Raw genomic sequence first — 72,089 nt, forward strand, 5'->3', positions numbered from 1 at the left:
AACAAAGACACAAGTAATGGACACTATTGTAATCTAGGGATACAAGATCATTGCTGCTTTAGTGATGCTGTACCAGTTTAACATTTAGTCTGATTTGACTGAAATTGATGGACGTTATGTGAATAAAATGCTGTATAGTTTACATGTCTGAAGCAGTTAATCAAATCACACTTACATGCCAAGGGCCTCAGACCAGGAGTTGGCTCTACAATAAACCTGCTCTACTAACGCCAAAAGAAGTATGTAAAGTTCCAGTGGAATGATAGTGTGCTAAGGTAAGCCACAGATACAGAAATTATCTACCAACTGAAGGAGTGAATAATAGGGGATAGTATTAACAAAAATACCTGGAGGAAAGCAATCAAATGTGGAACTATATGGAAATATGTTCAAGATAAAATAATGGCGTTTTTATTCTCTTAGTATCACACTGCCATAGGACAGATGTTCCTTGAAGAATTCATGGGAAATCATAACACAGCAGTTTTACAAAACTGGGGAGAGGAGGAGGGAAGAAGAGATAAACTATAGATGCATAAGGCCCTTGTTGCCAAGAAGGCTAACAGCATTTTTGGCTGTATAAGTGGGGCATTGCCAGCAGATCAAGGGACGTGATCATTCCCCTCTATTCGACATTGGTGAGGCCTCATCTGGAATACTGTGTCCAGTTTTGGGCCTCACACTACAAGAAGGATGTGGAAAAATTGGAAAGAGTCCAGTGGAGGGCAACAAAAACGATTAGGGGGCTGGAACACATGACTTATGAGGAGAGGCTGAGGGAACTGGGATTGTTTAGTCAGCAGAAGAGAAGAATGAGGGGGGATTTGATAGCTGCTTTCAACTACCTGAAAGGGGGTTCCAAAGAGGATGGATCTAGACTGTTCTCAGTGGTACCAGATGACAGAACAAGGAGCAATGGTCTCAAGTTGCAGTGTGGGAGGTTTAGGTTGGACATTAGGAAAAACTTTTTCACTCGGAGGGTGGTGAAGCACTGGAATGGGTTACCTAGGGAGGTGGTGGAATCTCGTTTCTTAGAGGTTTTTAAGGTCAGGCTTGACAAAGCCCTGGCTGGGATGATTTAGTTGGGAATTGATCCTGCTTTGAGCAGGGGGTTGGACTAGATGTCCTCCTGAGGTCCCTTCCAACCCTGAGATTCTATGATTTTATTGCTTGTAATGAAATAGCTTCAGTTATTTGCAGAATTGTATTAAAATGCAATATACTATATACATTTGTGTCAGAGTTACCTTTGTTAAATCAAAGGGATTAAATAGTAATTTTTCTGCTGTCTCAGATATTGTGACCTGAAGTAGAGACTCCAAGATGGATAGTTTTCACTGGTGATAACATTGTAAAGGTCTCACAATCTGTAATAAGGATTATAAAGGACTGATATTCCTGCTTCTTTGACACAAAGGTTTTTGATGTCCTCATCAGTTTGAAAGCAATATAACAAAGATGTGATGTTAGTTACAATTTATAATAAAGCAAAATGGGCTAGAAAGTATCATAGAAATCAGAACAGCAAACTTAGGAACTATCAGATTGTGTGCCAAATTCTACCTTATATATGCCACTTTGAAAATCTGAATATTGATAGGGAAATAAATACATTCTGAGCAGCATAACAGAAACCCAGCCCTTTAAATGAAAAAAACCCCAATAGATACCACAATTTTGACAAAAATATTGGCTGATGCTTTTTAAAGATATTTACATTTGCATTTACATTCATGAAATTTCTAGGGCTTCCTTTCATTTTGTAATTTCTAAATATATGTCTCCACACCCTATTGCATGTGTACACCCAGTAAAGAACATGTAAGCTACACCCTTTTGTATTATAACTTCTTGTTAGAGGGAGAGCAGCAGTGGGGAACAGGAAGGAAGGGATTTGCTGCAATCAGCTGTGTTTCTATATATATGCAGAAAGCAAAGCGGGGAAACAGCTACAAGCGCAGGGACCCCCAAAAAAAAAAGATCTAGAGGAGAGGGTGTTGATAAGTACTTGAAGCCAACATGGAACCTGTCATGACAGCCATGTCTCAACAATCAGCGCACAGGTATAAGTGAGCTGAGATTATATGTATGGGCCAGAGCCCCCCATTTTGTGTAAATTGGCTTAGGCCAATCATTGTCTAAGACCATTAATAATGCCACAGCTGAAAGCCATGTTACAGACACTTGTGAAGACTGTGTATTGAGGCACTGTGGGGTGCATTACTATTTGCTGCCAATAGGAGACTGCTAGAGGGGTTGGAGCTTGCACTAGTTTGGGGAGTTTCTACCTGGGGAAACTTGTAGCTCTCACTAAAGGAGAGTATCAGAGGGGTAGCCGTGTTAGTCTGGATCTGTAAAAGCAGCAAAGAGTCCTGTGGCACCTTACAGACTAACAGACGTATTGGAGCATGAGCTGTCGTGGGTGAATACCCACTTCATCAGATGCATGTGATGGATGCATCTGACGAAGTGGGTATTCACCCATGAAAGCTCACGCTCCTATATGTCTGTTAGTCTATAAGGTGCCACAGGACTCTTTGCTGCTTCTACTAAAGGAGAGGCTATTCTGGATTTGTTTCTGACAAACAGGGAGGAACTAGTTGAGAACTTGAGGGTGGAAGGCAGTTTGGTTGAAAGTAATCATGAAATGGCAGAGTTCATGATCTAAGGAATAGTAGGAGGGAAAACAACAGAATACAGACAGTTGACTACAAGAAGGCAGACTTTAGCAAACCAGAAGTCCTTTCTTCAGCAATAGACTGCAGGCAGCAGAGGAAGGAGCAGAGCACAACAGATTTCAATGAGTTAATTCTAATTAGCCCGGTAGAGACAAACTGTGGTGGTTTCTGCATGTTTGTTAACTGCCTGCAGCAACAGTCTCTCCCTATTGCCCTGCTCTGGGAATACCAGGCCCAGCAATAGGTAAGGTTTTTTTTCTCAGTTTGGGTGAGAGGAAGAGCTTTCAGAGCTGTGGGGGGGGATCCTGAGTCTGGAAGGGGTGTCAAGTAGAAGGGGGAAGGATTCTGAGCCAGCAGATGGATTTTCTGAGCTAGAGAGAGTTTGAGAGTTTTTTGTTGGGAGGGAGGCATATGGGGTGGTCTGAGCTGGGGTTCTCAGGTAGGAGAGGGTTCAGAACTGAATGTTTGTCTTCTAGTTGTGGAAAATTTTAAAAAGCAAGAGGAGGGGTTCTCAGTCTGGGGAAATGGGTTGGAGGAGATTGTTACTGAGTTGGAGAGAACTGCAGTGTTAGGGAGGATCTGAGCAAGGAGGGGAATGGTTGGATTGGCAGAAATGAGTGCAGGGTTGAATGGAGCCAATTGGTGAATGGGGATATGGGTGAGTTAGTGAGTCAGCTGGATGGGAGGGGAATGGCTGAGAAAGAGCTAGATTGGAGGATGAGAGGTTGGAACTATGAGAAAAATGAAAAAAAAGTATCATGGAGAAATAAATACTGTTTTATATCCCCTTACTCTTTACCCACTTCCCCACAAACATGCTTCTTATGCAATCTGTTTGAAAGGATGGTAAACCTGCATTGGAGGGAAGGCAGCCATAGCCCTCTCATATGCTTGGTTGGTTCTATCAATGGGCTTCTACAAGGTGGTGAGCTCTCCCTTCTTAATCCAGCAAAATATTTAAGTGACATGGGGAGAAGCTATTCTGGATTTGTTTATGACAAACAGGGAGGAACTAGTTGAGCACTTGAAGGTGGAAGGCAGCTTGGGTGAAAGTGATTGTGAAATGGTAAGGAATAGTAGGAGGGAAAACAGCAGAATAAAGACAGTGGATGACAAGAAGGAAGACTTCAGCAAACTCAGAGAATTGGTAGGTAAAATATTGTAATCGCTGAATGGATAGCCCTGTCATTGCCACTCAGGGAATTTGTAGAAAATAAAGATAAGGTGGACCTAAGTTGCCTGTATATGAAAATAGGCACAAGCAGCTCCTAAGGCTAATGCTGAATCAATCTGCAGAGAAAAAAATGTTCTTAGCTTTCAATCCCGTGACATAGCCCTGAGACATTTATCTGAAAGGTTGATTTGTTTTATATCTGCTTAAACTGAGTTTTGAAATGTTAGAATAAATCCAGGGGAAAGGAGTGGGCAGAGGACAGGTATAGCAGTCAATGGGTGCATGATAAATGTATACTATAACTTAGCAATTTATCACATAAATATCTATCTCTATCTAAAATGTCATCTGCTACCCCCACGCTAATTACACAGCCTTACCAATAGTGGAGTATCAAATAGCAATTGGGGTTCTTTTTCAATGTACTTGAATACCTTTGCATTACAATATTTGCTGATATGAACCATTTCAAAATTGCCAAAGGCTCCTGAAAAGGAGAACCCAAAATCACGTCTATATGTCATTAGATTCCAGGGATGATCTAAAATGACCAATGTCACACCTTTTATAATAATGTAAAGGGTCGTCATAACCAAAGTCAGATGGATATTAACTAAGTACCGAGATACTGTGTGTTACCTCATCTAAGGAATGCTTATGTACAATTTCAAGGTCAAGCTATGTCTGTTAGTTCCTTTCTCTCAAGGTACAAAGTGAAGTTGTACCAACTAGTGAAATGGATCATGCTGTAATTTATGGATTGATAAATAGTCTCCTTTACTGTGTAGCAGGCCTCCTTGAGCCAACTGCCACTAGAGTCTTTTATGATCTCCAGTGTGTAGTAGTAGTTTTATTTTTGTTGTTGCTTTGTACTAGAAAACTAACTGCATGGTATCAGTGCAGAATTTCAGCAAAATAATTTTCAACATACATCCTAAGGGCTTATCTACATTTCACATACACCCACATTATGTTACCCAGTTACAATATGGTAGAAACTTGTCATGTGGCTGAGATCTAACTGTGTTGTAACTGGGATAAAGCTCAAGGCTTTAACTCAACTTTACAACACTGCCAAATCACGTGAACTGTACAAACTTTGCCGTGTTGCTACAGGTTCCCCTAAATGTTGCTATTGCAAATGGGTTGAGTCTTACACTGTATATTTCTCATTCTTCTTACTCTTTTCTATCATTTTTTACAATGTTGCCTCATCGCTTATCACACAGACTTGATTGCTCTTGATTCTTTGGCTTTCCCTAGCTGCTTTTTATAAATATAACTATCCTTCCTTTGAAATCCACAAGTTCCTTTGGCATGCACAACTCTCTTGGGAATCCTCTCTTGATCCAAGTGAACCATATCATCAGTGAAAACTACATCTTAATAAGAAAAGGGCCCCATGGCCCTACTGTCATGATGTTAAGCTTATCTCCTACTGAATTCCCAGCTCCAGGGTCAAGGCTACCAGCTTCTAATTTAAAACAAAAAACCAAGAGTTGCACCAGTGGAAGTAACAATGTAACTCCTATATGATGACGATTAGCTAAGCAATGTAATACAGTGAAAGTTACCCTAAATACACAGAATAGTTCTTGAAGCTATAGGAAAAGTTGTTTCCAGAATCAAGGCTAATCTCCACTAACATTCAAGACTGATTCCTATTTCAAATAGGAAGATCACTACAAGACCCATTCCAATTACATAGATTTTTTGACTTCTATAGAGAGAATCAACATGCAATAACAGATCCAACAAGTTATCATTCAAGTGTTCTGTGCCATGAAACTTAGAAATGATAAACCGTTGTTGCTGAAAGGTGCTTCTTATCTTTGAACTGCCAAATGAGCCTAAGCAAAATGGTTGGTGGGTTTTTTTTCAAATTATATATATGAAAAGTTAATCAGACCTCTTCTACTTGAGCTAAAGAAGCAATTGAGAGAAGAAGGCTGTCTTATGTCCTATGTGGCCAGCCACTAGAAGGGGACATGACACACACTTTGCCAGTGGGTTATACGACTATTTGTGAGAACGGTGGTTAGAAGGGTGTCTGGATTCTGCTCCTCAGTCAGGTAGCAGAGTGTGATAGCCATAGATTTGGCAGTCACTCTGAAAAGCATTGTAGTTCACATTTCAATCTGCCCCATTAAAGACCAGGATCTATTTCCAGCTCTATCTGAAGTGACCTCGTGCAGCCTCTTAGTTACCTTCTTTGGAAAATAGGGGGATGAGAGTTGCTTCTGGAATAGAGATAATAACTATGAAGTGTACAGAAATATTAAAAGCATTTAGTAGAAGAGATGAGATCAGACCCAGAATACCGGAGCTTTGGGCCCAGAGCACCTTCACCTAGACCAAAGTGTACTTTGACAGCACACTCTTCCCCCACAATTTCACCATGACAGTCATGTCATCAGTCAGTCTTTTCTCTGGATGAAAAGGCCTTTATGCATATACATTCTTACACAAGGGAACAGAAAACCCCTTAAATTAAAATACATAAGTAAATAAATAAATTGGAACATGCTATTTCAAAGGAACTCAGATACTGGAATGTCTTTGAAATCAGTCAATTAAAAAATCAATTTGACAATGTTTAAGATTTTTAGATTTCTGTACAAAAGGATGGTGCAGTTCACAACCAACTTTTACTGATCTGAATGAGTTAAGGGTGTGCAGCATATTGTTAGGTTGAGCCATGAATCTGCAATTTTGGCTCCTTTAATTAGTGATTCTCTCCAGTAAACAAAAATCATAGTCCAGGAGGACTTCAACCTTTACATTAGATTACACTTACCTTAAGTAAACTGAGGGGTGAAGGTACATAGGTCTAATGAATGCATTCTTTTGAGTTTTACTGTGTAAGAGGGCACTAGAGTATGCAGTATATGTGTGTGTCCACTGCTCTTAAGGCTTTTGGGTCCTTGAAGACTGAAAGCTGTAATTGCAGGTCACATATTGGTTTCCTGTCACTTACGCATGAAGTGGAAGACACCATATCACCGACCAACTAACATCCCAGTATTGATGCCCTCTGTGGATGCTCTGTACCTCAGGGGAACACCTTACACCCCCATGTTCATCTTTATAGAATGACTGTGTGGTATCCAATCAACGGTTGTCATGTTGGGTGTCTTCGGAAGGCTCATGATGCACTGAGCATGGTTGTTATAGTGATGTTATAGTAATTGTTACAGTAATGTTATAGGTTATAATTTCATGTATATAGTTATGAGGCTGAAAATGTATCCTCATGGCTTAAAATAAGACCAGGCAAAAACTCTCCAAGAGCAGAGAGGCAATTCACACCTCATCAGGGCTGGTATGGGACAAACCCGGCCCAGCTTCACAGGAACAAAGGATTCTGGCCTAGGTGCCAGTCCTCCTGCTCTACTGAATATTTAATTATTTGTAAAAAGTGGAAGAGCTTCAAAAACAGAGACCCAAATTCAAATCTTTCCTCCACATCAGGCAGAGGATACTGAACCCAGCTCTCTCATTTCCTGGGTGACTGCTCTAACCACTGCACTAAAGGGTCCAGGAGGGCACCACCTCCTCTGGTTGTTTTGTGTGGGTTTAGATGTGCTCAGAACACATCTCCTGTATTAGGTTCCAAAGACAAGAGAGGCAGGTGAATGTCTTGTTTGTGAATCCTGCTGGGTCATAGGCATCCGTTAGACACTGAGCTTCTGGGTGGTGACAGGACATAGGCAGCTGTGTGCATGCCTGCCACTTAAATTTAGGAGCCAGGGGGACTTTAATGGCAGAAAATTATGCATCTATAGACTTTAGGCACTTATGGGGTTATGCAGCAGCTGAGTGTGGTTATTGTCAATGCCATAGGTGCCTAAATGTTGAGTTTTGTGGCTTAAGTCCCATTGTGAACTCTACCTCTAGGCTCTAGTGCGATGCCAACATCTGTTTTTTGTAGCCTCTATTCTTCCCTGACTTATAGGGGCATGTCTTATAGGGGAGGGAGTACTAAAAAACCCTGAGGCAGCAAGTCTCTAAAGACTCGGGCTTGCGCTGTGGTGCTGAAAATAGCAGCATAGAGGTTCCCATTCGGGCTGGAGATTGGGCTCTGAAACCTGGCAATAGGGGTGGGCTTCAGAGCCCAGGCAGGATTATCTACACTGCTATTTTTAGTGCTGTAGTATGAGCCCCACAAGCCTAAGACTCTAGACCTGGGCTCTGAGACTTGCTGCCTTGGGTTTTGTTTTGGGCAGTGTTGTCAGTTGGCGTGTGCACGCTCTCTCCATATAGTGCATCGGCCATGAAGATAGCCGGCTCAGCAGATCTCAGTAGTACTGCTCAGAAAGGCCAGACTTGGTTTGATGGCGAAGGCACTCAGCCAGGCTTATTGCTGATGAAGCATGATACCAGTGCCTAATAAGCTCTACGGGTACACTAATGCATGTATGCCCATGACAATGGACTCAACTCGGTCAGCAGTGGGACTTTCTGCTTCCCCCTAGGCTGGACCAAGGTACCCCTCCTATGATTTCTCTTTTATACATTGATACAAACAAGTTACGTATTACACTCTTGATGTGGTTAGTTACCAACCCTACACCTTGTACCGGTTAGTTCAAACATAACATTTTCATCCATCATCCTGTCCTGTCCTCCAATCCTTGTTTTACACAGGGGTTGGTGTGTTCCTGAACTTTCTCCTACAATTGTGTTTGTGTGGGGGTGTACCTGTACTAACTTTCTCAAATGTATACATGAATACCCTGTGCCTCGTACTTCTTAGGAGTGCTTGTGTTTTTGCAATGCTCAGTGCTTTTGCCAAGTTCCTGTACCAGACAGTGAACTTGTAAGCAAGCACTTGCTTTATGATCGGGCCTTTTGCTCATAGCATGGCTTTTGCTGACTTTGGTTCAAGCCTTGCACCAGGCCCTGTGCTCCAGTCTCTCTCTCTCTCTCTCGTACTACAGACATTGCCTTAGTTGCTCATTCTGGTCAAGATATGAGACCAGTGCTTTGTCTAGATGCACCACAACTAGAAACTTTTTGATTTCCTGTGGAGATTTAGTTGCAAGCTTTCCCTCCTATGCAACTAGAGTGCAACAGACTCCCTTCCACTATGCCCTTCCCAAGCCAGGGTCGCTATCCCTATCTATCTACTATTTATACAGGTTGCTCTTCTATGCACAAAAAGAGCACAGAGTTCTGTTTGTATATGGAGCAAAAAATGATGATTCAGAGAGTAAATAACTGCCAGATAAATAGAAAAGCAGATTATAGGAAGAGTAAACAGGCAAAGAATGAAATGAGGAGTTGTGTAACTACAAAAAAGTAATGGAAGAATAGTCATTGGAATAAACCTTTTGGGATGTCACATAGTATCTGTGGAACACTGAATCCAGGTTTTTCTTAGAAAATGAGCTGCTATTGAAACAAAGGAGATTAAAAGGGAGTCTTCCCTGAAACAAGATTGAAGAAGTATGAGGAAAAACTGGGGGAAATCTCAGAAACATGTCAAGAACAGTAATTCTCATATTCTGAGCATTAGAGAGGGTTTAGAAGGTAAAAATATCTTTTTTTTTTCTTCAGCAAAAGCTCCCACGGGCTACCAAACCTTCCTCCATTCATTATGGAGACAGTGCAGTGAGTATGCTAGAAAAATGCTAAAGCTAGGGCTGTGATATTTAAACTAATAATAATGGATTGTCTTTTCTTTTGATATCTTATTGCAATATAAAATGTTAAATAATATAACCTAGAACCAGAGACTCCATGTCTCCTCACTCCCTTAAAAACAGATCAAGTATGAAATTATAAATTTAACCTCATGAGAGAACTTGAACAAGTGGTTCTAGTGAAACTTTTACATTATTCCTATCTTAATACTTTTGGGAAATCATCAATTTATGTAAAACAGTGAGCTGTATGAAATCAACCAGTGACGGCCAGAGAAAGGTGCAAGCAGAATACTGTGTCTATTAAAGAAAGATGGAGCGTTTCTTCCAGCTCCTGTTTTCAACAATGGCAAAATTTCTATTGATCTAAATAGGAGAGGGATTGTCCTACTGCTAAGTACATTTTTTTCCCCTCTGAAATAAACTGTAGTTAGTTTACAGCCACAATGTGGAGTAATAGTTAGAACAGGGAATGATAATCAGAACTCCTGGGTTCTATTCACAGCACTGCCATTGTGTAATTTTGAAAAGGTCAATCGAAAAAAATTTCTGAAACTTCCATTAGTTTTGGGTTCCTCTGTTTGTGTATCCAGACTGAGACACTAAAGGCCTGACAGTTAGAAATGCTTAATACCTGCAACTCCCATTTACCTCAGCCACTGCTTTTACAGTGTATGTGTAAGATCTACAGAGTGGCTTTTAGCCAAGAAAAACTCAGGTCCTTGCAAGCTCTGCCTAGCAGAGTTCCTGCTAAGTCACTGCTGCCTACAAAATCAGAAGTGCTCTAGTTCAATGAGTGTGATAATGAGCACACTAGTGTTTTGCCAATGAATTGAGACCTGAGCAGTTTCTGAACTGTCTGCCCTTTAGTTTCCAGACACAATATGTATCAGTGGGTGCTCATCATTGGGGAGGGGGGGAGAATAGCTCAGTGGTTGGCCTGCTAAACCCAGGGTTGTGAGTTCAATCCTTGAGGAGGCCACTTAGGGATCTGGGGCAAAAATTGGTTCTGCTAGTGAAGGCAGGGGGCTGGACTCAATGACCTTTCAAGGTCCCTTCCAGTTCTAGGAGATTGGTATATCTCCAATTATTAAGTACACAATTTTTTAAAAATTTATTTTAAGAGTAGGATCCAAACCCTCATTGATTTTTCTTTCTATGGGGAATTTTCACATATTTTATAATGTTGAGTAAAGCCCAAATTAAAATGTAGTAACATGCCATATTAACTTTAGGCATCTGAGATAGAATAAAAGGGAAGTCTGGACATGCTTGCAGGTACTTGTTTACTTTACAAATGAAAGTTGAACAAGTCTTGATAAGGAAGATATGAAAGGGCTTTAAAAGTTTTGAAAAAAAAATAATCCTCCTTCACCATCAAACCTTGGAATCTTGAAACATATCAGCTTCTTGTGCACAGCTTGGGTGTTTTGTTTTGTTTTTTAAACAGTGATCATTATTATTGGGCTGCTTGTAATCAGCTCCTATATAACTATTGTAGTTAATGCTTTAATTCTAGGCCAAGAAATCACACTACCAAGACATCAGAATATGTGGACTTTGCAACATATCCAGAGCAAAGCCAATTGTTGGGCTCTAAAATTCTTTTCACTGTCACTCATGGGTCGTGTGATTCAAGTGCTAATAGGCAACACCAATGGCCAAGAAGGAAAATACACACTAGAATTCATTCCGAAGTGATGGTATTGTGGAATTGGTATTTGGATAACCACAACCACATTCACTAAGGAAGCAAGGAAAAGAGACAGGAAGATGAGCTGATAGTGGCAGCTTCATTCCAGCATCTCCAGGATTCTTGGTTTAACCATTGCCCTCAGTGTTGTTTTAAATGTAACAATTTCTACATAGTCCATGTTTAACAGAATGAGATTACTTAAAATATACTCAAAAAGGTTTAAAGATAATGCCACTATGTTACAGGAAACTGCTAAAAGTCCAGATTACATTTTACATACCAATATGGAACACCTTTCAGATTCCAAAGGCTCCTGTAGAATTCAGCTGAGATACAAGCTTTGGGCATGGTCCTGGGCCCACTGAGGTCAGTAATAAAATTCCAACCGACTTAAATGAAAACAGAATTGGGCCTTTTCATTCACCACTGAAATGTAGCCAGTTCTAGCTAGAATAGTACACAGCAGCTCTACAGGCTTAGGGCAGGTAAGTAATATATCCAACTGAACCCGTAAGAGAGATTTACACAAACTTAAATAAATTAGCAGAGCTGGTATCTGGCAAAGGTAAAAAAATTGTACTGGAGTCTGAAAACTGTTTCCTTAGTCTCCTGGACAACTAACATTTATTCAAAAGAAAGTAGCTGATAGGTGGTATGTTTAGTAACCATTATCTGCAATTCAACTACTTATAGCAAAAAAAAAAAAAGTGCCACATTTGGTTAACTGCAAGCAATTTTATTGTAAAATCTAAATTTTAAATGATTAGAAACAAAATTACTATTTTCATCACTACCTCCCTTGCATAAAATATACCCAACCTGCTATTTTCATAAGTAAGCAAAACCAACTTTAGCTTTCAGTTGTTATTCCACCTGGATATGAATTAACTACTTACAGATACAGTAACTTTCTTAACTCTAGTTTCCTGCAGCACAATGTATATATATGGGTTCCTTTACTTCTTGCAATTTATTTATTTATTTATTTTTTTAACTGTAATGCTCACATTACACATACTGGGCAATTTATTTGTGACAAAATCAAGTGAAGTTCTATCAACTTGAACACCCTATTAGTTCACCTATATTGATAAATCACAGTATTTATAAATTGTTTTCAGAAGTATAGCCAGAAATTAGGGTCCTTACCTCAAAAACCAATTGAAATACAATCTTTTCACTTAAGTATTTTGAGTTAATTTCCAAAACTAAACAAAAATAATGTTTAGCTTTGAAGAGATATCTGCATAAAATCATTACGAGCCTAGAGCACTAGTGTTAGAAGGTACTAAATTATTAGTCAGTCAATCACTTTTGATTGCAGATGTAAGAATAAACACTTTGTATTACTGCATCAAGCCTGAAAAGCATTTATATCTTGTGCGGACATCTGCTACGTTTGTTAACGTCTTTGACAGCTTATTCTCCAGTTAGGTGGATGTAAAATCCATGGGCGGACCAAATGCATGTAGCAACCAGGTTACAGGTTAGATCGTTCCTTTGCCGACACTGGACGTGTAGATTGTGTATACATTCTAATCACACCCTAAAAGCAACATGAAATTAATTAGGCTATGAAAAACACATTTAGGGTAAATTCTACTAAAAGAAGTTTCTTAAATGTGAATGCAGTCAAATCAACATTTTAAAGAAATTAACCAGTGCTTATTTAGTAAACAGCACAAGTGAAACATTTTGTTTAGTAATTGCCATTTTTATCCCTTTTCCTTTATGCAATTTTAGCAGGTAAGGTTATCATGTGCTAAGCTAACTAGCGTATCAAGTATATGCATGAACACTTTCTGAAATATAAAACCACTAAATTCAGTCCTTGTAATGCACCAACTAATTTGGACCAATTAGCATTTCAATTAATGGTAATTATCTCATTGTATGACTATCAAAACACTGTATCAGAGGGGTAGCCGTGTTAGTCTGGATCTGTAAAAGCAGCAAAAAGAGTCCTGTGGCACCTTATAGACTAACAAACTTTGGAGCATGAGCTTTCGTGGGTGAATACCCACTTGGTCGGATGCATGCAGTGGCATCAAAACACTGAATTAACTCCAAGTTTAAAAAAAACCAACCTCAATTATATTCCATCAAGATAGAGAGTCATGAAACAAGTTAAGGTATTCAGCCAATCAAAGCCTTCTTAACTAGAAAGAAACCATCCCTAACATACCTGTTTGCCAGCTTCAGCATTGTATTTGTCCAGCAGAGCTTGAATACGGGCACCATACTCAGGATGAACATCAGTGAAGTTTTTCACCTGAAATAGTAAGGAAAAATCAGGGCATGAACAATGTCTCAGTTTCACCTTCATGCTTGGTTCTTGCCAATTCCAAAGCCTGCCATCAATATGCAATATCTAATAAGAATTATCATCAACAACTCCCCAAATCAAGCACCAGTTCGTATCAATAGACCAGGTAGCAAGGAGTGAATGATAGGTATTAAGTCACCTAGGACAACATCCTGATTTACTGCAAATTAAACAAACATTGCACAGGTGTTTTCCATTGGAGATGATGAAGCCATTCTTCTTCCTAGCACCATTAATGCTACTCTCCTGGATATTTCAGTGAAGTTAAATTTTGGGGAATTTTCATCCTCCAAATAAAACCTTTATGGCCTTGACCAAATGAGAGTGGTTGGGTTTTTTTGTTTTTGTTTTGTTTTGAGTAAGATATCCCTATTTTAAACACCTAGTGCAAAGCATTTATGCAGTTTAATACCTTCACAATTCTGTTAGCCCACTCCACAATACAGGAAGCACAAATCACTATACTTCCACCTTTGTGTGTTGAAAGTGTCAGCTCATCATGCTGCCAGCTTTAGCATTCTCCTAGTTAATTATGTAAAAAAATTGTTACTTCTTTACACTCTACTGGACATTTTTCGCATAAAATAAACAGATCACCTTATTCTCCAAAAGTACAATTTCTGACCCTCTCTTTTCATTCCCAAATTTGTTGATCAACTGCAATACTGTAACACACCAGCAGAAGCTAGATTTAAGCGAACACAGTAAGATCCTACAGTAAAAGTTGTGTTAGCTGGCACTTTACTAACCAGAAAGCTCTAAAGCCAGCATTTCTGGTATCCATTAAAAGCCTGGTTAGCGCGGGGCCAGCAGGCTCCCTTCCTGGCTTTGTGTGGCTCCCCCGAAGCGGGGACATGTCCCTGCTGCTCGTAGGCAGAGGACCAGCCACTGGGGCTCCGTGTGCTGCCCCCGCCCCGAGTGCTGGCTCCACAGCTCCCATCGGCTGGGAACCGTGGCCAATGGGAGCTGCAGGGGCAGCGCCTGCAGGAAGAGGCAGCGCGCACAGCCGCCTGGCCGTCTTCTCTGTCTAGGAGCAGAAGGATATGATGCAGTTATGGGGAATTTCCCAAGGTGAGCACTGCCCAGATCCAGCACGCCGAAACCACTCTCATGTCCAGGGCCGGCCTTAGGCCGATTTGCCCGATTCCCCCGAATTGGGCCCCGCGCCTGAAGGGGCCCCCCCCGCACCGGCAGCGTCTCTCCCGGAAGCAAACTCTGCGTCTCCCGGAAGCAGCAGCTGTTGCTAGGCAATGAGAGACGCTGGCCAGCAGAGGCAGCCCTGGCTGTACTTGCAGGTCATGAGGAGGAGGGGGTGGGGGGGGGAGAAGGCACATGTGCCTTCCTTCCCCTCCCCCTCGCCGAGGGAGCTTCTGGTCTGTGGGAGACAGGAATCTCTGCAGTGGACCTCACTCACCTGACCTGAGCAGCTGCTGGGGCTTCCAACGGTGAGTGTTTGACACTGTGATTCCCCGTAGGTTTGTAATATTGTGTTGTTTTCGTGGTGTTGGTGTTTGAGGGTGAGTTTGTGACTGCCTGTGTCTGTTTCAAAACTAAAGTCTTGGGATCCTGTAACCCAGGAAAAAAGCCCCGAGCTGGTACTTAGTGCTGTGAACTCCAGGTGAGAGAGAGGGAGGTTTGGAGGGGGAAATCAAGTACATCAAGAGGGGAGAATGCAAAAGGTCTGCAACAGGGCAGGCTAAGACTTTTATCTCCCCTCCCGCCCCCCCGCAAGAGGGGAAACTGAGGCACTGAGTGATCAAATTCCCCTCTCCAAATTATTTGCAAAGGAGGAGGACAGGGGCTCCTATCCAAACCTGTTCCCTTCCCATCAACTCTGCTTTTCTTGCTGCAAGACCGCTGTAGGGGCTGAATATTTCCATTAAACCATGGCTCCTTCATTTGCCCTGCAACAATGAAATAGACCGGCTTGGGGGGGGGGGGAATAGCCCCCCCAAAGCTTTGTGGATATTAAGGTTGGGGGGGGGCATGATAATATTCTAGATCAATGAAATGCCCAGCTTAGCCTTCTAGCCATCCAGCAGCTTTAGGGCAGGGAAGGTAGGTGCTCTTGGTGCAGAGTGGTCACAAAACAGGGGTGAATTTAGCAGGGGGTTGAGGGATCCGCTTGAAATCCCACCCAATGCAGCCACACAGAATCATTGGCAGCGCTGGGAGAGGCCAGGAGTGGAAGCAGGTGGCCTGGGGGTGGGGGGACATTTGCCCTCAGTCCTGGGCTCTGGGATGGACTAGGCTGGGTGGTGGGTTCAGTCTAGTCTTCCAGCCTGTTGCTCTCACTGGGGTTTGTGGTTTTCATCTGGCTTCACCAAAAAGATCAAACAAGCCCAGTAGAAAAGGGGAGTGAGAGAGGCAGGAAGGAGTTTGTAAGGGGTTTAAGTGACCCATCAGCAAAAGAGTAAAACCAGAGTTTGATTGGGTTTCCCCCCAGTCACCACTCCTGCAAACACTCAAACTGGGCAAGGGGCAGCTCCATCCCCCACTGAGGCTATGGTGAGGGGCAACAGGGGAGGAAGGAAGCCACATGGCAGTCCCTTCCCCCCCAACACCACCCTCCAGCCCCCAAACTCTGTCCCAAAGCCTGCACCCACCCCTCCGCACTCCCTCCCAGAGCCTGCATCCCTCCACCCTTCCTGCACCCCACCCCGTGCCCCAGCCCGGAGCCTGCACCCAGCACCCAAACTCCATCCCACTCAGCTCTGGGCAAAGCTCCTTGGTCTGGCTCCCAGCCCCTCTCCAAGATTTGCAGCTGTCTGGAGGTGCCTGCCTTCCACACCTTCCTCATTCACACCTCATTCAGTCAATGGGGCAATTGATTACAAAGTGGAGGGAAGATCTTATTCTACTTCTAGCAAAAAGACATTTTTCTTTTACCTTAGTTATGCTACCTTAGGGGCCCGCTATAACATATTACTAAGGTTCAATACAAAGTCATGTAAAAGTTATACAAAAATGCATAATGCAGAGATTTATCTACAACTGCATTGACTGACTGCTGTGTGCAGTAATATAGTGACCCCTGGGTCTTTGAATGAGGCTATATACTCGGGAGGGGGGGTGTGCAGCGGCGAGTTGGGGGCAAGCGGATGAGCAAGCGGCAGGTGGGCAAAGAGGCGAGCACTGAGCCAGCAGGGGTTCTAGGGGCAGGCATGGGGGTTTCTGGCAGGGGAGGGAGAAAGTGAAAGGTGGTGGGTGGGGGACTGACTAGGAGGGATGCAGCAAGTCAGTGGGGGACTAGGGGATGATGGTGGGGCTGAGCGGGGAGGGGGCGAGTCCTATTTTACTGCTGTGATCTGGTCACCCTATGTGTGCCAGGTTTCAGAGTAGCAGCCATGTTAATCTGTATCCGCAAAAAGAACAGGAGTAATTGTGGCACCTTAGAGACTAACACATTTATTTCAACATAAGCTTTCATGGGCTACAGCCCACTTCTTCAGATGCATAGAATGGAATACTTCTTTTTGCCTATGTGTACCATTTCTCCCCCCCATATCCAAACCTTCCTTTTGGCCCACAGCTGTTTCAACGGGGTGGCGCTGAGGAAGGAGGGTTTGTTTCTGCGGGGTAGGCGGCGCTGGGGGGGGGGCAGTGTTTCCACGGGGCCGGGCGGTGCTGGGGGGAAGCAGGGGGCATAAAATAGACATTATTGAATAAAATCAGTTGTACAACTATCAAAACATAAATTATTTTCCTAATATGAAAGTGAAAATCTATAAATTAATATTCCTTTAGAATGTGGTGACTTCTATCAATATGGGCAAGAGATCAAGAGATATTGGTAGAAAGTACCCAAGTGGAAGTAAGAAAAGAGCCATATACAAGGCAAAGGCAGTTGAAAGACAGAAGCAAAAGGATGCTTTAAGCAAGTATTTTAGCAGACCTGATTCTACTGTTGAGCCAGAAGAGCTCAGTGAAGACGCAGATATGGTTGAAAATTCTCCAGTAGAACATACGTCACAGACAGAGAACAACAGCAGTGACAAAGAATTTGAAGAGCCAAATCAGTCTGAAGAAGACACTCAAGCCAGTCACGGTGAAGAGAAGAAGACTACAAAAAGGGCTGTAACTGATGCTGAAGGTACTGAGGGGTCAAGAATGCTTTTCTGATAATAAAGATGTGAGTGGTTTAGATCCAGAGCAGAAAGGCAACTTCAACTCTGCTGACCAGATGGAAATATCTGATGATCCTGCAACTTGGCCAGAATACATTAGCCAGCGTATCAGGGAGTATTTAGTAAAACAAGGGCCGCCTAAAATTATTGTAGAAGATTTCCCTAAAAATAAGATTGGGAAACACTTTTCAAAGTTTCACTGCAAAAGGAAACTTTCAAATGGTGAAATTGTACCTCGTCCATGGGTGATATACTCAGTGTCAGCTGACAAGATCTTTTGTTATTACTGTAAGATTTTGTGCAATAATGTGACAAGTTCATTAGCATCTAATGGTTTTAATGACTGGTCTAATATTCATACAAGATTGTCCGAGCACGAAAACTCAAAAGGACATTTACAAGCTATGCTTAGTTGCTGCGACCTTCAGCAAAGGTTATCTGCTGAAAAAACCATTGACTCAATACAACAAAAACTTATTGACAAAGAAGCAAAACTCTGGTATCAAGTTTTTGAGAGACTAGTTGCTGTCGTTCAGTTGCTAGCAGAACGAAACTTATCATTTTGTGGGTCTGATGAACGGCTGGGAACATCACACAATGGAAATTTTCTTGGAATTATTGAATTACTGGGAAAGTTTGACCCAGTGATACAGGAACATTTACGAAGAATCAAGAACGAAGAAATACATGACCATTATTTAGGAAAAAACATTCAAAATGAACTTATTAGCATTGTAGGGAATGCTGTTAAACGTGAAATAATAGCTCGAATTAAGGCTGCTAAATATTTTACTATTATACTCGACTGCACTTCTGACATTAGTCACCAAGAACAAATGTCATTGACAATTAGATATGTGGCTGATGGTGTATCACCAAGTATTCCAGCAGGAGTATATGAACATTTCATTAAGTTCATAGTAGTAGAAAGCAGCACAGGTGAATATTTGTACAATATCCTTTTAAGTGAACTCAAAGACCTGGGATTGGACGTTGCAAATATCCGTGGGCAAGGCTATGACAACGATGCAAATATGAAGGGAAACATATCAGGTGTACAAGCACGACTTTTGAAAACAAACCCAAGAGCTTTTTTTACACCATGTGCATGTCACAACTATAATCTCATTTTGGGAGACATGGCCAAAACATGTCCAGATGCGATGAGTTTCTTTGGAGCCTTGCAGCGTATTTACGTCCTTTTTTCTGCATCTACTAAAAGATGGACTATTTTTAGAAAACATGTTACTGGCCTTTCGGTAAAGCCTCTTTGCGAAACACGATGGGAATGTAGAATGCAAAGTGTCAAAGCTCTGCGGTACCAAGCAGGGGAGTTTTATGATGCACTTGTAGAGGTAGAAGAAACAATTGATGATTCTCAAGCAAAAAATGAAGCTGAATCGCTGGCTTTTCAAATAAAGGATAATACGTTTTTGGTTTCGCTAGTTTTCTGGCATGATTTACTTTTTCAAGTGAATTTTGTGAGCAAAGAGCTGCAGAGTGATACAATGGATATTTCTGCAGGAATTTCTTCATTTGAAAAGCTTTGTAACTGGTTAAAAATGTACAGAGAGAAGGGTTTTCAAGAAGTGTTAACTGGTGCCAATGAACTTGCCAAAGATCTAGATGTGACTCCAGTATTCCAGACTAAACGTTTGCGCAAACTAAAAAAACAGTTTGAGTACGAGTCTGCAGACGAGCCTTTTTCTGATCCAAAAGAAGTTTACAGAGTGCAGTGCTTCAATCAAGTGTTAGACAAAGCTTTACAGTCACTTGAACCAAGGTTTGAACAGTTACAAAAGCATGAGAGTTTATTTGGATTTTTATGCAAATTCAAAAATCTTCCCAAGGACACCATACGAAAAGCTGCTGCAGATCTGGAACTTGCATTGACAGATGTGAAACTAGTGCAGGAAAACGAACAAGTTTCAACTGTAAAATCAGTTGACATAAATGGCTACATGCTTTGTGAAGAACTGGAAGCATTAAAGCCAATTATTTCATCTGATTGTAGAAACCCCCTAAAAATCCTTCAATTTCTTGCATATAATAACCGATCAACAGGATTCCCAAATTTATTTATAGCAATTCGAATCTTCCTGACTATTCCAGTAACTGTAGCCTCAGGAGAGAGGAGTTTCTCGAAGCTAAATCTAATTAAAACATATCTGCGATCAACAATGCAGGAAGACCGATTAAACAATTTGGCAATCATGTCAATTGAATGCGAAGTAATGAAGAGCTTAGAGTTAGGCAATTTACTGAAAGATTTTGTCAGACAAAAAGCAAGGAAGATAAAGTTTTAAAAACATAGGTGAGGTGTACAATAAATATTGATATTTATAATATATGATGTAATGTATGTAATATATAATTTTGTTATTATGTATATAGTCATGGAAAGTAAATAATACATGGAAGAAATGAAAGGGGGGGTTTTTTTGTGTTTTTTTTTAAGTCATCCCTGCCGGGGCCCCGTCAAAACTGTTCGAATTGGGCCCCGCACTTCCTAAAGCCGGCCCTGCTCATGTCCCTACCCCAAGTCCCCTCTCGCAACAAAACTCCCTCCCAGAGCCTGCGCCCCACACTCTTTTCCATACCCCAATCCTAAGCCCCCTCCTGCACTCAAACTCCCTCTCTCCATAGATAAGTATAACTCTTAGTTAACCGGAATTTTTGACGAATTAGCACCCCCCTCTTTACCCAACATGCGAGATAAAGCATTTACTGTACTTACAGCTTTCTTCTGGATGAAATGCTGAGCATCTTTAAGATGGCTAGCAATGTTCTCACAGAGTCTTTGGCGTTCATCTTCTTTCAGCACTTTGGTATAGAACACTCTCACCTTAGGATCAAAGTCAGTAGTTTAGTTTATGCAAGGCAAGGCCAGTTTTTAAACTGATTCTATCAAAAGCTCTTCATTAATAATAGTTAAACTGTTAAAGCTCTGGTCTTTAAACTATTACAAGGAAGCATGAAATACTGGTTCGTATTTTCCCAGCACATTCAAACTGCTTCCCACCATGATGTACAACTTTTAAGTTTTTAGATGAGGGAAGAAATAAGAAAGAGGCAAAGAGAATGACATGCTGATGATGAAAGTAGCACTTCCAAATCAACATTAGATTAAAGATGCAGCCATTCTACTTCCTAGAACCATTAACACTATTCTGCTGGACAGTTTTGCAAAATTAAATTTTACATCTGCTTTACAAGACAAGTCAATTTTTACAAATCAATTTTAACTACTCTTCCAGTTTCTAAAATTAATATTAGACTATTTCAGGAAGTAACTGTTACAACTGTATCTTTCAATTACATATTTCTCCTTTATGACACTATCTGTAAAAAAAAATGTATGAATGAGATTTGCAAATGTACTGGCAACACTATTTCTAGCGGTATGTCACAAATTTGGTGTTCACTGCAATTTGTCTAATTACTTTAATTATCTTATATCAATGTAATTCAGTTCTGTTGGAACTGATTAACACAATGTGATATGAATGTTATAGTTTAGATATCCGCAGCAACTAATTACATCAAGCTTGGAAAAAATCAGGGCTAAATTTTGCATCTGGGTATTAGTGTTCAGGTTGGCACGAAAAATTTACTATTTGCATTACATAGTGTAAAGAAACATTTTTTTAAAGGTTCTCTGAAATGACAGTATTCTAAGGAAAGTGTGGTACTTAAGATACACCAAGATACCTAGAGAAGATGTTACCAAGATACCTAGAGAAAAGTGATTAAATATGGAGAAATACGTTCCTGGTAAAATATTGGACTTCATAGTCTCTTGGTATCACACTGCAATAAAACAGGTGATCTCACCTTTGCAGGTGCAATTTTGCGTGCTTCAGTCTCAAAGGCATATACATGAAAATTTGAACACATCATGTCTGGTGAGTTGAACAAAGTGCTGTGCGAGAAGAATTTGAGAGGAACCACAGTTTGTTTGCTGGGCAGTCAAACTCAAAGCAGTCCTTGAAATTAAGGCTGTCAAACTATCCAAAAAATTAATCTTGATTAATTGCGAGATTTAAAAAGTGTATCAATTAGTTGCAGTTTTAATTGCACTGTTAAACAATAATAGAATACCAATTGAAATTTATTATAAATGTATGGAGGTTTCTATATTTTCAAATATTCTGATTTCAATTACAAAGTGCACAGTACTCACTTTATATTTTTTATTACAAGTATTTGCACTGTAAGAAAACAGTATTTTTCAATTCACCTCATACAAGTACTGTAATGTGATCTCTTTATTGTGAAACTGCAACTTACAAATGTAGATTTTTTTTTTGTTATGTAACTGCACTCAAAAACAATGTAAAACTTTAGAGCCTACAAGTCCACTCAGTCCTATTTTTTATTCAGCCAATTGCTAAGACAAACAAGTTTTTTTACATATATGGAATTTATAATGCTGCCCGCTTCTTATTTACAATGTCCCTTGAAAGTGAGAACCGGCATTCACATGGCACCTTTGTAGCTAGCATTGCAAGGTATTTACATGCCAGATATGCTAAATATTGAGTTCGGCCACCATTCCAGAGGACATGCTTCCATGCTGATGACACGCATTTAAAAAAAATAATGTGTTAATTAAATTTGTGACTGAATTCCTTGGGGGAAGAACTGTATGTCTCCTGCTCTATACCCGCATTCTGCCATATATTTGTAAGCTGCATTTTCACAATAGGGATCAGACTATAGTACTTGTATGAGGTGAATTGAAAAATACAAATTAAAAAATAAAGTGAGCACTGTACACTTTGTATTCTGTGTTGTAATTGAAATCAATATTTGAAAAATGTAGAAACATCATATATTTATAAATTTCAATTGGTATTCTATTATTGTTTAGAAATGTGATTAATCATGATTAATTTTTTTAATCACAATTTTTTTTTTTTAGTTAATCGCGTGAGTTAACTGCAATTAATTTGCAGCCATACTTGAAATGAATTGGCAAAGATCTTTCAAAGCCTCCTCAGAATGGTCCTTAAATTTAGGCTAGATGCTTCAAAGGAAAACCCACATCCAGATAACACAATCAAGTTCCAGGACAGACAATGTAATAAGTCCTTTTCACATAGTTTACCTGAGACACATTATCCTCATTTGCACTATTGAAGCGCTGCACATCACAGCATGCGACAGACATGTGGCTCTCCTTCAAATTGGGCTGATCTTCAGGACCAGTAAAACTGTTTGGATAATAATTTGGGGCACCACCTTTAAGAGAAAAGATCAGAATATCAGTCCTTTTAGTCTAGATTAGGAGACAGTGAAATTATAAAGCACACTTGAAGGAATATATTCAAACTGATTTAGATAATCCTTTTACCCTGTTATCATGCCTATATTTCCTTCGCTTTCTTTGTAAAACAAGTGCCAACACTTTGCCTCACATTCTTCAAAAAGATATAGCGCAGCAGTTACAATGTCCTGCATTCTGAAACGCATATCTGATATAGCTGGTCGAAACTTGGAATTTTGAACATTGTTTTTGTTCTAAATCAGAACAAAAGCAAAATTTCCTGTGAAATGGAAATTATGAAAAAAAATAGAATATTTCAAATGTCAATCACATTAAGCACTATTACTACAGGTGTCATGAAATAATACACCTAAAATATAAAAAAAGTTAGTTTTGAAACAATATTTCCACTTTTCTGAAATGACGTCCGCAAACAAAAATTTCTATTTTGGAAAATTTGTTTTTGTGGGAAATTTCTTTTAAAAAAGCCCACAACCCCACAGTTTTGTCAAAATGATGTTTTCTGAAGGGAAACTTTCAACAAAATTTTTCCAACCAGCTCTAATATCTGAATTTGAATCTTCCTTTACTCATTTCCTGATTTTTCTTAAAAATTTCTGGTATTAAAATTTACGGCAGGATCTAAACCCCACTCCCTGTGTGAAGGGAACCTGTTCCGTGCAAAAAGGAGGCTCAGTCACCTGCACATACGGTCTCTCATCACATTTTTAATGGCTCAATTATGCAAGATGCCGAGAGCTCTGACCACAATCGCAAAACACTTGAACACATGCTTAGCTTTAAGCCTATGAGTAGTCCCATTTACTTGATATACCTCTGACGTCAATGGGACCACTCACATTCCACAGTTAATCATGTGTTTGACTGCTTTGCTGGATCAGGAGCCAGAATGCTCAGCATCTTGTAGGATCAAGGCCTGTGGGAGTTGATAAGGGTGTTTAAAATTGTTGAGCACCAACTAACTTTATCCCAAAAATTACTTAAATTTACAGTCTAGCAAAACAAAAAATGGCAGGCCATATCTTAATTGTCTCTCAATACCAATTCAGGGATGCTACTCCCACAATTTTAGTCAAATGGGGTTCATCACTCCTTAGGGAACACCACAATTAAAGACAAACAAAAGAATCTATTAATAATGACTACCAACAAAAGCGCTGGTGTGGACGGTGCTGTCGGTGGGAGACACTCTCCTGCTGACATAGCTTCCATTGCTCGTCATTTAATTATGCTAACGGGAGACAGCTCTCCCGTTGGCATAGAGCAGCTACACAGGAGACCTTACAGCGGTGCAGCTGTGGTGGTACAGCTCTGCTGCTGTAAGGACTGTAGTGCAGACATAGCCTTATTGTCTCATGGATAACCATGAACAAAGAAATTTCGTTTAGGGGTTGATGAATCCTGTTTGGTTTATCACGGACAACCTAAATAGTTTATAAATGGGCAGAGTTATGTAATCTTAACTAAGGTCCTATGAAATCAAAGTTTTTGACTTGGTTAATTTAAAGAAGCCAGCCAAGATAGAGTCTTGATGCAGGAAAATGAATGAAAACTAAGGATCTTACATTCAAATTAAATCCCATTATTTCTTGCCGTTTACCAAGGATAGCTCATGTTTCCTTTCTAGGAATACATAGTCTAAATATTCTGGCATTTAACAAGAGAAGCTGTTAATACCTTAAATTACAATACCATTTCACTATCCCATTAAAATTATTACAGGAAAAATTTAAAGCAAATCCTTCGGCACTGCTTTTGTTAACTCCATCTCACCAATGATGCTGAAGTCTAGGTGATATGTGGCAGAAGCAGTGCTGCATTGCGAGGCTGTTTCTTCTTGATGCTGTGTTGTGGCTTCTTTGCTTTCTCAGCTATCTTGTTGCTGCTGCTGTTTGCTTGTAAAGAGGCGAACTGTGCTGAACTGAGTGCCGCTTTTACTCCTTTAGTTCAGAGAGGTTTATTTATACCTCTCTTCTCTTTCCATTATCTTTCTGTAGAGGAAAGAAACCCCTCTTTCAGGGGCTTGGTTGCCTCGGATATCAGTCATAGTTCAGTACCTTAACACCTTTGTCTGATGATTTTAGTGTGTATCTTCATCTTACAAATATGCTGTATGCTACTGAATATGCAGCAGGATTGTAATTCTTCAACTTTATGGTTATTTTGCATTAGTCTTCGTGGTGGTAAAGTAGCAGAACATCTTTAAGGATAGAATTTTAACTTTTTATTCGGTACCTTTTTTTAGATTAATCCTTTGAACTCCACCAGGGCTTACAAGAAGTTGAAATTCCCTTTCAAATGAATCCAAACACTATTTCCTCTGAGCTCTGAAAGTAATTTTTGTAAAATTAAATAGTTCTTAACAGTAGGGATGTAAAATGTTAACCCGTCTTAACTGCTTACCTCCGCACCGGCCGGACTGGCCCCAGCTGCACGCCAGCCGACCCTTTAATCAGTTAGCCATTTAAACTATTAAAAAATTTTTGTTTAAACGGTTAGCTTTTTAAATGGTATTTACATCCCTATTTAAGAGTGTCTTTGAACATAAATGGTCACCAGAGATGGTATTGTCTTTTTCTTACCACTCTTGGAGAGACGGTTCTTGTCTTTGAGTTTGGTAACTAGTTGCTTAAGCAATGCCAGATATTAATTGGAGAATTAGTTATCAATATTTTATATTAAAATGGCTTCTTAGTAACCAGTTATAACACTGAATTATCTTGTTATATTTGTACATAAAATATCTCACTATTCACACAATCATGGATCAGGCAGTTATTATATGATGGCTTGCATGTAGATGCAAAAATGCAAATATCTCAAAAACAAATTGTATGCCATTTTAAGAATTTGAGAAGCAAAGGTTTTCTTTCACCTTAAACATGGAAAGGATGGAAGTAACTAATATCTTCTGTAAAATATTTCCCAATCAAATATTCTCCTTCAAATTTAAACCATGAAAACTTCAGAGTGTTTACATAGGAAATCAACTTCAAAAAGGATATGTCTAGAATTCTTTGTGTGGGTTTAAACTAAGGGTTTTCTTGACAAAGAGGAGGAAGAGACCCACTTTTTTCTCTTGGTTTATAGTTCTGGTAACACATCCTGTCAGGGTTCCTTCCCCACTCTGAACTCTGGGGTACAGATGTGGAGACCCGCATGAAAGACCCTCTAAGCTTATTTTTACCAGCTTAGGTTAAAAAGTTTCCCAAGGCACAAATTCCACCTTGTCCTTGAACAGTATGCTGCCACCACCAAGTGATTTAGACAAAGACTCAGGGAAAGGACCACTTGGAGTCCTATTCCCCCAAGCCCTACACCCCCTTTCCTGGGAAAGGCTTGAGAATAATATCCTCACCAATTGGTACAGGTGAACACAGACCCAAACCCTTGGAGCTCAAGGACAACGAAAAATCAAATCAGGTTCGTAAAAGAAGAATTTATTAAAAAAAAAAAAAGATAAAAAAATCACCTCTGTAAAATCAGGATGGAAGATAACTTTACAGGGTAACAAAAAGATTCAAAACACAGAGGATTTCCCCTCCAGGCAAAACTTTAAAGTTACAAAAACAGAGATAAGCCTCCCTCTTAGCACAGGGAAAATTCACAAGCTGCAACAAAAGATAATTTAATGCATTTCCTTACTATTACTTACTATTTCTGCAATATTAGATGCTTAGTTCAGATATGGCTTCGGGAAATGTATTTTCCCTGCCTTGGTTCCTCGCTGACTCCGAGAGAACAAAAACCAAAACCTTCCCCGACAGATTTGAAAGCATCTTCTCCCCTTATTGGTCCCTTTGGTCAGGTGCCAACCAGGTTATCTGAGCTTCTCAACTCTTTACAACTAAGGAGGGATTTTATTAACAAGGCAGTATACTTAAAGGGGAAATGCGCATCTCTCTCTCACACACACATGCATGCACACGCACGCACCCCGTGTGTGTCTCTGTCTGCGATGTCTCCCGTCCCTCCATTCCTGCTGCCTTGTAGAGTGGGAGAGTTAAATCTTGAGGGCTCAGCCAATTGCTAGTTCATCATTTAGCAGTAAGGGAAATATCCCACACTCTGACTCCTCCACCTCAACCAAGCTTCACAATTATCACTGTATACCAGTATTAAATTGTTTGTTTAAAACCGAGAGAGAGCGCGCGAGCGCGCGCGCGCGTGTAGAAAGTGTCCTGTCTGGTGAAAAAAGTTTCCCTGGAATCTAACCCCCTCATTTACATTAATTCTTATGGGGAAATTGGATTCACTTAACATCGTTTCACTTCAAGTCGCATTTTTCAGGACCGTAACTACAACATTAAGTGAGGAGTTGCAGTAATGAAATAAACAACTAAATATAAGCATGTAAGCTATTATAGTCTCCAAGCATTGTATGTATGAAAACAATTGTAAGTAAGTAACATAAGAATAAATTACAACCATTTTTGTATCGATACTGAGGTCTATACCTACCTCTCTATGCATAAATGATAAAAATGGATCAGATATTAACAATGGCATGCACTTACATATTATGGATCCAAGACTGAAAATTTAGTAAAGTCTTTATTAAGGAGCAGCTTCGGCATACCTCTACTACACATTAATTAGAAAAAAGGTAAACCTCATTATTTAGGAAACAATCTATATGGAGCAGAATATATTCAGTCTGTTTACTGCTACAAAGACACCGAAAAGAGTAGTTTAGTGTTTCACTGCTAAGAGCAGTTTGTTTTCAACTACTCCTGCTAAGTGATGGGCTGATTTTGTTCTGAAATGAACTATCGTCAAGATTAAATAAATAATTTTAATGCCTCTATACATAATGCAAATATATTACTTTCTAAAAAGTATTTTTCAGGATACCTTGGTTGTCAGACAAACACATAGGTCCATCTCTCTGATAGTTGGCCACACGAGTCCTGTAGGGACAATTCACAGGTATTTGTAGGTAGTTGGGTCCTAAACGGTGTCGGTGAGTATCAGGATATGCGAAAAGACGACCCTAAAATCACAATGACATGTTGTATATTTTTTATATTTAGTTTAAGGCCAGAAGGGACCACTAGATGATATAGTCTGAACTCCTATATATCACAGGCCACCACGCAGCACCCTCATGCTAAACCCAACAACCTAAATTAGATCAAAGTATTACAGATCACAGGAGACTAGGCTATTGTGTGTCACGGGCAGCGAATAGGAAGACTGAGGTGTACCAATGCCTCAAGTCTCCACAATGGCAGGGAAATTAAGTGAGATATACTCAAATAATCCTGGAAAGTGACTAACATCCCACCTCACAGGAGATGACCAGAACCTCCCACGGTCACTGCCAACCTGACTGGGGGGAAAATTCCTTCCCAACTCCACATATGGCAATCATTTTGACCCTGGGCATATTTTTCCTGACCACCTTTTGAAACTAAACACTGAAATAAGCAGTTGTGTGAGGAAATGCACATTTTGCAACATGGAAATAATCATTTCATAATCCTTAATCCTCATATAGATAAAAAGTCAAAATGACCATCTGTTCTGAACTTTCAATGATTCTTTCTGAAATTCTGTTTGTCTCTCATATCCCCTCCCCTTTATTTTTCTTTCATATTTCCATAACAACATTGCAGTGACTCTATTTTTCAAAAGAGGCTTTGAAGTAGGTAATGTGGCATAAACACAAGTTACTCCTTATGTAATACTAGAAACAAATTGTTTACTACTTTATGGAAACAAATTAAAATCCCCACTGTAAACCAAACCATGAACGGGCTGACAGAAGGAGCGATCAAAAGAATGTCTGATCTGAAAATGAGAAGACTTGATATTAGCTCCACAACAATCACGTGCACTATTTACTATGGACTGCGCCTAGCTCAAAAACTTACTAGTCAGTTAAAGCCTTTAATCTCTTATTGTTTAACTAATCACATCAATTTTGTAATTGATTAAACCGGTTTCCTTCCATTAAATCATGGAAACAGGTGAGTCTTATAACCCCTTTAGTTCTAGGAGTAAGTGTGTGTATTGAATGAAGTATCTGCAGAAAGTAGAAGCTTCTCAGAATTATGGTTTGGGAGAAAGAAGTTAACATGCAAACCAGGTGAGAGAAGTGTACAAAAAAACCTGTGCTCAGAAAATCAGATCTTTTAAATTATTCATAAATGAATTATAAATATTTATACTTGTAAAACATTAAAAGCATAAATATATGCACACACATTACTAGAAGTAGTATCAGCAGTTACTTAAAATGGACTTCCATTAATTCTAAACATTTGGGGGCTTGTTTGAGAGAAATGGCCACTGATTTTGCGACTGGTAATAAATGCAGGTGTATTTTACACCACTTGAAGTGCAGCTGTACACCACTGATATCAATGTAAGTGGCTGTAGACTGTAGCCATTCTAGGCTACACACTAATACTATAATTAAATTACTTATTTCCAAATGCTTGAGACATATTGACTTGGTTGTTCAATATTTAATTAAAAAGCCTAACTAAAGAGAGAAAAGGAGTTAAGAGGTGAATAAGATGATTAGAGGAAAATGAAAAGCTCAGTGTGACTCAGTGTAGAAATTAGGTTATCAAAGTGGATATGGAATTCACCAGTCCAAAAGAAGAGATCAGTACAGGGTAAAATCATAAATATGGGATAATAAAAAGATGCTATATCGCCTATCAGGATATGTAACACCCACACTAATAAGAAAGCTTTAGGCATAAACACTAAAAAGTTAGGCTGACCCAACTACATTGCTCAGGGGTGTGAAAAATCCACATCTCTAAGTGATGTTGTTAAACCAACCTAATCCCTGGTGTAGACTGCACTAGATCAATGGAAGAATTTCTCTCTGGACCTAGCTACCATCTCTCGCATAGGTGGCTTAAATACAGTGACGTAAGAACCCCTTTGGTCACTGTAATGAGTATCTACACTGAAGTGCTGCAGCTGTGCCACTGAAGTGGTTTAAGTGTAGACATAGCCTTACAAAGAGGAAATGCCATGTAGGAGATTTACTCTGTGTCAGAGTAATATACCAAGCTGCTCTGTTTACCTGTAACATTTTATCAGGGCTAGGTTCAATGCCTGGTGGCATGTTGCTTGGATCAAAGGCTATTTGTTCCACCTCTGCAAAATAATTGACAGGGTTCCTGTTCAAGACAAGTTTTCCCACAGGAATTAGAGGATAGGATTTGTGAGGCCAAACCTAGAAAACATAATACATACATTGTGATTACTACATGTTATAAAACACAGCAAGAAAACAGATTCAACTACCTAATGCAGTCATTGTGCCTAGATTTCATCTTGGTAATGAATGATTTTGGGTGGTGGGGTTGGGGGGGGCGGGGGTTGGGAAGTATACACTTTAAGAAATATAGTAGTACTTTCCATTATAAGATTTTTGCTTTCAGCAGCTTATAAATTTGCCAAATAGTAACAATTTGGGTGGCAATTTTCCATGCTGGCCCAGGCTGATTTTTTTTTTTTAAACTAAAAGGACTTGAGCAAAAATAGTTTAACCACTTTCAAGAGGAACGTTAGATAAAAGCATTCAGGGCTTGCCAATGTTAACATTTTCCCCTACAGTTTTTTTTAAGCACTCTAGCATTGCCATACTTTGAAACAAGAACTTGATGATTGGCAGAGGATTAGACCTGTATCAGAGAAGTACATTTTACTATTCTCCAGGAAAATCCACCTAAATTTAGCTAAATTATGAGGCTCTGAGAAAAAAAAACCCTGCCATTTGAACATGCTCAGAAGAGCTTGTCACAGCTTGCTGATACAATCACAGAACATGGTCCATCTATAAGAAGCATCGTTCCCAGGCCCCTACACAGCTTCCTCTGTGGTAGGTACAGAGCTTATGCTTGAGTTGGGCCCCAGAAGCAGCAGTCATCCCATCCTTTTGGCCTCGGGGAAGTTGTGCTGAGCAAGGAAGAGACAATAAGTTCCAGTCTCAACTCCTCTTCCACTGACTGGTGTTAATGCTTCGTACTGCAAAGTCATCATTATTGATGAAGGCTTCATGCCCCTATTTTACATGATAAAGTAACTGAGAGGCTGTTCAAGGTAGTGTCATAGAATCATAGAATCTCAGGGTTGGAAGGGACCTCAGGAGGTCATCTAGTCCAACCCCCTGCTCAAAGCAGGACCAAACCCAACTAAATCATCCCAGCCAGGGCTTTGTCAAGCCTGACCTTAAAAACCTCTAAGGAAGGAGATTCCACCACCTCCCTAGGTAACCCATTCCAGTGCTTCACCACCCTACTAGTGAAAAAGTTTTTCCTAATGTCCAACCTATACCTCCCCCACTGCAACTTGAGACCATTACTCCTTGTTCTGTCATCATCTACCACTAAGAACAGTCTAGATCCATCCTCTTTGGAACCCCCTTTCAGGTAGTTGAAAGCAGCTATCAAATCCCCCCTCATTCTTCTCTTCTGCAGGCTAAATAATCTCAGTTCCCTCAGCCTCTCCTCATAAGTCATGTGCTCCAGCCCCCTAATCATTTTTGTTGCCCTCCGCTGGACTCTCTCCAATTTATCCACATCCTTCTTGCAGTGTGGGGCCCAAAACTGGGCACAGTACTCCAAATGAGGCCTCACCAGTGCTGAATAGAGGGGAATGATCACATCCCTCGATCTGCTGGAAATGCCCCTACTTAAACCACCCAAAATGCCATTAGCCTTCTTGGCAACAAGGGCACACTGTTGACTCATATTCAGCTTTTTGTCCACTGTAAACCCTAGGTCCTTTTCTGCAGAACTGCTGCCCAGCCATTCGGTCCCTAGTCTGTAGCAATGCATGGGATTCTTCCGTCCTAAGTGCAGGACTCTGCACTTGTCCTTGTTGAACCTCATCATATTTCTTTTGGCCCAATCCTCTAATTTGTCTAGGTCCCTCTGTATCCTATCCCTACCCTCCAGCGTATCAACCACTCCTCCCAGTTTAGTGTCATCTGCAAACTTGCTAAGGGTGCAGTCCACACCATCCTCCAGATCGTTAATGAAGATATTGAACAAAACCGACCCCAGCACCGACCCTTGGGGCACTCCACTTGATACCGGCTGCCAACTAGACATGGAACCATTGATCACTACCCGTTGAGCCTGACCATCTAGCCAGTTTTCTATCCACCTTACCGTCCATTCATCCAGCCATACTTCTTTAACTTGCTGGCAAGAATATTGTGGGAGACTGTATCAAAGGCTTTGCTAAAGTCCAGAAATAGCACATCCACTGCTTTCCCCTCATCCACAGAGCCGGTTATCTCATCATAGAAGGCAATTAGGTTAGTCAGGCATGACTTGCCCTTGGTGAATCCATGCTGACTGTTCCTGATCACTTTCCCCTCCTTTAAGTGGTTCAGAATTGATTCCTTGAGGACCTGTTCCATGATTTTTCCAGGGACTGAGGTGAGACTGACTGGCCTGTAGTTCCCTGGATCTTCCTTCTTCCCTGTCTATCAGAGCTGGTTTCTAACATTGCATAGCCAAGCCTGATCCAAACAGCAACACAGCCTTTCAAAAAGAACATTCCCAATCTATCTACTAGATCACAGCCTTCCAGAGCCAATACCAGAAACCAAGATTCCCAACTCCAAATATCTATTACCTACCTAGTTGCATAATCCACTGGCAAACTTTATCACACCACCCTATGCTGTTTAATAGCCTTTTCCTGTTACCAGTTACTCCATCTCCAGTGGTAATAGAGGTCTGTGGTATGGATCTAGAAATCCTGGGCTCAAATCCTGCTCATTACCCCATTTTTTTTCCTTTTTCTTTTTTTTCTTGGAGCAGGAGTGGAAGGAGGGACAGGAATAGTTCCACAGGATGGAATTTTTCTCTTTTTGAAAGAAAACTGAAAACAAAGATCTAGGAAATTACATGTTAAGGTTGCAAAGTCAAGCACCCAAATGTTAGACAATTCCAGAATTAAGGTTGCTATGCGGCCCTATTTTGGCCCCATTGTGTGTATGCATTATGATATGCTCTTTATTCACATCATCACATTATCTGACTAAGATTCCCTCCTCATTCAGAGCACATAATGAATAGTGAATGAAGAGGGAGGTAGTAAAAAAAAAAAAAAAGGATATTCTTTTGTGTATCAGGCATTAGACTGGGACCCAGGAGAGGAAGGACTATTGTTGGTTCTGCCACCCACATGTGAGATGTTAGGACATAATGCATATGTAGAAGGGGAAGGGGAGAATTAAGTTTGCACAAACAACTTAATACTGGCATTTCCTCTCTGACTGCTTGACTTTGTAACTTTAATATTTTTTTGTATACACACACACACACACACACACACACCCCATAGTTAGTTACCTTAGTTACATCAAAAGGATTAAATGGGAACTTCTCTGCTTCTTCAAATGTCATAACCTGAATGTAGAAAGTCCAGGATGGACAGTTTCCATTGGCAATAGCATTGTAAAGGTCACGCAATCCATAGTCAGGATCAGTGGAAGCCAATCTTCCTGCTTCTTCGACAGAAAGGTTTTTGATGCCCTGATCAGTCTAATAGTAATTAAATGAAGTGACACTCATTACCATTTGTAATTAAACAAAACTGGCTATGAAATACCACAGGAAATTTAAAAAAAAGAGCAAACTGAAGAACTATTAGACTGTTTGCATATTCCACTTTACATCTGAATTTCAGCAGGTAAATTAAATGCCACTCCACAGTACAATCTGAACATTGCCCTCTTTATTAATTTGAGCTCGGCAAGGTAACAGAATATCTTTAAAATAATAAAATTAGGTAACTGCTTAATGTACTCTTTGTTTGGTACTAGAGGTCAGATTCTGTATTCCCTTTTATGCCACCCAAGAGGCATAGAAGGGGCATGAATGGAACAAAAACATCCCCTAGGGTATATTCTCTGAAAAAGAGGGCTTCCTACCCAGCTAGAGCTGTTCTACACAAATCTACCCTCTCTTGTAAAGGGTGTTTTGGGGGTGAACAGAGGGCAAGAGGGAAGCAGTCTTTGGTGTTGAAAGACTGATTAAAAGTATGTTCTTGAGAATGTTGCTTTTTATTTCTGGAATATTTTTCAGTGCTTAGGAACTGCATTCTCATTTCCCTGTGTTTTGGAGTGAAGAAAAAAGGCTCAGAGTTGCCTCAACAAAGCTAGGAAGAGCCCAAGGATTCAAAGGCCTACATCAGCAGTAGAAAAAGCAAGTTCTCAGGGAACCTCTTTTAGCTTTATATTGGGAATCAATGGATCAGCAATAGTTTCTGGAGCCTTAATCAGCTTAAGATCCTAAGGACATTTCAGCACCCTCTTGGATGGGCTAGGCCCTAAAGCTCCCTTCTAGCCTGGGGACAGGGGTCTGAGGGCTTTGGTTCCAAAGAGCTACCAAAACCAGAGCCCTTGACTTGAGGTCTTTGGCTTGACTCCAACTGGAGCTACAACCACATTAGACTTAGTCTTATCTCTGGCAAGTGATGGTAAGAATTCAAATTGGCTCAGGTGCTAATGACAGCCAGTCCCCTCGCATGTAACCCAGACCATGGATCTCAGACTGTTCTGCAGATTTTGCCTGCTGAAACTTCAGCATTAGGAAGATCTGGAGCCTTGCTTGACTGTTTTTATGGACTTTGGATGTGAAAGCCCAACACACCTTTCACCCATCAGGAGATATGATTCTCCTAAGCAAAAAGGGAACTAGAAGTAAGCACTGGACTCCAGAAAAATCCTGGATAAGAAGTGCATCTACTGAATCCCTCTCTGGACTATACCCTAGGCTGTATGACCCAAGGAACCAAGTGCATCACATGCACAAAATAGACTAAGATGCCATTTCTGAAATACACACAAAACCCCCAAAATCCTTACTATACTAGAAATTATTCTTAGTACTTAAATAAATATATATAAAAGAACTTTAAGGAAAATAAAAAGTGTGATAGGGTTGGGCATGGGTATATGTAGGATTCCTACATCTGAACTGAATGGCAGCAAGAAAGGTGTTCAGGATTGTTCCTCCCTTACACAACCTCAGACTCAAAACCTATGGTGTCATAAGAGAGAGCTGCAGCAGACACAACCAGCATGGTTTTCCAGAAGCTCACTGTGTAAACACCTTGAATACCATAAGTGGTAACAAACCAAGATCTTTGAAAAATCATCTCTGCTAATCACAGCATATGGGAAGCAGAGTGGAAATCAAAGCAGGGACAACCTGGCCCTTTATGTATGTTTAATGATGGATTGAAAAGATTCTTGTAATAACAGCCAGTAAAGTATACAGAAAAACCTTTTACAGATCTCTTAAATTCGACTAGTATCAGAGGGGTAGCCGTGTTAGTCTGGATCTGTAAAAGCAGCAAAGAATCCTGTGGCACCTTATAGACTAACAGACGTTTTGCAGCATGAGCTTTCGTGGGTGAATACCCACTTCTTCGGATGCAAGTGGTGGAAATTTCCAGGGGCAGGTTTATATATGCAAGCAAGAAGCAAGCTAGAGATAATGAGGTTAGTTCAATCAGGGAGGATGAGGCCCTGTTCTAGCAGTTGAGTGAAAACCAAGAGAGGAGAAACTGGTTCTGTAGTTGGCAAGCCATTCACAGTCTTTGTTTAATCCTGAGATGATGGTGTCAAATTTGCAGATGAACTGGAGCTCAGCAGTTTCTCTTTGAAGTCTGGTCCTGAAGTTTTTTTGCTGCAGGATGGCCACCTTAAGATCTGCTATTGTGTGGCCAGGGAGGTTGAAGTGTTCTCCTACAGGTTTTTGTATATTGCCATTCCTAATATCTGATTTGTGTCCATTTATCCTTTTCCTTAGAGACTGTCCAGTTTGGCCGATGTACATAGCAGAGGGGCATTGCTGGCATATCAACATACAAATCAACATACCCTTAGAGCCCTGACCAGGGCTATTCTATCTACTGCCCAAAATCCACAAACCTGGAAATCCTGGACGCCCCATCATCTCGGGCATTGGAACTCTCACTGAAAGACTGTCTGGATATGTGGACTCTCTACTCAGACCCTATGCCACCAGCACTCCCAGCTATCTCCGTGACACCACTGATTTCCTGAGGAAACTACAATGCATTGGTGACCTTCCAGAAAACACCATCCTGGCCACCATGGATGTAGAGGCTCTCTACACCAACATCCCACACGCTGATGGAATACAAGCTGTCAGGAACAGTATCCCTGATGATGCCACAGCACAACTGGTTGCTGAGCTCTGTGCCTTTATCCTCAGACACAACTATTTCAAATTTGATGACAATATATATCTCCAGATCAGTGGCACCGCTATGGGCACCCGCATGGCCCCACAATATGCCAATATTTTTATGGCTGACCTGGAACAACGCTTCCTCAGCTCCTGTCCACTCACGCCCCTTCTCTACCTACGCTACATTGATGACATCTTCATCATCTGGACCCATGGGAAGGAGACTCTGGAAAAATTCCACCACGATTTCAACAGCTTCCACCCCACCATCAACCTCAGCCTGGACCAATCTACACGGGAGGTCCACTTCCTAGACACTACGGTGCAAATAATTGATGGTCACATTAACACCACCCTATACCGAAAACCTACCGACCGCTATTCCTACCTTCATGCCTCCAGCTTCCATCCCGGGCACACCACAAGATCCATTGTCTACATCCAAGCACTGAGGTACAACCGCATCTGCTCTAACCCCACAGACAGAGACCAACACCTACAAAATCTCCACCAAGCATTCTCAAAACTACAGTACCCGCACGAGGAAATAAGGAGACAGATCAACAGCGCCAGACGTGTACCCAGAAGCCTCCTACTGCAAGACAAACCCAAGAAAGAAACCAACAGGACTCCACTGGCCATCACATACAGTCCCCAGCTAAAACCCCTCCAGCGCATCATCAGGGATCTACAACCCATCCTGGAGAATGATCCCACACTTTCACAGGCCTTGGGTGGCAGGCCAGTCCTCGCCCACAGACAACCTGAAGCATATTCTCACCAGTAACTGCACACCGCACCATAGTAACTCTAGCTCAGGAACCAATCCATGCAACAAACCTCGATGCCAACTCTGCCCACATATCTACACCAGCGACACCATCACAGGACCTAACCAGATCAGCCACACTATCACCAGTTCATTCACCTGCACGTCCACCAATGTAAAATATGCCATCATATGCCAGCAATGCCCCTCTGCTATGTACATCGGCCAAACTGGACAGTCTCTAAGGAAAAGGATAAATGGACACAAATCAGATATTAGGAATGGCAATATACAAAAACCTGTAGGAGAACACTTCAACCTCCCTGGCCACACAATAGCAGATCTTAAGGTGGCCATCCTGCAGCAAAAAAACTTCAGGACCAGACTTCAAAGAGAAACTGCTGAGCTCCAGTTCATCTGCAAATTTGACACCATCAGCTCAGGATTAAACAAAGACTGTGAATGGCTTGCCAACTACAGAACCAGTTTCTCCTCTCTTGGTTTTCACTCAACTGCTAGAACAGGGCCTCATCCTCCCTGATTGAACTAACCTCGTTATCTCTAGCTTGCTTCTTGCTTGCATATATAAACCTGCCCCTGGAAATTTCCACCACTTGCATCCGAAGAAGTGGGTATTCACCCACGAAAGCTCATGCTGCAAAACGTCTGTTAGTCTATAAGGTGCCACAGGATTCTTTGCTGCTTTTAAATTCGACTATTACTCTAATGCCTGTAAGATCTTTCCTGAATGAGACCTGCAAGATTATATAATATTGCCAAGATTTGCATACAAATTTGCAGAACCACCTATTGCAGAACATTTTGCCCTATTGTACCTCCAATTTATAATGGTGGATTCGTATTTAGCACAAAGTATTTCCAAGTAGGTGAACTTAAAACCAGTACCTTAGCATGAAACTTGCAGTAAACGGCTTTGCCATGAGCATTAATCAGTTTAAAGGTATGAGATCCATATCCATCCATATGACGATGCCCATCTGGAATACCACGATCACTGAACAAGAAAGACACCTAAATAAAAAGCATAGTCAATTCTAGTAATTAATAAACTGATCCAATATAAAGTCATTAATCCATAAACAGCACATAGGCTCCTCTAATCAAAGGTATAAATGGAAATGGTCTTATACTGCAGACCATAATGACTGTTCATGTGCCAAGACCTGTTTGACTAATTTCTTGTTTGAAAACTTCTGAAACATAATCACAACAGCTCTAATAACTGGATCACTGAAGATGCTGAACATGCAATAAAGTTAAGTCTATATGAAATATTTAACAAGGAAGTGAAAGATCTGTGTGATTACAATGGCTTTTTCCAAAGAGGAATAAGTTAGCTACTGTAGTTTTAGAGCTAACTGTGACAACTTTTCCAGCAAGCACCATATTTTGAACTTAAAAAAAATAAAAAAAGTTAAAATCCTGAACAAACCAGTTTTAGCAAAACCCTTCAAGGCAGAGTAATTCCATGCATAGCATTCAATAGCCACAGAAAATGCTGCTTGTTCTTGAATTTGGGGTTGCACAAAACCCTTTAATATCAAGCACTTTTTCTTAAAGTTACTGAGCTTTTCACCTTTTACCAATGTTTACTTTTACACTAACATTCCAAATGTATACCGCACTCTTTATATACTGTTTTCTGACCATCACTGTTTCAGAAGAATTAAAATTTATGATGTGTGCTGATATCAATCCCTAAACATTTAGGCAGAAGAAAAAATTACAGCTTTATACAGATTTATAAGTATATCAGCATTATCTTCCCAGAAATATTTTTAATTTTTTAACATTACTTTTCTTATACTTGGTTGACTAAACAGCAAGTCTTTGCTATTTCTGAATGGTTCAGCTGCTTTAATTCAACAGTAACATACTGATAGTCTTAAATTCTTTACTTTTGTGTTGGTCCGAGTAAAATACAGCCAAGAAAAATAAGGACACTAGATAATCACTTTAATCACTGGCTAATTTTACAGAAAATTTTAAAAAGACCCAAAATCTAGTAGTTAGTTTAACAGGTGGCTAAAAGTATATAATTTGAGTTTCACTGTATTTCGGTTAGCTATTAATAATTTAAGATTATTATATAGCCTTATTGGTCCAAAAAGATAACAGAAATTTCCAGACTGTCCAAGAAACTGAAATGTTAAAAAAAACAAAAAAAAACATAGAACAAAACATGACTTAATATGCGAGTTCCCTGTTCATGGAAGAATAAGCTGAGTTCAAAACACAATAAGCTCCCACCTGGTGCAGAGATTCAGGGCGAAGGCTCCAGAAGTCCCATACCATGTCTGGATCCTTCAGATGAGTCTGAGGGTTCCTCTTTTGGCTATGTATAAAGGATGGAAACTAATTTCAAACAAAAACAAAATTAAGATGAATTTACTGGAATTAAAAATTTGAAGATATTGCAAGAACTGACAAAGTCCTCTACAATTATGCTCAGAGTCCCTTTACATACTACTAGCATTTCAAGAAAACAGATCACATAGTATCTTGATATATAGAACCGACTTCAGCCACAATAAATGAAACATGGCTCTTGACAAAGTATATTTTAAGCTACTGTGGGGCAAGTATGAAATCATCAGCACTTCAAGATGGTATTAGGAGTGATAGGTCAGAGTTAGAGGTGGGAGAAGCTATAACAAAAGGAAAAAAAACAGAGCATCGAGGAGTTTCAGCTTTGTCCAGATACTACCAACAAACCGATTATGTTAATTTCACCCTCAAGCCTGAACGGGTGAAATATTTATATGAACAAGAATCAGCAGCATGATGAGCCAGCTGGTCAAAAAGTCTGCAAATTCTAAGGTCCTTAGCCTGGAAGTCTCTACTGTGGGGCTGCCCTAGAGCTGCAAATCCTGGGAGTCGACCCCAGGATTACCTGGCTCTCAGCTCTGCAGCAGGGAACCTGGAAGCCCTGACAGCCCCAATTCAAGTTCCAGGTGCCCTCCTGAGGAAACCCTAGCTAGAGCTAAGGGCTTCCAAGGTTTTCAACATCACTACTCCATGCCCTGGCATAGCAAGGTTTTCCTGGAGTCACAGACCCTGGAAACCCTGGGGCAGTCCAGAGGGCCGAACTGCTGGAAGACCCTGGAAGCCCAGTTTCCCAAGCAGCTTGGCAGGGAAGCTGGCAGGGAACCAAGCTGCTTGGGAAACTGGTCTTCCAGGGTCTTCCAGCAGTCCGGCTCTCTGGACAGACATTTTGAGTTTGATTGCAGGCTAAAACAGATGCAGTTAAAGCCATCATTTTATTGAGCCTTTGAGTTCCTCTATGTTGTCATGAGGGAGCTTGGCAAGGAAGCCATGTCCCATGTCAGAAAGTCATACCTAGCCACCAGGGCCAGACATAAGCCACTCACAGTTGTAGCAATGCTGATGAGTAGGTTTTCCACCCAAACAGGTTTAAGCATTTGGAGTCTTTGACTTTTCAAGTATAGTTGAAATAACTAAAGGAGCCAGTGTTCTGGTGTAGAAGTACTCAACCCCCACAGAGGGTACCTGGTACCTCTTCTCAACATGTTTTGCTGGTGGGGATATAACAGCTGGCATCTGCCACAGAGATTTCACTGGATCTAGTAATCTTTCATTAATGGGGAGGATGATTCTGCAAGGACCAGAAGCTGATAGGATGTTGAATAGCTTGTGGGGCTTTTCTGAGATGACTGAAGTCTCGCTCTCTAGAGTCTCAGCAATCCACACAAGAAGCTCCTGGACCACTCTGACGTCTTCCAGTACTAGTGCCAAGCATATCACTTAATCTGGCAATGATGTGGAAATATGCCTAGGAGGCAAGACAGGGTGTTGATTTTTTGCCCCTGGATGCCATTCCTCTTGATATTTCAGTGTTGACAATCCAGCCAGGGAAGCTGCTGGAGCAAACCTCTCCCTCATGGTGGATATAGATTTCTCAGTGCCTGTGAAGGTAGACCCAGGACCCAAACAGGCCCATGGTGGCATCCCATATGGGTACAGGTGACTGGACCAATTCCAATCTTGGGTGCTGCTGGCCATTGGGGTCTGTAGAAGTCCCTAGATCTCTTGGTGATGACACACCTGCAGACTTCAAAAGGGATGGTTCCCTGTATGATGACCAGGAAAAGCATGCCCAAGTGATGGTATGGAGTAAGTAGACCTCCTGGGGGAGTGGCACTAATGAATAAGGTGCTTTTGGTATCTGTGGCAGTGGATATCTTGGCACCGGGATGTACCTGGTTCAACCCAAGCCTCCTCCTCCAAGGTTGGGGTCAATGCCACTGGGAGCACCTTTGTCACTGGGGTCAATGCTGGTAATCTGCTGCATTGGTGTCTTCTTCTCCCCAGCCCTGGATGCTGTGGGTTTCGAGAACTTATAAAGAAATGTTTTGCTTTACCAGTCCTTGTTGGAGGACACTGACCTTCTTCAGTTGCTCCAATCACCAAGGCAAGAGACTCCTTTCAATGCACAACTTCTATGCCTGAAGTGTAGGTGTTTGCTTTGGTCGTGATGCCAATGCTGTCACCAGGTCTCTCTTTGGTGCCAACTGCTCTATAGTATTCTTAAGAGTCACTTGTCTGTTCTATGGGATGCTAGATGATGCAGGATTGTCTATTAAGGAGGATTTTGGAGCTCCTTTCCTCTGGATCCGATGAGACCTTCATGGACTGCTCTAGAAGGTGGTGATACTGCTTAACAACTTAAAAGTCCTTGAGGAGCAGGATAAGTATACCAAGCATCTTCTCAGAATATGAGATTTTCCAAGATGGAAGAGGCACCTATTGTGCCTGTCCTTAAAGATAATTATCCCATCACAGTATAGACAGGACTTGAAGCCTGCAGGTTTTGAGTCTGCCATTATAGAAATACTGTATAGGGTGGGAGCATATAGAGGGGTGTCTGACCAAACAAGTCAAAACAGAAGATCACCCATAATTACGAAGATTTTTCAGACTATTAAAAAGTTTAGCCTGAGCAAAGAACCAGGGGGTTGGTCATCAGGTCTTTTTATGCCTTTATATGGGCACATAAGGAGACATGGGGCACATACATGTCCCCTAGTCTCACATGCATGAGGTGCAGGCAACCCTATATTGGGATGCATACTGGCACATACAAAAAGCATTTAAGACAGAAAAGGACAAAAAACTTATACTGGACCAAATTCTATGGTTCTAAATTAAGCAAGACTTCCATTGAACTCAAATTTGGCCCTGATTGAGTGAACTATAGTGATATATTAGGCAACTATCTCCAATGTCTTAACTGAATTTGAAAGAGATAATAATCCTGCCCTCTAATTCAAAATAGGCCTGCGTTTTATAAAAGTTTTAATGTCAGTGTAACTACTTTACACATTTAAAAGACTATCTCCTTACCAAACAACATAAAAATGGATAATGAGTAATGAGTAAAGTCTAAATTTGTTTCAACATTTAAACAGGTTACAGGAACTTTTTAAAAGTGAAAAAATTTTAAATGATCCAAATTCAAATGACAGCTGGAAAGTATCTTACCCATTTTGACTCATATACTAGTGATATTAATCACAAGTAAAAATACAAACGTATTAAATACTAAGCCTATTTACTAGCCATTCTGACGTTATACAGATTGTTTCTTTAAATGCAAATAAGCATAATTATTCTCAAAGTAGCTTCATTTTCAGTCAAAAAATTTCAAATTTATACTGAACTATCAGGGTACAATAAGATTTCAGTGCCAATCTGTATTTTATGCTTCTCTGTACTCTTTCTTCACCACTTGTACAAATCCTTGGACTTCTTTATCTCATCTGCTGAAACCACCTACAAGCATGGTCTCACTCACCAGAATGGCATCACGGATAAAGAAGATGGGAGTGTTGTTGCCTACAAGATCCCAGATACCCTCTTCTGTGTAGAATTTCATTGCAAAGCCTCGAGGGTCACGAACAGTGTCAGCTGAACCAGACTCTCCAGCTAGAAGAAACACATATATGTAAAAGTGTCAAGATGTGGGGGCATTCTTTTTAAACCTTACCCACACTGGAGAATTTTAGTATATTTCAGGCACCTGAATGCTTGTAACACATTGTAGACATAAAGTGAGCAATGCATCTGCAGATCCAGTTGCACAAGAGTTGTTCATGAATAAGTTATACCAACCTGACCTATTAGAAGTTTTTACACCAGAATTCCTTACATGTAGACAAAAGCTCCTAATTAACCCACTTTACTTCTGAAAAAGTATGTCTACACAGCAATTTATTACGCTTTATCTAATACGCCTTACCTTCACACCACTAGTTAAATCATCATGAATTTCCTGAGTGTCCACGGATAGACAAGCCCTATGATTGCTATACAGACAGGAGAAAACCCATGTAAGCAGTGCTGAAAAAGCTCAGCAGCCTACTTTAGTACATGCTCTGTTCTGTCAGTAACTCCAATTGCCTCTCCAGATCCTAAGCGCAAATAAGTGTTGCTCGGCTGCCAGAGCTTTGAACCACACAAAGAAATCCACCGGGTTACTAAGATCTATAGACTCTTTACATTGTTCCAGAAGACTCAAGAATCCTCATGATTTGACCATCTTCAAGATTTTAGAACAACTATCACAAAAGATCCAAAAAGTTGTAAGTAACTATAAAAGTACTGCAAAATATGAATAGCTTTAGAACCTCCCACTTTCTAATAAAGCAGCAAAGAGTCCTGTGGCACCTAATAGACTAACAGACGTAGTGGAGCATGAGCTTTCGTGGGTGAACACCCACTTCGTCGTATTCACCCACGAAAGCTCATGCTCCAATACGTCTGTTAGTCTATAAGGTGCCACAGGACTCTGCTGCTTTTACAGATCCAGACTAACATGGCTACCCTTCTGATACTTGCCACTTTCTATTGCCATAAAAAAAGATTACATTTTCAGTCATACAATGTGCAAGATATTGGCCTTTGAAGTCATTTGTAAAAAGCTGTAACTTATCCCTCTTAGGATTTCAGAAAGGATAGTTTATTTTATTTTATAGGAAGCTGTTTTGTTATGGTCCTCATTCCAATAATATTCCAATAATGAATTTATCCTCACAACATTGCTGCCAGGTAAGAATGAAAAATAGCGATAATTATTCTAATGGAGGACCAAGGCAGAAAGGCGTTAATCACAGCCTGCCCACATTCATAAAGAGAGCCTATGGCAGAGCAAGGAATAGAACCAAAGCCTCCTGAAAATACCATACTTCCTCTTGCACTTGGGAGGAAAAATGTCTATGGTAGACTGATGTTACATGAAATGGCAGCAGCTTAACACTACTCAAGATTTTAGAATAAATCTAGGGGAGAGGAGTAAGTTGGCAGAGGGCTGGTGAAGTGGTCAAAAGTACATGAAATTTGACACAGTTCCACAATATATTACACTAGCAATTCTATACATGTGTTATATAAGAGGCCATACATAATAATTACACCACCTTACCGACAGTGGAGAATCGAATGGCTATTGGTGTTCTTTTTCCAATGTGCTCAAATACCTTCGCCTTACAATATTTGGTGATATCATGAGTCACTTCAAAATAGCCAAAAGCTCCTGAAAAAAACAAAACAAAATTACTTTTATACATGATTGGATGAACAACTGTGAACAGCAAAGAGGCCAGATGACTTTGGCTAATATCAGGAGCACAACCAACGTACTGGACGTTGGAGAAGGGCAAGAGAAATAATTATGGCAGTTGGACAAAACTCGTAACATTCTCTTCCACCTCAAGCCACCACTCTGCTGATTTCTTTACTCTACCCCTCTCTGCCTCTAGATACTTTTACTTCTTTTGTAGCTTTCCCTCTTTCAATATTATGAAATGAACTTGTTGCTCGCTGTATCTGTGTTTGCTGGGCTCTGACACTACACCTTCCAATTAGATTGCTCAATATTCTCTTATGCAGGAAACAGGTTCCTGATCCTAATATGCAACCAGAGATATGGAGCATGTCAAACTTCACAAATCTTAACATACAGCATTTCAGCAGAGAACATTAGTGCCTAGTACAAATACACCTAGGCCGGCATGCTGCTGTGAGCAGCAGAGGTTTCTGTGGGCCATCCATCCCAGAATCACAACAGAGCATCACATGGCTATAAAGACTTCCCTAGCATAAAATAAATCATAGCCTAGAAGTCTAAGTTTGACTTAGCATTCAACGTGAGTGGTATTTTAAATGTATTTCCCCATTTATGTATATACAGTACGCTGGATGTTTTTATAGTTGCAGGTTGTACACGATCTCAGATAATAAAGATAGGTAACTAAGGTTTTTGTTTAGTGTTCCACAGCCTTGATAACTTGAGACACCTCAGAAGAGTCTGATAGGAAATGGAGGAGAAACAGCTAATGGAAGTTGTTGCAGTGTTATCAGCAGATGAGTTGGTGTACCTACCTATGAGGACATCCGTTCCACCAAAGACCTCATGTAAAGGCAAAAAGATGTAATCATCTCATTTAGGAAGTGGGAGATCCCACACAGTAAGTTTTATTTTCCCCTCTCTAAAATTCTTACCTGTAACTTGACTGGTAAATTCCTCTACTCAAGAGCAAAGTTCTGTCATGGGACAGGCAAAGTCTCATTTTATGAAGAAGCATAGCCTGTAGCTTTCTACAGTTTCTGTAATACCACTTAACTAAACAAATATGGTAACTTCATATAACCTATGAAGCAATGATAACGGGTAACTAACAGCATGAAGGGAAAAAGTCTGCAGAGGGAATTTTCTGTCATAAATTCTTAATTATACACTCAATTGACCTGCCTTCATGGGAATTTGGGTCTATGAGAGTCTTTTTCTTTGGGGTTGACGACTTTTCTCTTCCTTTTCTGTTGCTGTATAATTTCTCTCATATTCTAATAGTGCCAATACTGTGGCTTTTACCACAAAAATCACACAAAAATTAGGGATTATAAATTAGAGGGGCTAATTACTAAATGCTCATCAGCTAATAATTTGCAGCTGTAGGTGGTATGGCATAGCTACCAGCTATGATCCTAAGGATTCAGACACCCATGTGAGTAAAGGGTATAAATACTTATGAATATATTTGTGCTGAATGAAAAGATAACCACAGTGAACCAGAACCTCAAAAGGTATTGAAATCAATGGAAGTTAGGAGCCTAAATACCTATGAAGATCTATGTCAGTATGTTTCTTGTCATTGACAACAATGTATGTTAGTGTTGTTAACAAACTCTTACCTATTGGTTTGAGGGAGGCACTTGTCGTTGATGGGGAAGGGATGTGGGGAAGAGGGGCATCATTTCTGATTTCCAATTAGCAAAACAAGTTAACAAGAGTTAACTCTCATAAAATTAACTTGGGGATGAATAAACCTCAGCTTGAGACAAAAGCATCACTCCTGGACAGGTACTGTTGGGGAAAAGAGATCTTAGACATATGTGAGTACTCCATTATATGTTTTCATTTGCATGCACTGAAAGTTGAGTTTTACTTAATGAAACTTTCTATGTACTTCACTAAAACTAGATACTCATTTTTATGAACCTTGAAAATTTACTAATCCTTCATGTTAATGCCATAAACCCATATGAGACTAACAAAAATAGCATGTTATATCATGTAAACTGAAAACATAATCCAAATTCTCAAACTGACCCTAGAAATAAGTAATCAATGCTATTCTGACCATGAAACCTTGATCAAAAACAAGCTATGAAAGGCTTACAGTTTTTGCTAGTCTCTCCCCTCTTATATGAGGCAACTTGATTACTCATTTTAAATAGAAGTCTTATTAAAGCATAGATGATAGAGAGAGAAATAGTTCCTTTAAAAAGGAGTACAGATGTGAATAAGAACATTTTTACTGTTGCTAGTAAAAGTTTATTCAGATATGAAGTTACAGGTTTTTTTATTTATTTTTAATAGGTTGTCCTAAAGGGTAATTGAACTGGCATTTATCTGCTTAGTAAACTATATAAGTACTGACATCTAATCATTCCATAGGTAAACACTAGATCTGGTAATTAAGGCTTTATTCCAGGACAGAATTTTGAGCAATTGTAAAACAAATGCCTCTACTCCTCTTACTTTAAATAACTAAGTATAGATACCGAATTGGTGTCAGATTCTTAAGTCCTCTGAAAAGAGAAAATACAACACAGAAGTGTTTTGCAGGTCCCTGCAGGACTTTTCTTAGGAGGTAAGCTACTTTGCCTCCCCAGTTATTTCTCTCTCTGTCAAATGGGGGAGGGAGGGAATAATACCACTTTTCTTTGTTTTCTCTGGCTAGAGTTCTCACACACACACATCCCTGATAACAGGATTTGGCCTAACATTAATATCATACATCATGCTTTTTTTCCCTCTTAACATAATCTTGATTGCAATATTAATTCACTGGCATTCTCTAGCAGATTTTTACGCAGCTAAGGAACACATGCCTTTTAAACCCACCTGCTCCTTTGGCATGCACAACTCTTTCAGGAATCCTCTCTCTGTCAAAATGAGCCATCTCATCAGTGAAAACAACATCCTGAACAAGAAGAGGGCCCCGTGGCCCTACTGTCATGATGTTAAGTTTATCGCCTACTGGGATCCCAGCTCCAGTGGTCAAGGCATCTGGTTTCTAAATGCAAAAATTATTTTTAAGAAATCAAGTTACTACAATGGAAAAACTAAAATAAATTTCTATACCCTTTTAAGTGGTTAATCAAATAGAACTCAGTGAAAATAACTCTAATCATATAGACCTGTGGAATAAATAGTATGACTCCTGAAGGTACAGGAAAAACTGCTTCCTGCATCAAGGCTGATTATTTAATCATAATGGTTACTGTAGGGGTATTAATAATTTTAAATGTAAAAAACAAAACACTGAGTTAAACATTAAAGTTTGATAGTTGTGTAAAGCTGGAAAAATACTACAAGGCATACTACTTATTGAAGTACAAAAACTATATTCAATAACTAAAAGAACAAGCATTTAGAAGCAGATAAAACATGCTAACTTTCAAGAGTATGTCAGTGGACTTAGAAATAACTAGTAACTTTAAGCTTCACATTTTTTTACATTGGAACTTGCAAAATAAGCAAGTGGTTTGGTTTTCAAGTATTTTAGTGATTAAATTCTTAAATGTAACTCTAGGAGTAATGGTATATGTTCTGCACCCCTCTTGCTCTCCTAATATGCTTTGTTTTAAAGAACGTTAATAATCTTTATAGATTTTTCCAAGTCATTCAAAATCCAGGAACTCTGCTGAAGTGTTACTTCAGAGTTGCTTGCTAAGCTCTCATGCCTCACTCTAGAAGCCAAAAATACATTTGTACTATATTGGAATGATAACCCTCCTAATAGTTAAAAGTCCACTCTTGCCCTCTTCTAGCCTCAATACTGAGCAAGTAGTTCAGAATGCACTTCTGAAAGTCAGGCACTGAAATGCCATCAGCATTGACAATGTAACCAGTGTCTGACAGTGTCCAACAGCCTCTCTGTGCCCTCAAAGTGAGATGGCTGGTCCACTGGAGTGGACAGTCAATTAAGTTAAACACCTATTGCTACAAAGTGTGATCATGACTGCTATAGCAAAAGCAATCAAGTTTATTTTGCTAGCTTAGGCAGCCTGAGGTAAGTGTCTAAAGATGTGATTTCTGCACTACAATGAATATGTAGGAAGCAAGGCAGAAGAGAGGCAGCAATATCAGAACAATCTTGAAATCCTTAATTGACTCTCTCTGTACACACCACCAGCCAGAATGTTATTTTAATAGCTACCACTAAACCTCTACTTTTTGAGGACATGAACCTTTTGTATAACTGCATAAGAATGTTTTTCTTCACCACCACTCTGCAGATCACTCTGAACTGTATTAATGCTTACAGCACCTGCTGTAACTTTTTTAACTGAGTGACTTTTCTACTCTCACAGCTTCATTGACTGGTCTAACCATGGAAAAAATTTGAAAGCTAAACCTTAAATGAGTTATTTAATCCTTCATCATCCCACAAATACAGTCATTTTCATGTATGATAGAGTCAGGCAGTCTGAATATTTTCTTGACAGGATTTTGGGGCATATTTTAGAGTGACACACTCAAATTAACTCTACATGGATTAACCTTTAAAAAGTTAAGTTTGATACATTACATGCTGTTTGAAGGGCCTTTATTACTTATTTAAAGGTATTTGTTTGCTTCTGTAAGAGATCGTACTGCTCTTCTGATAAAATGGCATTTAGCTTTAGAATAGTTAAGTTCTGAAAGTTGACCCCACATGACTAAGATTTTAAACACCTTGAAAAACATAATACTTGTGCATGCACAGAAACGAGTTTTTCATTATTCATTCCATAGATCAGAGGGTGGGGTTTGTTCTTTAGTTTTAAGTGGGAGGTGTTCTGGGGAACAGGAACATTTATCCATGCTTCCCTGAACGGGTCATTACTTCTAATAGCAAGGTCCACAAATCTTTGATGTCTTCAGCCTACTTGCAGCTGAAGAGGTACAATCAGACTTGTCAGTTACTGGAACAATGTAAATAATCCAAGCCCTGAAGAGCATCCAAGTGTTCAGAGTCTGTGGGGGTAAAGGGCTAAATATATTTATCTAAACTCCAAGTAAAAGAGTACCTATCCAAAATTCTGAATTCCCTTGACATACATTTTAAAGACAATACTCTGACTTTACAAAACAATTTAGCCAAGGCAATAGTAGTCTTCTACCTGACCAGCATCACAGAATGTATTCAAGTCAATTCACTTGTGTATTAGCATAGATCAAAGTGAGGGATAAATGTGTAAATTGTGTTCAGATGTTTAAATTTCATGAAAACTAGTGGAACGTTACTTGTATTATTCTTACTTATCTATTCCTGTTTTAATGTAACAGAAAACATTTACACTGAGTATTGTAATTAAATAACCCATCAAACACGAATGAAACCTTGGGGAATGCAAATGAAAAGTAGTATCTTAAAAGTAAGTGATCATTGTGTGTAATGATTGGAGGTCAAAAATTCAAAATGCATTCCTCATTCTGTCATCAAAGGAAAAGCTCATGTGAGTAAAGCCACCGTCAGCTTGCTTTCTATGTAGAGGGGCTAGAAATATGGATTCAAGAAATGATCCATCATCTTTGACAGTTTGGACTCCTACAAGGAAGCCTAGCAGATGCAAAGCGGAGATCCCAAAGACCATCTGGGTACCCTGAAAAGACTTCTTTGGAAAACTGACAGATTGTAAATCAAATGATGGCAGTGATGTAATAAACTATGACTTACTTACTTAATATATTTTTACCTGCTTTAACCTCTAACTCATTTCTTTTTCTTAGCTAATACACCTATAGTTAGTATACTATAGAACTGACTGCCAGTCTTGTCTTTGGTGAAAGGTCTGGAGTACCAATTGATCTGGGGTAAGTGGGTAGTCCCTTGGGACTGGGAGCAACTTGATAAGGATTGATTTTGGGGAGGGGGGTTTCTCTCTAAATCCAGTTTGTCTGGGTGGCAAGATAGCCTGGAGAGCCTAAGGGACTGTCTGACTCCATAGTAAGACTGGTATAGTGATGAAAGAGTTCACATTTGTTACTTACTGGCTTGGAATATTCTATATTATAGAATATACCACCAGTCTGAGGTGTCTGCCCTGTTTTCTGACAGTCTGATCTGAGACTGGCACTCAGAGTTGTGAGACACTCCAGATAGCATGACAAATTCCTCCTAATTCCACATTTTATCTAATCACCAGGCAGCAGACATGTACAAGTAAAACCCACAGCATCTCACTGGGTAGGTGTGATCCCATCCCTGAAGAGTCCATCAGCTCTGAGTTTAATTATCTATAGTAGCAGCTGTGAAAATTATGAAACAGTAAACTTTCATATATTTTGAACAAATCGGCATATATTCTCATTCCTTCAAAACAACCACACGGCAGAGGGTATTATTAGTTTGTATTGCAATAAACCTATAGGCCCCATTTAGGATGAGAGCCCATTTTGCCACACAGTGTACAAAACACATAGCAAGATAAGGTTCTCTGGCCCAAAGAGCTTACAATCTAAACAAAGAGGCAAAAGAGTGAGAAAGGAATACAACACATACCAACCAGCATTTTCAGCATGTTGCTTGTGTGTTAATTCCACAGGGATTTTTTTATTGTAGGCCATTTATGGATTATGCGGGCCAGGATTATGTGAGACAGGGATGAGCTAATAGGAGTAAGTAAGTGAGGGAGAGTAGGCTGGAAGCAGAGGGCTTGCGAGAAGGTCAGAATAAATAGATAATTCAATCTGACATCAGAGAAGTCCAGTGGGACATGAAGGGATGTTATACTAGAGTTCCAAAGGCTCTTTAGGCTTCTTCCACTTTAGGTGTTCCTGATTCTCATCTCTCCTGAGTGCACACGTTTGGGAGTGAGAGACACGGGAAAACTGGTGCTCCTTGCCTGCGGGAGGTCCATCAGAGCCACGGGACCAGCAGACCCTCCGCAGGCACGTCTGCAAGAGGTCCCCCGGAGCCGCGGGAACGGCGACCGCCAGAGCGCCCCCTGCGGCGTGCCGCCCTGCTTGGGGCGGCGGAATTCCTAGAGCCACCCCTGATTGAAGGCCTCCGTCAGAAAAGGTGAGAGTAGGCACAGCCATGTTTGTTCTTGTAGAACACTGTTATCATGTTGTCTGTGAACACTAAAAATCCTAAGCATATTCAACTATTTAAAAATTCTCAAGCAAAAATAGACAAGTAGTCAGAATCTGGGCACTCTAAGGCTCCTCTCCTCTCCTCAAATCTGACTGGAAAGGGAAACGAGGCTCAGTTTAATGTAACCTCAGCTACCTCACATGCATTCCTGGGAAGAAAGACTTGTGCAGCACCCAAAAAGCAGAGGGTTTTTTTCTAGAAAAATTCAAAGACAAATGCCACATCTCAAAACAGGCAACATAGTGGCAATTTTAAAAGAACCACCTGTAAATAGAGAGCATCACTACTAAAACGAGTAAGTTCAATTCTTACTGGTACTGAGGAAACTTGAAAATATCTGAAGAAGTGGTCTTTTACCCATGAAAGCTTATGCCCAAATAAATCTGTTAGTCTTTAAGGTGCCACCAGACTCCTCGTTGTTTTTGTGGATACAGACTAACACAGCTACCCCCCTCTGATACTTGAGGAAACTTGTATCATTGGGCCTGAGAATCTGGAGTTATCCTGTCATTTTATGCAGCAAAATTCACATTTTAAAGTTCATAAAGTTTACACTGTGTAGGACTGTGCCCCAAGGCTTTTACAAAAAGCAAATCATAAGACTCGAGAAGAACAATCAGCATTCTGAACAAGGCAGAGCACACTGGAAAGAGTTGCACGTGACTTTTCATATTAACTCTCAAGTGCATTAGTAAGGAAACGAAGGGTGCTATTCGATAGGATAATCACACTTCTAAAACAGATCTAACTTCTTTACAATTATTATTATTCTACAGAGTCAAGGATTAATGTTGTTTTCAAACTTCTATTCCCACTCACTTAAAAAAAATACTTTCAATGACAACCAAATGGCACTCGACCCCGCAACTTTCCCACGAGTTTCTGAAATCTATGAGAAATTTGCAGGTTTGAGCTTCATCTAACTGGTGGGTTTGTTTGTTTGTTTGATTAAAATGAGAGGAATATTAGCCTGAATCCAATCCTTAATCTGCAAGTTTAGTTTAATACAACATTAATCCTTTCACAGTAAAAGGACTTTGGCCTTTAGATTAGACTATGATTGCTGTGTGGTTGTGGTTAATGACAAACTTAAGGTACATATTTTGAGTACACCTAGTTGCTGTCTACAAGTTACTTTAAAATTCTAAACTGAGAACATCTTTTGTTTCTATTCCAAGGTCCTGTTTTTACTAAATGGTATAGGGCACCTTGTGGTAGCCCACTCTTTCATCAGTATGAATTTTGCCCTAAATGTAAATATTGCTTTTATCAGAGATGTCCACCTGCTCAACAGTGAATATTACAGTACACAAATATAAATTTTTGTGACGTGTATTAGTGATACCAACCAGTGTGTTCAATCATAATTATCTCCTCCGGTTTTTATGAAATATCTTTTTATAACATTGGATCAACTTCATATTAACTCAACTGAGCAAAGTGGGAGCTAAGCTACCTTTCAAATTAGTACTTTGTAAAAAAATGAGTATTAAAATGCTTATACTCATCCATATTGGGATATGTTTTTACACTTTCTTCCAACCTCTATTCTGTAAAGACAGAATAAGGAGGAATCTGAAACCTATATTTTGATTTGGTTAGAGTGGGAGGTAAGTGACTAAAACCACCAAAACTATTGCAGTACTCATTTATTCAAGTCAATGTTTTAATAGTATGCTTTTATAAGATTAAAAGCACTATATAATGTGTGGTCACAATCTACTTTCAAGACTGATAAATGATAGAGCTTCCCTGTTGCATCCACCTGACATAGCATCTATTTTATTGCCTGTATGGGACTCTCAATCATACTTTTGCTTAAGCTGAGGTATAAAACAATATGTCTAAGGCCAGACAAAACAAAGTCTTACTATATAAAGTGGTAACAGCAGAATCTTAGGTCCTGATTTTTCAGAAATATAAAGTATCTGCAGCTACAGTGCACTTCAATGGGCGTTTTGAGGTGTTAACAGTTTGGAAAATCAGGTCTCAAACTACCATTGACAGCAAGGCTGCAATCTAGGGGTTCTATTCCCAGCTCAGCCTCTCTGTACCTGTTTTGTCATCTGTAAAATGGAGATACCTCCTTCGAGATGACCTGTGAGACTGAGGGGTACGTCTACACTACAGTAGCATGGGTAGGATGCTGCACCATAGACATTTCAGTCAATGTAGTTAAGCCATCTCTCTGGCAGAGCAGCTTCTTCCGCCGACCTAGCCACATCACAGCAGTTGGGGGTGCAAAACTGCCACAGGCCTCAGCAACGTGTCTAGGTCAATCTAATTTTTAAGAGTAAACTAGGCCTGGGTCCTGCTGACGCTGAAATGAAACGCTCCGCTAAGGGGCAAAGTATCATCCTCTGCAGGGCCCGTGCGCAGCGCTCCATGGCTGCAGCCCAGGGAGCCCCCCTCCCGCAGGCACGCGCCATCGAATCAGCCAAGCCCCGCCCCTCCCTGCGTGGTCGCCGCTCTCCCACCAACCCCGTCGCTACCATCGCACCCGCCCCCGATAAGGTGGAATGTACCATCTCCCCGCCTGCTCCCCTCGCACCGCCACATAGTGGGAGCTACCATCTCGCGCACCCATCCCCTCAGGAGGCAGCCACGGGCGCGCGCCCTGTGACCGTTACCCTGCACAACGCGCAGGCTGGGGAAGGGGACGCTCCGGGCTGCCGCGGGGCGGGGCGGGAAAGCGCCAGGCGGGGAGCGAGGCCCCTCGGAAAGAGAAGACCCAGCCTCACGGGCCCCTCGTTGGCCCGCTTAAGGGGCTCCCTGCGCCGCGGGGACCCGAAGCACGGAACCCCTACTGGGGTACCTGAAAGCCTCGCTGATCCTGCCATTGCTTCAGCTGGTCCTCGGCGTGATTCCGCCTGCCGGCCATTTCGTAGCTAGGCGACCCCTGCGGTGGACGCGGTTCGTTAAGAAAGGGCTACTGCCGCCCGGCTGCCCTCTCCCTGCGCTGAGCTGCCACCCCGACTCGCAGCTGGAGAGCGCTGCTGCAGCTGCCACCTCCACCTTTCAGCTGTGCCCGCCCCTCACTGCCTCATTGGTCAGCGGCCCTCTGACTGCTCCATCTCGAGTTCTGATTGGGTTCAGAATACGCCAATCACCAAAGGAAGGGGGGGATTAAGTAAGGGGCAACTCGAGGAGCAGAGGGGGTTGGGTACTGTGCTCTGCTGTTGACTCCCAAGAATGTTGTTGGCACAGCGCCCTCTTGTATTTCATCCCCCAACCCCAGATGTCTGAAGTGTGCCAAAGGTCAGAGAAGGAAAACCAATGATGGGAGGACCCTAGTTCTCAATTTTGTTGGACTTTAGAATAGTTTCTGGCTTCTCCGTTGTTTTGTTTTATTCTTAGTCCTCAAAACCTTCCAGAGCTGAAAAATAAAGGGGAATAGACAGGAGAAGGAGACACTGGGGAAACTCTAATGTGTATATATATTTATCACATAGCAAAAAAGCTATTTAGAGAGACAAGATGGATGAGGTGATCTTTTATTGGACCAACTTCTTTTGATGAGAGAGACCAGCTTTGGACTTTGCACAGAGCAAGGCTAAACACTGGAGAGTTAGGAATACCATTTTCACAGTTGCCTGTGTAGTCTTAATTCTATCCCTTTGTGCATCTAGTCTGTGCACTTAAGGAGGCAGGAGTACCTTGAAAAAACCATGATCATCTTATTAAAGATTAGTATTGCATATGCACAATTGACAGAGTTAAAGTAACAGTCATACATTTTATGTTTATTAATTTTCCAGGGCTTGAATTTGAAATCTAAATAACATTTCTAACAGGAGTGTGTTTTTGTAATTTCCTAGGGGCTTTTGGAGGGAAAGAGGTAAAACCAAGTTCTATTATGTAACTAACTCTACTTCCTAGGATTCATGCATCAACAGCGGTGGTTGAATTTTGAGCCCTGTAGCACAGACTTCTATGACTTGAGCTACAGGACAAACAACAGTAGCTAGAAGCATGAGATGTTGTGTTCTTTTTGTTTTGTTTGTATTTGTTTTTTTAAACCCTAGAGAGGATAGAACACTGGGTCCAGGAATGGTTGACAGGGACTCAGCTTGGGTCTCTTTCTCCTTCCCCTTCCTGGGAATTGAGAGAGTTTGTGCTTCATGTGGGTGGTTCCTCCAAAGGTGTGGATGGGCCATGTGGGCAGTGTGTTGCCAATGCATTGGCACTTTAGTATGTCTATGCTTAATTATTTTTGGCCATGCTGCCAAAAACTACTAGAGGCATGTGAGTAAGAAAAAGCAAATAATGATTTTATATCTCAGCAAAACCTGAACAGAATTTCAGGGGACAAAGAAAAGGCGCTTCTCTAGCCTGAGGACTTTCCTCCTACCTCATTTCTATGGCCTGTTATAAATAATGGAAGTGGTAGAGCAATTTAAAAAAGTCTCAAGTCAAATACCAGCTCCCCATATAACATATCATAGCAACTACTCAGTGCTCGATGGAAAACATAATCCCAGCTATACATACATAATGAGGGGGTCTCAATTAGCTGCTACCACTCAAAAATCATCATGAAGAGTTCTTTAAAAACATCAGTTCAATGTGCAGTGGCAGTCAAAAAAGGTAACAATATTAAGAACCATTAGGAAAGGGGCAAATAAGACAGAAGATACCATAGTGCCACCATAAAAATCCATGGCACATCCACACTTTGAATACGGTGTGCTGTTCTGGTGGCCCCATCACAAAAAAGATATATTAAAATTGGAAAAGGTACAGAGAAGGACACCAAAAATGATTAGGGATATAGAACATATGAGGAGAGATTAAAAAGACTGTGACTCTTCAGACTGGAAAAGAGATGACTAAGGGGGGATATGTTTATAAAATCATGAATGGCATGGAGAAAGTGAATAAGGAATTATTTATCCCTTCACACAATGAACCAGGGTCACCCAATGAAATTCATAGGCCACAGGTTGAAATAAAATACTTTTTCCCGTGACCAAATCAACCTGTAGAACTCTTTGTCGGGGGATGTTGTGAAGGACAAAAGTATACATAGGTTTGAAAAAAAGAATTAGAGAAGTTTGTGGAGGATAGGTCCATCAATGACTGTTATCCAAGATGGTCAGGGATGCAACCTCACTCAGCTAGAGTCTAGGCAATCTCTTAATCATGTCTAAAAATATTTCTGTACTGGAGATCTGGAGCCGGGCAGGTACTTGGAGTTTAGCTCATACCTTGACCCAACATTACATCCTGGAATGGTTGATTATATCAGATGCCAAATTCCAGAAAACAGTTCTGCAATCCTTATTTAGCCAGCTGTAGTGAGGACTTCTCAGAGCCTCCTCTTAACAATCTGGGAACTGCTAGCTACTGAAGTTAGACATTTTTAAATCAAAAGGTCCAGCTTACTTGCATCCAATAATTTAAAAGAGCTAGCTGATATTGATTTTCAATTACGGATGTAAAATATTAAACAGTTAATCAGTAAGTATTAATCTTACCTCTAACCCACCCTAACCATTAACTCCCGGGCTGGCTGGAGCAACCCCAACCCTGGGCCGGCTGGAACAGCCCCAGCCCCCCTCCCTTTAATCGGTTAACTGGTTAAACGATATAATTTTAATAGTTTAAATGGTTAATTTTTAAAATGATATTTTCATTTCTATTTTCAATATGTCTTAGAACTGTTGGGAAATTCCATAAGACTGGAAGAAAGCTAAAGTGCCAACATTTAAAAAGTATAAGCATAATGACCCAGGTAATTATAGGCCTGACAGTCTGACATCAGTCCTGGACAAGATAATGGAGTGGCTGATACAAGACTCAATTAATACAAAATTAAAGAAGGGTAATATAATTCATGCCAATCAATGTGGATTTATGGAAAATAGATCCTGTCATACTAACAATGTCTTTTTTCTCAGATTACAAGTTTGATAAAGGTAATACTGTTGATGTAATGTATTTAGACTTGTGTATGGCATTTGATTTGGCACAGCAAAACATTTTGAGTAAAAAAAACTAGAAAGATAAAATGAATATGGCACACATTAAATGGATTAAAAACTGGCTAATTGATAAGTCTCAAAATGTAATTGTAAACCTGGAATCATCAAGCAGGTGTGTATCTTGTGGGTTCATGCAAGAATCTGTCCTTGGTCCTACACTACTTAACATTTCTGTCAATGACTTGGAAGAAAACATAATATGAGTGTGAAAGTTTGCAGATGACACACAAATTGGGGAAGTGGTAAATAATGAAGAGCCCAGGTCACTAATACAGAGCAATCTGGAGCAGTTGGTAAACTGGGTACAAGTGAATAATATATGATTTAATACAGCTAAATGTAAATATGTACATCTAGAAACAAAAAATGTAAGCCATATTTACAGGATGGGGGACTCTATCCTGGGAAGCAGTGAGTGAAAATGATTTGGTGTAGTGGATAATCAGCTAAACATGAGCTCCTAATGTGACACTGTGACGAAAAGGACTAATGAGATCTTTGGATGAATAAACAGGGAAATCTCCAGTAGGAGTAAAGAGATTATTTTACTTCTGTATTTGGCAATGGTGTGATTGCTGCTGGAATACTGTGTCCAGTTCTGGTGTCCACAATTCAAGAAGGATGTTGACAAATTGGAGAGGCTTCAGAGAATAGCCATGATAATTATAGAATTAGAAAACTTGCATTACAGTGATACACTAAGGGAGCTCAATCCATTTAGGTTAACAAAGAGAAGGTTAAGGAGTGACTTGATTACAATCTGTAAGTACATCTATGGGGAACAAATATTTGATGATGTGCTCTTCCGTCTAGTAGAGAAAACTAAAGCAGAGACAGTTAAAGCTAGACAAATTCAAACTGGAACTAAGGCATAATTTTTTAACTATTGGAATAATTTAACAAGGGTCGTCGTGGATTCTCTATCACTGGTAATTTTAGAAGCAAGATTGTATGTTTCTCTAAAAGCTATGCTCTAGGAATTATTTAGGGAAATTCTATGGCCTGTGTTATACAGGAGGTCAGACTAGATCAGGGGTCAGCAACCATTCAGAAGTTGTATGCCAAGTCTTCATTTATTCACTCTAATTTAAGATTTTGCATGCCAGTAATACATTTTAATGTTTTTAGAAGATCTCTTTCTATAAGTCTATATAAAAACATATATATAAAAATATATAACTAAACTATTGTTGTATGTAAAGTAAATAAGGTTTTTAAAATGTTTAAGAAACTTCATTTAAAATTAAATACTGAGATTTTGAACTATTGAGGAATCTGAAAGGCAGTTGTGGTTCTTGGGTTGCAAGTGAGCATGAGATCAAAAGCTGGTCAAAAGATTCTGAACTCATGCACTTCATGAATGGGATCAACACAGGCAAAAATTCTCAGAGAACCACTGCTAGTGTAAGGTAAATAACTGTTCTTTGTAAAATGTTTTTATAGATAACCCAAGGGGAAGATGAGGTGAGAAGTCTCACTTGTGCAGAAGTGTTTTTGAAGAGCAGGGCTCTATTTTGTCATTTTAAGCAAACCCTATGTTAAAACATGACAGTTATATTAACGTTAGTCATATAACTAAAGGAACAAAGGAAATGTGGATTGTGCTTGTGTTCTTTTTTTGTCTCCTTTGCACTGAAGGTCACACTACTTAGCAAGAAAGCTATGCGGGTATTGTTAATATAACCTTTATCATGTTGAAACAGATTTCCGTTTTATAGAAATTGCTTCTCCTTTATCTCCTCTGGACTCAGGCTGCTAATTACAGCTGGGCTGCTGGGATGTACTGTCCTATGTATATGGAAAATATAAAGGAATGAAATATTGGCTTGGGAAACACATGCAGTATGTCATTAATTTTGCAGAGATTATGGAGCAACTGCAGCGACGCCACAGTTGCATAAATTGCATATTTGTTCTTGTATGTTGGTTAGGGTTACCATATTTGAACTTTCAAAAAAGAGGACACTCCATGGGAGGGAGGGGTTAGCCCTGCCCCCTATCCACTCCCTCCCACTTCCTGACTGCCCCCCACAGAACATCCAACCCCCCCTGCTCCTTGTCCCCTGATTGCCCCCTCTGCCTCCGGGACCCCTGCCCCAACTGCCCCTCGGCACCCCACTGCCTATCTAAGCCTCCCTTCTCCTTGTCCCTGATTGCCCCTTCCTGAGACCCCCCCACACCCTAACTGCCCCCTAGCACCCACCCCCTACCTGTCCCCTGACTGTCCTGACTCCTATCCACTCCCCTGACTCCTATCCACTCCCTCACCCCCTGATGGCCCCCCCAGAACACCTGGCCCATCCAACCCTCCCTGCTCCCTGTCCCCTGACTGCCCCGACCCCTCTGCACACCCCCGCCCTCGACAGCCCCGCCCCCAGGAACCCTGGACCCATCCAACACCTCCCCCATCTCCCTGTCTCCTGACTTCCCCCTGGGACCTTCTGCACCTTCTCCAACCCCCCAGCCCCCTTACCGTGCTGCTCAGACCAGCGTGCTGTGCTCCCCCGCTGAGCGCACAACTCCCTCTCCCACCAAGTGCTGCCAATGCAGTGCGCTGAGGCTGTGGGGGAGGAGGGAGCAGGGAAGGGGCTCTGTCTGCTGGAGTCCCCAATGTGAGCGGCTCAATCCATCCTGGCCGCTCTGTCAGCTGTGCCACGCTCTGCTTTGGGAGGGACATCCTGGACCTTTTTAGATTTTCTCCCGGGTGGCTATTTAAAACCCCAAAATCCGGACATGTCCGGGATAATCCAGACATATGGTAACCCTAATGTTGGTAGGCACAAAATGAGGAGGTTGTGACTGAAAATCTGATCTGAAATATGACCTGTTTAAAATTAGCATCAGTTGTGAATTTGTTCATTTTTCATTTCTAGTAGGGCTACCTGGGAAGAATCTGCTGCCTCCTCAGTGATTAACTGTGCACTTAGTTTGAATTGGAGAGGTGCCAGGCCTTGGTGGCTGAGCTAATATCTTTTATTGGACCAACTCCTTGGCTATGTCATTTCTGACTTTTGTGGCCTACCTATCATACTCCAAAAATCTTGTTTTTCTGTTTTGATTTTTTGGTTCCTGTTGTTGGTGTCACTAGGCCTAAGTAAACCAAAGTTGTGACTGCAGGCCTGAGTAAACCAGAGGTCTTCCATGCTGTAAACTTTAACCAGCCTAAGATGCTAACAGACTGCAAGCAAAATGTGTAACTGTCAGCTGTCTCAGCTTGCAGATGCAGGAGTTTAAAACAGCAAAAGCGGCGGGGAGGAGGGGGAGAGGGGGGAGAAAAATCTGTATGTGTTTGTGCTGTAAAGGCCATAAATAAGCTTGCAAATGGAAACTTTTCTAACACGCTAAAATGTAATGTTTAAAGTAACTGCTGTTGGGAAGGGAGGGGTGAGGGGGAAAACCAAACAAAAGGCTTACACAAACAAGGGGGGTATAAATAATGGGACCCTGCCTGCGCGCGGGTGTGCAGGATTTAAAAATGCTTTTTCTCCCTGGCACCTTATTTGGGCTCAAATAAACGTGGTTTTGCTTCTCCACCCTGGTATGTTAATTAGTGCAACGCACACCGGGCAACAAACCCCTGCTGTTGCTCCGCCTCGGGCCCTTTAAGCCGGCAACGGTTTTGGCGTCCCTGGGTGGGCTCGAGGCAAAATTGTGCCTTGCCCGGACTCCTCCAATGGCCGGTGAACGATGGTCACAGCCGACGCCCAGCGCGCACCGGTGCCTTTACCGGGGGCCTCGGCAGAGATGCGTCAGGCCGACCTTGAAGGACACAACGGTGCAACGCACTCAGATAGTGGAGAAGCAGCTGCGGGCGACGGTGAGGAACTGGTCTCATGAATAAGGTAGGAACAGTCCAGTGCTGTGAACCTTTTTTTCCTGTTAAGACCTGGGGACGCCCAGTGTCTCCCTAGAGTATGGGGCAGGGACAGAGTATAGGCAGGGCATGGTGTACACCCTTAGAATGCATTCTGACGAATTGGAAAGTGTTTAAATCAGATCCATTGGCTAAAAGTAAACTGAAAAGATTTTGTACAGTAGACTGGCCTCAGTATCAGTTAGAGAGCCAGGAAAGGTGGCCACCAGAAGGATCACTTAATTACAACATGATCCTTCAATTACTTCTGTTTTGTCAGCGAATGGGTAGCTTCTAAAGCTGTTTGTATAGAGAGCTCTTGTAAAAATCCCCCATCATATGCCCCAGAGCTGCACTGGGAGGAGGACTGTCCGTGGGAACGTCTGTCTCTGTTGGGCTCATGCCATCTGAATTTATTGACTGTGCAGCAAGATAAGATGCATCGTGGTAATAGGAAATAATGGTCTTGGTGTGTGTGTGTGTGTATACCAGTGTGAATGGCTGTTACCGGAAGACGCCCAGAATACCCTGTGAAGCAAATGCTCATGATCAGGAATATTCTAACGCAAGCCCGGTAACTAGTGGATCTTTAGGAGATCCGACCCACGGTGGGCTGACTCGGCCTGGCATCGTCCGGCGAGGAAGCTGCCTGGGTCTAGGAATGTGTGAACCCATCTTCCCTCCCCACCCTTCCTTTCCGTGTGGGCTACTGACAGTCTGATCATCTCACTGGACGCAATCAGAGTAAGCGGCGCCGTCTCCCAGAGACTAGCCAACGCTCTTTGCTGAAGGGAGGTGTAGAAGAGTCATGGTCATCCCCGTTAGTCTCTCCTGTGTAAGTGCCCTGTAGGAAGAGATCCTTAGTTTATGAGCCACTAGCGCGGACAGGGCACCCTCTCTGTGTGTGTAAGTGGAAAATGGGTAAGGGACAGTCTAAACATTCTACCTCACCCCCTAAGGGTACCCCAGCATATTACATGTACGTACATTGTGGTCCTAAAACCTGCAGGTATTTAAAGAATTGAAATCTTCACACGCGTGAAAATCCATCTAAACAGTGCCCATTAAAAGGTACCTTCAATCTAGATAAGATCATATATCTCAGAGGAGCTTTTAATCACAAAGAAAAGCCTCTGACACAGTGTGAACAATTTGTCTAGGAACGGGTTAATTTAAAATTCAGCTTAGCCCAGAGATAAAGGGAAAGTTGCTTTGTGTTCAAGGTCAAAAATCAGCACAGACTATGCTAAGTGCAAAGAAAAACTGCTTTCAGCCCCAGCTGGTTGTGGAAAATAGAGATAGAGGCAAACCAAAGGCAATACAAGTTACAGAACTGAAATTACATTTGCAAAGCTTAACTTTCCAGTGAGACATGTGTGAGTATTAAAGTGGCTTAAGGCTTGGGGCATTCATATTTTTCCTGAGTGATGTGGGAGCGTTCCCAACACTCTCCATTGTTGTTTTATTATTTTTAATGAAGCTTTAAAATGTGGTTATATAGTTTTTCTTCCCCAACCGTCCTGCAATGTCAGTCTGATCACCTGACATGAGGGATAAATTGGTAACAGAAATTTGTCACAGTTTGGTGAGTAATTAAGAATGGGGGAGCCCTGCAAAATTTACACCATCTATCTATTTTACCCTTATTATTTTATGTTTGCTTTGTTTGGTACTGTTGGTGTTATATGATAAGGATTGTATAATTAAAGGTGAGCCTTAATAGAATAAGGAAATACTATCTGGTTCTGGTTCTGTTCTGTTTAACCGGTTACTGTTGTTTTTCTGCTCTGTTCATTTGGGCGTTAGGTGTGTGGGCGGAACTAAACTTCTCGTTCGTAATTCCTCAGGGTGGAAGCCATGTGTGCGATGAAGCTCTAAGGTTGTATTAAAATCTTTCTGTCCCGCCCCCTGTAACGGACAATGTAATAGAAGTAGGAAAAATCTGGCTTAAACTGTAATTTTCTCTGCTCTCTGTGTAATTTTCTTTTCTGTTTAAGTGTCAGCAGACAAATGGGTGGGTCTCTGGGTAGACCCCCTAAAGGGGTTTGGATTATGTGTTAAGTAAATGGCCTTTACCCAATGGCCATGTATTTTTTTTTTTTGCCCAGGTGGCAAGCCTTACTAGGGAGGACTCGGGTAGTCTTGTAAGTAAAAATGTTTTAGAAAAAAGACCAGAAGGGTGGGGGCAAGTTGAGAAGCCCAGCCTCCTAGCTAAACTGGTAGTGGAACAAGTTGGTGTCCATAAAAGGGACGGTTCAGCGAAAAAAGCAGGATCGGGCCCAGGCGGGCAGGCAACAGACAGAGAGATTGGAGAACAGGTTGAAAACTTTTAAGGGTGTAGTGAATGAAAGTAGTAAGTAAGTATAAGCATGAGAATTTCAAATACTAAAAAGGATATTTGAAATGGTGATTTGAATTGGTAAGTGGCTGTTAAAAGGCAAGCAAGTAATTTAAGGAAAAAGCAAGTGATTTTTAAGGAAACGTGAAAAGTTAACTCTGTAGTTGCTGAAGGAAACAGCAGTTAAACTTTGTAAAAATGCTAAAGAAAAAAGTTTTTGGTGTCTTTAAAATGTTTGTAAATAAATTCAGGCAAAAAAAATATGGGGTAATTCCCCTGTTTTGCTTAAAATCAACAAGAGTATTTGTATATTTTAAGTAATGATTAACTGCCCAGGAGGGGTAAACTTCTGTTTTTGTCTTTCAAATAATCAAAAAAAACTAATGCCAGCTAAACAGCATTCAACATACCATGCATTTACTAACAAAGTAAAAATTATGTTTTGTGTTCTATGTTCTGTCTTGTGGTGTTTGTCTTGTGGCCAGAATTGATGTGTTTAATATTTTCATGGAATGGTCTAATTTAAAATCAAGCGGAAGGGTTGGATTAAAATGCAAATACTGGTTCTGTTCAACTTAAAATACAAAGTGTTTGAATACATCAGAAAGAAAATGTGATATACTAAAGTCTAATACATTTTCTTAAGTAAGAGAAAGAAACTTCATTGGCCAAATCTTTTAATTAAAAATTGTTATTAAAATTTGCATACTAACAGTCTTTAAAAGCAAGGGCTGGAAATTGTGGAAAACTATTAAACTAGAGGTTATATTAAGTGAGCTTCTCAAAGTGGGTGTGCTTGTCCTGGCTTGTTGTTCCAAAGTTCTGTAATAAGGTTATTTTAGTAAAAGGGTATATGTGGCATACATTAAATAATAAAACTAATGTACTGTATAACAGCAATGTATATGTATTCATTGTTAACAAAAGGTGTATAAGTAAAAAGTAAAAGTTTCCTTTGTAGGTTAAAAGGCCAAAAAAAAAAAAGAAAAAGAACAAGTTAACTAAAAAAAAAATAGCTAACATGCTAAAAATAAACTGGCCAAAATTTGTGCTAAGACAAACTTAAAGTGGCCAGATGCCCTTCCTTTGGGAATGGCTCTTATACTTATCAGTGCCAATCAAAAAACTGAACTCAGCCCTCATAAAATTTTAACAGGATGCCCAATGCAACTACCAGCTGCACCCCCACTAACCCTAGCTCAAATGAACATTCATTTGATGAATAACATAATGCTTAAGTATTGTCAGGCACTAATAAAATGTGTTAAGTCTTTTTATACACAGGTAAAAAAAGCATTACCAAAGAATCCTGTGCAACCCTGCCACTCATTGGAACCAGAAAACTGGGTCTACATAAAAATCCATCAACAAAAGACTGCCTTGGCTCCACGCTGGACAGGCCCTTTCCAAGTCCTGCTGACTACCAACACCGCTGTAAAGTGCCAAAAACTGACTGCTTGAACCCAGAATTCTCACTGCAAAAAAAAACCCCTCCACTGTTGGAAAATCATAGTGCTAATGAAGCCTTTCCGTATTAGGCCTAAGTAAACCAAAGTTATGTTATGCTTGTCCAAACTGTGTTGGAAAGCTTACAGAACTCATTAGACTGAAGGCCGTGTATCTACCTAAGTCAGCTATTTTGCTTATCAGTTTTGTTTGGCTCCCCAAATATATGTTGGCTCCCCAAGAGTATGCAGCTGTGTTCCCATGTATGTCTTCAAGATATTTAGTACAAAGGGTCAACAGATGTACCTTGTTTCCCCTTCAGAATGACAAATGTATCCTCAACAGCTGTATGTCTCTTGTAGCCCCCACAAAATGATATATGTATCCTGCGTACCCAATTATCCCCTAATAGATACATGTACAGGTTCTACAGGTCAATCAAATGACGTAGACGAACGTAGGCTAAGTTGTTTGTTACTGATTATAAAAGGGGACCGTCCGGGTTTGTGGGGTGTGTCTCTTTCTCTGGCACTAGCCGAGAGGAACACCCGCTCAGCTGACCGATCAATAAAGGGTGTGGTACTTGTCTTTCTGGTCTCCGTGCCTCCTTGGTGTAATTAGGTAAGCTCCGGGGGGAAACGAGCCCTTTTGGCTAACAAATTGGCGACTCCGCCGGGACTTCTCTCCCTGTAGGGGGCGCTGACCGGCGGTCGAGGACGACTCTGGAGAGTGGCCACCTCGGGCTGTTGGTTTGCTCGAGCTCCGAGTCGCCGCAATCGACCGGGACGGCTGCGCCCCCTCTATAGAGAACTCCAAACGACACGGAGGCAAGATAGTATCAGAAGAGGGGAGTCCACCTGCCAGACGTGGCCACTCCGGGCGTGGTAAGTGTGTTACCTCCTGGGTTTTGAGGATTAACGCCCCCGAAGTGCGGGTTGGACCTTGGGCCCCTAACAGGTTTTTGGTTAAGATACCTAGGTACAGCCACGGCTAATGAATAATTCTGTTAACTCCACTAGTTCGGGGGCCGTGCCGAACGACTATGGGAATGCGACTACTACGCTGTTGTTTTTATTCCTGGTAGGGGTACTTTTGTTTTTCGTTATATTTGATGTACTGGAAGCCGAAACTGTGATAACCGGGTCTAGGAGTGTGTGAACCCATCTTCTCTCCCCCCCCCTTTTCTTTCTGTGTGGGCTACTGACAGTCTGATCATCTCACTGGACGCAATCAGAGTAAGCGGCGCCGTCTCCCAGAGACTAGCCGACGCTCTTTGCTGAAGGGAGGTGTAGGAGAGTCGTGGTCATCCTTGTTAGTCTCTCCTGTGTGAGTGCCCTGTAGGGAAAGATCCTTAGTTTATGAGCTGCTAGCACGAACAGGGCACCCTCTGTGTGTGTGTGTGTGTGTGTGTGTGTGTGTGTGTGTGTAAGTGGAAAATGGGTAAGGGACAGTCTAAACATTCCACCTCACCCCCTAAGGGTACCCCAGCATATTTTATGTACGTACATTATGGTTCTAAAACCTGCAGGTATTTAGAGAATTGGAATCTTCACACGCGTGAAGATCCATCTAAACAATGTCCATTAGAAGGTACTTTCAATCTAGATAAGATCATATATCTCAGAGGAGCTTTTAATCATCAAAGAAAAGCCTCTGACACAGTGTGAGCAATTTGTCTAGGTACGGGTTAATTTGAAATGCAGCTGCAGCTTGCAGAGAGATAGAAAGATGCTTTGTGTTCAAGGTCAAGAATCAGCACAGACTATGCTAAGTATAAAAAAAAACTGCTTTCAGCCCCAGCTGGTTGTGGAAAAATAGAGACAGGCAAACCAAAGGCAGTACAAGTTACAGAATTGAAATTGCATTTGCAAAGCTTAACTGTTTAGTAAGATCCAACAGTCAAACCCCGGAGTTGGTGTGGCTTGGTGACACTGGAGAAGCCCAGAGCAGAGGTAGCTGACCTGGACTAGAATCTCTGAAAGAGACACCGCAGGAGATTCCAGGGTTGTAAAAGAACAGCCCCTCCCAAGAGCGGGAAGCATGTTGGAAATTCTGAACAAGCTGTATACAGGATAATCTCCCGTCCACCTATTCCCCTTTTCTGAATGTTATACACAGACGTGGCCAGTTGGACATGTGTGAGTATTGAAAGTGGCTTAAGGCTTGGGGCATTCATATTTTTCTTGAGTGATGTGGGGAGCATTCCCAACACTCTCTCCATTGTTGTTTTTTATTATTTTTTAATGAAGCCTTTTAAAATTTTGGTTATATGGTGTGCTTTCTCTATCCACCCACCCCCCCCCCCCCACCGTCCTGCAGTGTCAGTTTGATCACCTGACATGAGGGATAATTGGTAACAGAAATTTGTCACAGTTTGGTGAGCAATAGAGAATTGGGGGAGCCCTGCAGAATTTACACCATTTATCTGTTTTACCCTTGTTATTTTATGTTTGCTCTGTTTGGTATTGTTGGTGTTATATGTTGAGGATTGCATAATAAAGGTGTGCCCATTCTCAGCTGCAGTAAGTCTGAGAACTGGAGAAGGGTTTAGCATTCCTCTCTCCACCCTGGTTGACCATGAAGGGTGGCAGGTGAAAGGATCTACCCCCAGTCGTAGCAGGAACTGGGCAATAGTGAGTAGTTAAAGAAAAGAAAAAAAATGTGTATTTGATAACTAGAATTGAGCAATTAAGAGCATAGATCATGAACCAGGCAGCAACTCAAACCTGCGCCCAGGGCAAGTTGCAGGCCTTGAGACAGGACTTCCAGTTAAAAAGGAGGAAAGCCCTGGCTAAGCAAGTTACCGGTCCTTCAGGGACTTGTTAAAATTTAACCATTTGTGCTCAGCATATGCCGTAAACAGCAGTGTGTTTGCTACAAGAGGCAATTAAATAGTTAAACGCCAGTGGGCCATGCGTTTTGCCCAGGTGGTGAGCCTCACACGGGAGGACTCGGGTAGTCTTGTGAATAAAATGTTTTAGGGAAAAGACCAGAAGGGTGGGGGGCAGAAGAAGCCCATGAAAGAAAACGGTTCAGCAGCAAAAAAAAAAAAAAAAAAAAAGGATCGGGCCCAGGCGGGCAGGCAACAGACAGAGAGCTTGGAGAACAGGTTGGAAACTTTTGAGGGTCTAAGTGGAAGGAAGAAGTAAGTGAGTGTAAGCATGGGGATTTCAAATACTCAGGAGGATATTTGGAATGGTGATTTAAATTGGTAAGTGGCTGTTGGGAGCCAAGCAAGTGATATAAGGAAAGAGCAAGTGATTTGAAGGAGAGTGAAGAGTTAACTCTGTATTTGCTGGAGGGAATAGTAGTTAAACTTTGTAAAAATGCTAAAGAGAAACGTTTTTGGTGTTTTTTTTTAAATGTTTGTAAATAAATTCAGGCAAAGAAATTATTAGATTGCAATTATTTGGCTATGAACAATTTTGTTGAATTAGCTAAAGAATGTATACAGTGCTATGTAAATGAAAATTTATTAGGCTCTAAGGCACTATAAGTGGTAATGTTTTCTTTCAGTGTTTAAAAGCAGGAGTTAAAAGTAAAAAGCAAGCCAGAAAGCATCTGTATTAATGCAAATTATCTAACTGATAAGGTAAAAAGCCACTGAACCTGGGCTGCCTATAAAACATATACAAGAAAATATGGGGTTAATTCCCCTGTTTTGCCTAAAATCAACAAGGGTATTTGTACATTTTAAGCAATAATTGACTGCCAGAAGGGGTAGACCTCTGTTTTTGTCTTTCAGATAATCAAAAGAAAACTAATGCCAGCTAAACAGCATTCAAACATACCATGAGTTACTGGCACAGTAAAAATTATGTTTTGTGTTCTATGTTCTGTCTTGTGGTGTTTGTCTCGTGGCCAGAATTGTTGTGTTTAATATTTTCATGGGATGGTCTGATTTGAAATCAAGCGGAAGTGTTGGATTGAAATGCAGATACTTGTTTTGTTCAACTTAGAATACAAAGTGTTTGGATACATCAGAAAAATGTGATCTACTAAAGTCTAATACATTTTCTTAAGTAAGAGAAAGAAACTACATTGGCCAAATCTTTTAATTAAAAATTGTTATTAAAATTTGCATACTAACAGTCTTTGGAAGCAAGGACATAAAAAGTTAACCCACTCCCCATATTGTACATGGGATCCTTCTGGCTACCTCAGATTTCTAGCCAGAGGGCTGGGGATGGTGGAAAGCTATTGAACTAGAAGTTGTATTGAATTAACTCATCAAAGTGGGTGTGCTTGTCCTGGCTTGTTGTTCCAAAGCTCAATGTGTATGTGTTCATTGTTAACAAAAGGAGTATACGTAAAAAGTAAAAGTTTCCTTTGTAGGTTAAAAAAAGAAGCCAAAAAGGGGAAAAGGAAAAAGAACGAGTTAACTGAGAAAAACTTTAATTAGCAAGCTCAGTCAAAAAAAAAAAAAAAAAAAAAAAAAGAGATACACTGACTTCGTTCAAGGACACTGTTCACAGTTAGCCAAGTTTTAACAACCAGAAAAGGGGGGCTTGAATATGCCCAACCCGCTGTAAAATCTGCAAAGACACTAATGCAATGTGTTAGGTTTCCTTTTTACACAGGTAAAGACGCACTACCCGAAGACCCTAGCAGCCCTGCCACTCCATGGAACCTGGAGACCGGATCAATGTACAGGTCCACCAACGAAAGACTGCTTTGGCTCCACGCTGGAAAGGCCCTTAGTGAGTCCTGCTGATTACCAACACCGCTGTGAAGTGCCAAAGACTGACTGCTTGGACCCATGATTCTCACTGCAAAAAGAACCCCTCTACATCAGGAGAATTCTCCTACTGATAATTAGCCTATTCTTTCTTCTAGTTCAACTGTGCTTCTGGACAGCAGGGAAAAAGGACAAGGTGACGTGCTAGCTAACCTCTCCCTTGTCCACTGACAGACCTACTGTGCCTTTGAACTTTTCTAGAAGAAACACTCACTCCACTGACATTGCCAAAGTCCAGGAATTCCTGACTAAAAAGGACATTAAGAACTGACCCTGGTAAAGAATCAAAGAATTATACACTGGCAGGAACAAACTTGTGGGACCCCTGTTTGAAAATGTGGTATTAATTGAATTTTGGGGTTTATTCTACAGGCTGCGCCCTGTGTTTTGGATAAATCCTTTAGTATGTCTTGCCCTCCCTAATTGGATTTTAAATAATATTGTCTTTACCCAGTTTTCAGATCACTTTTACATACCCAGATTGCTCACAAGGGACTGCCATTAGATTAGCACAACAAAGAGCCTGGGTTATTTCCTCTGGAGAAAGGGGAATTCACCAGATCCCTGTGGGCTGGGGCCAATAGTGTTGCAGTCATCTGAATTATTTTTCAAAGCCGAGAATATGCTAAGAAATTGGGCCAACTAGAAAAGGCCACTAGCCTTATTTTTGAAGCTCAGCTATCTTAAGTATAGGCTGGAGTTGGTGAGTTACATGTCATTTCCACCCTTAGTTCTATGACCCAGAAGTTACTGACAGAGATGGTATTGAATATCACTGAGGCTGGGAAGGCATTGCAGTGGAATATAGTATGTGTAGAAATCCAGGATTTCCTGATATGACCAGCTGATGGCCATTTGGAATGATTCTTAAGCACCAAACTTGGCCCACTGCCCTTTACAGACACATCAGGAACCATCTGATCTGTGGTCATGGAAACATTATTTGGACACTTTCTGGATGGAAGTGTGTGAACATTTTACAGTGCTCCTTCCAAGCATATGGACCGGTTAGGGTGGGTGTGGGCTCCCACATACCGAATCCTGCCGGATCCATGGAAAGGATGCATGTGGGACTTATACCCGCCTCGTTAATAACCCCAGCTCCCTAGAGCTTAATTGCTTTTTTTTTTTGGCCTCAAAGTGTGAGAAAAACTCAGCCAAAAGGTTTGGTGAGTATTCTCAAAAGGGGGGAGTTGCTGGAAAATCATAGTGCTAATGGAAGCCTTTCCGTATTAGGCCTAAGTAAACCAAAGTTATGTTATGCTTGTCCAAACTGTGTTGGAAAGCTTACAGAAACTCATTAGACTGAAGGCCGTGTATCTACCTAAGTCAGCTATTTCGCTTATCAGTTTTGTTTGGCTCCCCAAATATATGTTGGCTCCCCAAGAGTTTGCAGGCTGTGTTCCCATGTATGTCTTCAAGATATTTAGTACAAAGGGTCAACAGAATGTACCTTGTTTCCCTTCAGAATGACAAATGTATCCTCAACAGCTGTATGTCTCTTGTAGCCCCCCACAAAATGATATATGTATCTGTGTACCCAATTATCCCCTAACAGATACATGTACAGGTTCTACAGGTCAATCAAATGACGTAGACGAACGTAGGCTAAGTTGTTTGTTACTGATTATAAAAGGGGACCGTCCGGGTTTGTGGGGTGTGTCTCTTTCTCTGGCACTAGCTGAGAGGAACACCCGCTCAGCTGACCGATCAATAAAGGGTGTGGTACTTGTCTTCCTGGTCTCCGTGCCTCCTTGGTGTAATTAGGTAAGCTCCGGGGGGAAACGAGCCCTTTTGGCTAACACCACCTCAAAAAAATTTTCCTACTAATAATTAGCCTATTCTTTCTTCTAGTTCTACTGTGCTTCTGGACAGCAGAAAAAAGAACAAGGTAACGTGCTCGTAACCTCTCCCTTGTCCACTAACAAACTACTGTGCCTTTAAACTTTTCTAAAAGAAGCAAAATCATTACAGAATAATGTCCTGGTAATCTCCCCTGTAAAATGCTGAACCACGACTGCTTCGGAAAAAAAACAAAACCACTCACTCCACTGACATTGCCAAAGTCCAGAAATTCCTAACTAAAAGAACATTAAAAACTGACCCTGGTAAAAAAACAAAAAATTATAC

The 72,089-nt window shown here is 40.9% G+C and overlaps 1 protein-coding gene across 2 annotated transcripts; it reads right to left on the bottom strand.

Annotated features, from left to right (window-relative positions):
• Positions 1-11,913: 11,913 nt before the first annotated feature.
• Positions 11,914-54,612, bottom strand: CAT (catalase). 2 transcript variants are annotated; one of them, XM_045013632.1, is made up of 13 exons: positions 54,416-54,612; positions 47,361-47,532; positions 44,376-44,486; positions 42,750-42,880; positions 39,185-39,289; positions 37,820-37,945; positions 33,274-33,465; positions 29,985-30,137; positions 27,791-27,929; positions 22,757-22,890; positions 20,384-20,491; positions 13,379-13,465; positions 11,914-12,739 (listed from the first exon to the last, which is right to left on the bottom strand). In XM_045013632.1, the coding sequence occupies exons 1-13, from the start codon at positions 54,479-54,481 to the stop codon at positions 12,674-12,676; spliced, it is 1,590 nt and encodes a 529-aa protein (XP_044869567.1). In that variant the 5' UTR covers positions 54,482-54,612; the 3' UTR covers positions 11,914-12,673. The 2 variants fall into 2 exon arrangements, with proteins under 2 accessions (XP_044869567.1, XP_044869568.1); XM_045013633.1 differs by lacking the exon at positions 47,361-47,532 and having other exon boundaries at positions 54,416-54,593.
• Between the last annotated feature and the right edge of the window lie 17,477 nt (positions 54,613-72,089).

This window comes from Mauremys mutica, chromosome 4, assembly GCF_020497125.1.
Source record: "Mauremys mutica isolate MM-2020 ecotype Southern chromosome 4, ASM2049712v1, whole genome shotgun sequence".
In the NCBI taxonomy this organism is placed as follows: domain Eukaryota; kingdom Metazoa; phylum Chordata; order Testudines; family Geoemydidae; genus Mauremys; species Mauremys mutica.

What these genes read in the sequence shown, in the direction of transcription:
- CAT (XM_045013632.1), bottom strand. Translation starts at nt 54,481, where the DNA reads ATGGCCGGCAGGCGGAATCACGCCGAGGACCAGCTGAAGCAATGGCAG. An exon ending in GCCCTGAATCTCTGCACCAG is followed by an intron (nt 37,946 to 39,184) that starts GTGGGAGCTTAT and finishes CTTTTTATTTAG; the next exon opens with GTGTCTTTCTTGTTCAGTGA. An exon ending in ATGAGGATAATGTGTCTCAG is followed by an intron (nt 20,492 to 22,756) that starts GTAAACTATGTG and finishes TTTGATCCTAAG; the next exon opens with GTGAGAGTGTTCTATACCAA.